This window comes from Terrapene carolina, unplaced genomic scaffold, assembly GCF_002925995.2.
Source record: "Terrapene carolina triunguis isolate 2854851 unplaced genomic scaffold, T_m_triunguis-2.0 Scaffold233, whole genome shotgun sequence".
In the NCBI taxonomy this organism is placed as follows: Eukaryota; Metazoa; Chordata; order Testudines; family Emydidae; genus Terrapene; species Terrapene triunguis.
In genome coordinates this window covers 14,738,585-14,800,672 of record NW_020664584.1, presented here as the reverse complement: position 1 = coordinate 14,800,672, position 62,088 = coordinate 14,738,585, and the positions used below count along the sequence as shown (strand labels likewise).

The following is a 62,088-nucleotide window of genomic DNA, read 5'->3' as shown; positions in this document are numbered from 1 at the left end:
TAGATAGATAGATAGATAGATAGATAGATAGATAGATAGATAGATAGATAGATAGGGTATATGGGATAAATAGACCTCCACGTTATTTAAAAAAACCCAACAACACTGCCATTCTTATCTCCAGTGCTGTTCCATCTCTCTACTTGTCTATGATTTGCATCCAGTGGGCTTCCTTCTTGTTGCTAGGGGGGCAGGTCTCCACATCACAAACCCCAGTTGCAATAGTGCAACGAGTAGATTTCAGAATGGGGATCAATGGCAACACAACTCATTTTAAACACAATCAATGACTTCTACTATGCACAGTCAGCTATTGCTAATCTTGGCCACCACTAATTGCAATAGATTTACTTCTGATTTACATTGGAGTGAATGAGAGGCAAATCAGACACAGTGACGCCAGTGGAGCAACTCCTGATTTACACTGTGGTGGCTGAAAGGAGAATCTGGTCATTAACTACTAATTGCCGCTGCTATTGGAAGTATTGGATAATATAAAAATAATTCCGTTGGGCTCCTTTAAAGATTCCAGACAAAGCCTGACACTCTCCCTCTCTTTCTCTTCCTCTCTTTCTCCATTACATAGATAAGGTGGGGGAGGTAATATCTTTTATTGGACTAACTTCTGTTGGTGAGAGACAGACAAGCTTTTGAGCCACACAGAGCTGTTCTTCAGCTCTGGAAGAGATATTCCCAGTATCACAGCAAAATGCAAGGTGGAATAGATTGTTCTGCATAAGTAGTTAGCACAGATGGTAAGGGGCCATTCAATGTTAGTGGTTTAGAGATTGTTGTAATAAGCCATAAATCCAGTGTCTCTGACTTCAATTTTTATTTTTATCACATTGAGAAATAATGTTAATGTTTATTTTTAAGTATTTTTCCAATGTTTATCAATTTAAATTTTCACAGTTGCACAAAATTATGGATTTTAAGCATTTCTTTATTTTATATTTATCAATTAAACTGTTCACAGTTGCAGGAAATTATGAGTGGGGTCAGACAATAAGTGTCAGGCAATAATTATTTAATGGTAGAAGACACTGAGATTCAAAAAGTGAAAGTTTTATAACCATTGAAACACAAATAGTCAACATCACATGTAAAAATATACAAAGTAAATATCTTTAAATCACACTCTCATAAGCTCTCAAGTAGCTTTTTTTTTACTTTGCTTATCTGTAAATTTCAATTACTACCGATGGAAATATTTTTTGTCGTTTTGTGTGTGTGTGTGATGGAATCTTTATTTTCCAATATTAAAAAAATAAAAATCTAATCCTTCCAAGACTAAATATATGGGGACTATAATCCTAAAGATATCTTAATTAAGGGCATGTATACAGATGAACATATATACATTATGTCTCTGATTTTCAAAGGAGTATGAGTGAGTTAGAGAGACAAGGTATTTCAAGGGACCATTCAAGGTGAATTGACCTGTCAACACCCTTTGAGTCACTGGGGGGAAGTAAGGAGGAGGGAGTGAGTTAGGATGGAACGGGGGTTAGTGGATTAGAGATTGATGTAATAAGCCATAAATTTAGTGTCTCCATTCAATCTTTTCAAATGACGAGCCAGGAGCTTAAATTCATAACTTTGCTAGACACTAAAAATCATTGGCAGAATACAGATATTGGATTTACAACAATCTATAACCCACTAGCAACTGCCTCCTGGTGGCCTTTTCTGCTTCCACTTCCTTCTCCCCCTATGACTGGAGGGGTGTTAATGGGCCACTTCACCTTGAAGGGTCCCTTGAAATAAGGGTCCCTTATGTCCAACAACCTGTTCCACTTTGCATTTCGCTGTGATGCTCAGAGTACCTTTCCCAGAACTGCAGAAGAGGTCTGTGTAAACTCAAAAGCTTGTCTCTCTCCCCAATAGAAGCTGGTCTAATACAAATATTACCTCACCCACCTTGTCTCTCTAATATCCTGTGACCAACACAGCTACAACAACACTGCATATAAGTGAGTTAGGCATCAAACTTCCATAGGCTTTCCATGGCTTGCAGACCTCTAATTCCCTAGGTCCTTTTGAGAATCCCAGGCTATTTAAAGTTATGTATGGATAAATTCATCCATACATAATTTCAATAAAGGTCTAATCCAGATTTACATTTCAGAAACAAAATGGGGAACACTTCAGAAGTACACCTTTGCAATAGAAGGAAAACTTGCCTTAACCTTGTATATTATCAGAACAAAGTTCAAGCCACTTCTGTGTACGCAGCCCTAATCAAACTTGGAGTAGCTGGATAGCAGAGTAGATATGAAGAGCAGAGTTTAGTTCCAGCTACATGAAGTATGCTGGTACACGTATTTATGTGCCTCTTTATTTACCTTCAGTGTCCCTCGAGAACTGATCTGAAAATTACACCTGCATCCCAATGGAAGCAATCACACAAAGAACAAACACATTTTTTCCATGAGTTTTCTCAGTGAGATCAAGAATAGGGACCACTGAAGGCTTCTGAGATAAGCTAAAAATCAAATAAGTAAGATCTGATTTTCCTCAAACGTTTGCAGTGTTGCTGTAGACATATTGGTTCCAGGATATGAGAAAGACAAGGTGGGTGAGTTAATATCTTTTGTTGGATCAACTTCTGTTGGTGAAAGAGACAAGAGCTTGTCTCTTTCGCCTACAGAAGTTGGTCCTATAAAAGATATTACCTCACCCACCTTGTCTCTCTCCTCACTCAGTTTCACAATGCTGTAACTACACTGACTTCAAAATTTCCTCAGCTTTGCAAAAGTTACAGAGTGGTGGCATTATCCAGTTTTATTGTTCCTATTGCTGCTCATTCCAATGTTGCAGAAGTTTTGATAAGTTACAATGTGGAAAAAGAGAAGAAAAATAAAAGGAAAAAGTAGCAAACAAACAAAACACAACCTAAAAATGGATTTAGTAGTTAAAAAATAAAAAGGTGGGTTTTAAAAAAACCAAAATGTACAAAAAGTGAAGCAAAATGAAAATGTTCAGCTCATAAGGAAATGGAACAAATATTGTTTCAAATAGGAATATCCTGTAGAAAAACTTTTTAAAAAAATATTCAGAAATGACATTTTCATTTGAAAAAGTTTATTTTTGATGAAACCCCATTTCTTGATGGAAAAAAATATGAAAAATGTTCAGCCAGCTCTAACTCCACTACAGTTACTCCTGATTTACACAGAGGTGAGTGAGAGGAAAAGCACCCCCAGTTATTTCAAAGAAGTTACTCCTGCTTTACTTTGAGGTGAGCGAGCGAAGTTTCAGACTCATTGACTCATATGGAGTTACTCCTGATTTATACCAGGGTAAGTAAGAAGGGAATCAGTGCCTTATAAACAGTGTGACTGGGCACATTACAAATGCATACCTCGACCGATATATCGATGCTAGCTAGAGATTATTAGACAGTTGTGGACAGAAGGAGCGGCAGAAAAATGAATGGCATGGTTAGACAGATGAATAATAGCTGATAGACTTCATAGACACGTTAAGGAGAAGATTTTCAATCCACCATGGGCATTTAGACACCCAATTCTTATTTAAATGAGTGAGAATAGGTCAATCTAATACCTTCAGTAGCATTGAAATCTCAGCCTACATGGATAGACGGAGGGGTATATATGACAATAGACAGCTAGACAAGCAGAGAGACAGAGTCGTGCAACTCTACATTTCCCGTTGCACTACTGGTTATGTCCTGCCCTGGTGAGTAAATTCAACTGGATATCATTGAGTTGCTCTGTTCCCATAACTGCCACGATGCTGCAGTGTGTGACTCACTCACATCAAAACCCACAAGGGGCAGTGAAATTCCATGCCTAAAGATGGCATTTCAAATGTGCCCAACTCGGCTCCCATCAAGGACAATGAAGGCTTTGCCACTGAAACAGTGTTAGGCCACCACTGAACATCTTCATAAATCCCCTCCTGATGTGGTCCAGGGAAGAAAACCTGAGGCTGAATGATCTCCATCATTCCCTCAGGTAGCATGGATGAAATATTGTTGCCTATCTGGTCCCAACTGAAGTAACCTGGTTCTGAAATCCATCTGCCTCTGCTTAAAGGTCCAGCCAAAATATTCTGCTTAATACAGTGACTGGGATTTTCTAAAAAGAGCCCAAGAGGAATAAGGTGAGTGAGGTAATATATTTTATTGGACCAACTTCTGTTGGAGATAGAGACAAGGAGTTGGTCCATTAAAAGCTATTACCTCACGCACCTTTTCTCTCTAATATCCTGGGACTGACACGGTGATAGCAACCCTGCATCCCCAGGAGGAATAGGCATTCAACTCTCATTGACTTTCCTACTCTTAGTCCAGTGCCTTATCCTGAAAACCATAATACCTCCATGAAACCTGATATCTAGACAGATTACAAAGTCTCTCATGTGTCCAGACAGGACTTTTAAATAAATGGAATAATAAGTCATAATATTAATTAGAGATTGTGATGAAATGGGGGGTCTTCTTAATGATTTGTATGAATATTGTGTGCATGCCTCAGTTTCCCTTATGTGTTGCATGATTAACCAGGCAGTGGGATAACAATGTTTGATCTTTACAGAGACCCTTAGATGATTGAGTCTGACTGTGGTTTAGCTGCCAGGCCCCAGACAATGGCCTCATATTTTGTAACTTAGCAACTGATGGCCGGGGAGAGAGGGGCAACTTCTACAAGAAGCCAGCCAGGAGAAGAAAGAGAGAGAGAGGTGGAGGCCAGGTGACAAGTTTTGCCTGGGAAACTCAACAAAGGATGGAGGGACAACTGGACATGACTGAGGGTGGGCTGTTGGAAGTGAATCCATCATCTGGTTTTGGGGGCTGTACAGGGGAGCCAGGGGGCTCTGGGTTTACTCAAGATGGGTTTTACTGTAACTTTCTGGCTTTTGTGCTAACAAAGAACTTTCCTACACTGTTTTCCAGACAACTAATAAACCTTCTGTTTTACAGCACTGGCTGTGGCTGGGAGTCACTGCTAACTGCAGAAGTTGGAGGTGTGTGGCCCCTTTGGGGGTGTGTAAGGCTTCCCCAAGTGTCCTATCCAAGTGTCCTATCCCCCCTGACTGGGGGGAGCCCACAGCATGAAACAGAGGTGCTGAACACTCCCAGGCCTGTGCCAGGAGGCACTGAAGCCAAGGAGGCTTACCCTAGTGAAAGTGCACTGTGTGGGGTTGTCACACTGAAGGGGGTCCTGACTGAGACTGATTGAGGGCTGTTCCAGAGCACCAAACCTGTGCACCCATGACAAAGATTAACATTAAAAAAAAATGATTTACTTAATATATGTATATATGGTTACAGCTTGTCATTTGCTTGTACGTATTCATGTTTCACAAAATAATTCCCATGGGTAATATGTGGTCTGTAGACAATGTGAGAATTTTACATTGAAGTACGAGATATCTTTGGTAGCTTTGGTTGCTAGTACAGGCCACATGATATTGCTTGCTACAGCTGGTTGAAAAATGCCAATTATTTTTCACTGGAAATGTTTTTAAATACTTTCCAGTGAAATTTTGGGGGACTTTGCTCAAGAAGAAAGACCAAAAATGGGAAATGTTCAAATTTCTAAAATTATTTGCAGTAAAATAACTTATCTGGTAAAATTTTCAATTTTGTGGAAAAATCTTATTTTTAATTGAAAAACTAGGGTTTTGGTTTTTTTTATATTTAAAAAAAAAACATTTTCCAGTTTCAGATTTTTTGGTTGAAAAAACAGAACATTTAGACCAAAATACAAAAAAATGTTGTTTTGTTATTTATCATTAATCGTGTTTATTATGGTAGCGTCCGTGAATCAACCAAGATCAGGACCCCGTTGTGCTCAGTTCTGCATAAACACAGATTAGCAGACAGTCCCTTGCAATCTAAAGAACACACAAGCAAATCAATCAATAGGATGACGGCAAACGTCATGTGAGTGCCACCATTTCTTTCTTCCTTGGGTGAGTTTAATTAGGAGGGTATTAGCGAAATGGAAAGACAAGGGAAGGGAAAAGGAACAGGTGGATAGAACAGGGAAAATGTCTGGGAGGAAAATATGAGGGGCATGTGCAGAATGAAGCTGAGGTTAAGAGACTGTGAGATGGTGGGAAGGGAAGAGGGTGTTGGAACAAACTATGTCGGAATTGTAGGATAGAGACATGGGAACAATGCATGGGTTGCTGTGTCCCCAGAGAACACAAGGACTTGATGGTGCTACTGCATGCTCAAGTTGAAGTTCTGCTCATATTGATAGGCTTTAATAGATTCTGAGATTTTAAGGCCAGAAGGGCCCATCATGATCATCTAGTTTGACCTATGGCATAACACAGACCAGAGATTTTCACCCAGCGATCCCTGCGTTGAGTTCAATTTTGTTTTTTCCATTTTCTTCCTTCCCCGCATCCTCCATTTCTAACTAAGTGTACTGATGTTTCTGCAGTGGAACTCCTTTTCTGATCAAAGTCTTCTTCGGGGCCTCTTTGACCTCCTTGTTCCTCAGACAGTAGATGATGGGGTTGAAGAGTGGGACAACAATGGCATAGAGAGCAGAAACAATTTTGTTGGTGTTGTGGGATGGAAGGCCCTGGGGCCGGATGTAGATGAAAATGCTGACTACATAGAAGATAACGACCAGAATGAGGTGTGATGCGCAAGTGGAGAATGCTTTCTGGTGGCCCCGTGTGGAGGGGATGTGGAGAATGGTGGAGAAGATACAAGCATAGGAAAGGATTATTACAGAGAGGGGAATCAGCAGGATAAACAGGGCAGCAACAAAATCTGCCAGTGCTGCCTGGGTCATGTCTGTGCAGGCTAAGTTCAAGAGAGGGGACACATCACAGAAGAAATGGTTGATGACATTGGGACCACAGTACGTCAGTTGAGATATAAGAAACACCTTCCATGCAGAGATGAAGAAGCCGCAGAGCCAGGACCCAGCTGCCATGCGGATACATAGAGCCTGGCTCACAATGGCCAGGTAACGAAGTGGGTTGCAGATGGCAACATACCGGTCATAGGCCACGACGGCCAGGAGGATGCACTCAGTGTTCCCCAAGCCGAGGAAGAAATAGAGCTGCGTCATACAGCCTCTGAAGGAAATGTGTTTGCTCCCCGACACGAAGTTGACCATAGTCTTGGGCACGGTGACTGTGACGTATCAGATTTCCAGGAAGGACAGGTTACTCAGGAAGAAGTACATGGGACAGTGGAGGTGACAGTTCACGTGGATCGTCATGATGATGATGACATTTTCTAGCACTACTAAGGTGTAGGCAATGAGAAAGCTCATGAAGAAGAGGAGCTGCAGATGAGGAGCTACGGGGAACCCTAGGAGAATGAATTCTGTGTCACTGGTTTGATTTCTCATCTCCATGTCTAGCAGCCAGCTCTGTAATAAATATATATATAATCAGAACAACAACATATTTACTACTAGTGATTATCAGTATGTTATCTATCGATCAATTGATTTATCCCCTTATACACACATCTATCAACCAATCAACCTATCTGCTGATCTAATTCCATATTTCTCTCTCTCTCCCACTGTCTTTTTACATTTTATTTTCAATTTTTTTCACACTACAGATAATGCTAATGCTAATCAGTGAGATTTTCAAAAGTGGTTAAGTGGCTTACTATTAAAAATTTCATTGAAATTCAATAGCATTTGTGCTCCTAAATTACCTAAGTGTGTTTGGCACCTAACCTGCTTAAGTGGTTTTTAAAACCCCACTCGGTGCCGAGCTGCATCTTTAGGTCCCTAAATACCTTTGAGAATCTGGCCCTTATGCATATTTGAAAAGCAAAACTACTAATAATACTGGGTGTCCTTCATGCTTATGTCGACGCTGGTGAAGAATATATGACTTTAGTATGTAATAATGATGAAACCAGTACACAGATCATTACTTAAAGATTTGAACTGAAGAAAAGGGATAGTCTCTAGGCACTATTGTAGCATAAATATTGTAGCATAAAAACAACAATGATAATTGTCTATATGTTTGTGCAGAGCCTATTACAATGGAGAGCAGAACAAGCTGTACTCTAGGAGTTACTAAAATTAATATAAAAGACAGATTTGCATCCAGGGAGTGAGGGAGTAAAGGAATGCAAGGAGCCAAAATATTACCTTGCACTGGATACCTGTACCAACCTTCTACTCAGTCATTACTTAGTCAATCAAGTTGCTAGTTGGATTCAATAGGTACGTTTACATTGCAAAAACAAGCAAACAAACCCAAACCTGCAGCAGCAAGTTTCAGAGTTTGGATCTGCAGACACAGGCTCATGCTATGGTGCAAAAAATAGCTGTGCAGACATTTGGGCTTGGGCTGGACCTCCATTATGTGACATGTACTAAAGAGAGTGGATTGTCTTGCTGTGATCTGTATGACACTTCTTAGATAAATGATCAACATTCATTTGATTTCATTTGAAGAATCTGAGCTAATTATATTTTGACTGATCTTTTAATTGCATCTCTTAACCAATTTGTACAAAATAAGAAATTTAAGAAAGACCTCTATAAAATAGATAGATAGATAGATAGATAGATAGATCTACAGACCGTACAGTCATCACCATCAAAATCTCTATCTCTCCCCTCATTATTCCTCGCACTGTCTAATCTCTATTTTAATGCACTCAGCATCCTAATAACTAGACATTCTCCATGTATACATGTCATCTATGTATACATTTCTAAAATGCTTCCCTTACACCTCCCGGAATGTGATACCTTTTGGAAGGTTTTGTAAGAAGGCTAGCAAAGTTGCCAACTTTCCCATAAAGAGTTCCCTTAAATAGGGAAGTGTCGAGAAAGAAGACACATTTTGATGAAATACTTTTCATCAGCTCCACGACTCATTCTGTAAAACACTACTCGGTATTCTATGGGAAAACACCATCTGGCTTGTAAAGATAACAATTAGAATAAAAATCAACTTGCCCTTAACAGATATGACTCTTCCCAATGGCTTTATGTAGCTTGGAGTGTTTAAAGTGCAGAGAGGATGTAAAGAACTGGCAGTGTTCTTTGCCTCATGCTGATGCAGGTGTAGCTAGCACATTATCAGCCCTTCTCTGTCCCGTGAGAATTGGTCTGTAAATTATCATTACTCTCCCAATGGAAGCAATCACACAAGATAAACAAATATCATCTCACCCTCCTAGCCATAATGTTCATCAGTCTAGAGAAATCAGCCTATCCTATGTTCTCTCACTGATCTGCTGTGTTACCTTCAGCAGGTTGTTTCCCCTCTGACCCTTTGTCTGCCTTGTCTATTTAGGTTATATACTCTCCACGACCTCTTGTTCTGTATATACAGCACCTGGCAAATTGTGAGTTGATCTTGCGTGGAGCCTCTAGGTGCTACTTTAGTAATAATGAGGGGAAAAACAGCTTCTGAGAGAAGCAACAAGCAGCAGTTGAAATGAATTCAAGATAGAATAGTGTGATTGTGGGCAGGTGTGTAAGACACAGGTAGACGGACACTGGGCAGACAAATGGATGCCAGCTGGATAACAGAAGTGCAGATAGACAAATAGATGAGAGAAGTATAAAAAAAGATAAACCAAGGAGGAAGGGGAAATAGATGCTGTGGTTGAAAGGATGGCTCGTGATTAGGTCTGGGATTTTCAAAGGTGATTAAGGGATTTAGGTGCCCAACTCCCATTGAAATTTATGTTCCTTGAAAATCTGACTGTACACAGAGAGATGGGGGGAGGGGGGAGAGAGAGAGAGAGTATCTTGTAGACTTAAGGCAAAATTTTCAAAAATGCCTAATGGACAGATTTTCAAAGAATTTAGATCCCAAAAGCTGGAGATAGGCACCTGTGGCTCGATTCACAAAGAAACTTAGGTGCCTCAAAAATCACTGGGATTCACAAAGACTGAGTTGGGTACCCAGGTTCCCTCTACAATGAATGGGGAGAGAGAAGAATCTCAGAATGGTATCCACAAAAGCCAGTACGCTAGGCAGGGAGCCGTCTAAGCTAGCCAAAGGGAGATGCCAAGGAGAGGGGTGGTGCTAAACCTTGCACCACTCAGAGAGTGTGGTGTCTTAATCCAGGCTGCAGGGAGGCACCTATCTCTGTTTGGGATTCTCAGCCATGAACCGTCTCCCGGAGTTAGGCACCTGTGCCATTTTTGCAAGAAGTCAGGAGGAGACTAACTCCCTGAACAGGGATCTGCTAATTCTCACATGAGGGCCCTAACCTCTGGGCTAGGGGCTATTCTGACATGGGGACCCTAGTCCTGCCTGTGAAAGCTCTTCCACTGTGGATAATTAAAGCATCCTCAGAGCAGGAGGACTGGATCCTTGGTCTCCCACAGCCCAGGAGAACGCTCCAACCACCAGGCTACAGAGTCGGTCTCATGCTCGCAGTCTCTCTCTCGCTCGCTGGTCCATTGATGAATTATTTAGTCAAAGTGGAACAGTTTCAACAATAGCAATTGAGGAAGCTGCACATCAGATTGTCCCTTAGCCCAGTGGTTAGCACAGTCATCCAGCATGTGGCTGAGCCACCAGCAAATCCCTTCTCTCCATCAAGAAGAGGTGGGCCTTGAACCAGTGGTCTCCCAGATAAGTGTCAGTCTCAGGAGAACTGCAGCGGTATTGTCCCCTCCACAAGTGCCCAGTCAGGCCCCACCTGCCACTTGTCTCTGGTCAGGATCCTTGTCCCACTACCTTCTGACCAGGAGATTTTAAGGCTGAACAGCTCCCTGCCTTCCCCTGTGATATCCCCAGTCTGTCGAACTGCCACAGCTGGCGCTTTGCTTTCTCTCCGAGGGCTCTGAATGGTGTATTGCCAGTTACCACCCATCTCTTTCTAAGCAAGTACCTTTAATCCGAAGGCGAAAGCATTACAGAGAAACTACAATAAAAACAATAAACAGATTGAAACCCACACTGGGCCTCTAGGCACTTGGACATCTACCATGCAACAATGAGCATGGCCAGAGGCAGAAACATAGGTGCCTGGGAAACTTTTACTGCAAACATTTAGGTGTCGAGTGATGTTAGGCACCTTCAGGGTTCAGTGGCAGCTGAGCGGGGGTTTTGTGAATACCAGTGATGCCTAAATCTGGGAATTAGGCACCTAAAGTGTCTGTTAAATGAATAAGTCCCTTTGTGAATCTAGCCCAAGGTGCCTAACTCCCATGATTTTGGGAGTTAGGCAGCTAAATACCTTTATATATCTGGCCTTAGGTGCCTAAATCTATTTCAATGTTGATTTGGGCCCTCCCTCCCTTCCACTCCTTTGAAAATTGCAGCCTTAAGACCTTCGGATGGTGGATTGATAGATGGATATCCTTCCCAAGACATCACAGCACCAACGTCATCTACTGATGGATCTTTTTCTGTTTTCTCATTATGTCTAAATGGCAACATAATGTAGGTGTATGAGCCTCACTTTCGGTCTTAAGGAGTCTGTTGTATTAATTTAAATGGAATAAATGGGCCGAAGGTGTTAACATAACCCAGTCACTGTCCAACATTAAACATGTTAAACAAGTTTTGATACACAGAGACCTCAGCCTGCTCAGTGCCATTGCAAACACACCATTAAAACCCCTTTGACCTTTTATGAAAGGTACAGAAAAGAAGGGGAAACAGTTAAAGTCTTTGAAATATAATGTATTAAATAAATCTTTCTTTGAAACATCATCCCTTGTTCCCTTTCCCTGGAGCTGGAGAGAGCTTTTCGAAGGAAAAAAAACCCCTTGTTTGACAGTCTCCAAGGTCGTATCAAAGATGGTGATAACTGTCCATGGGCTCACAGCCATGATGGAAAAGCTCATTCCAGTAGCCATTTTTCCCCAAAGTTTCTTTTTTGAAGCACCCCAAAAGGGAGTGATGGGTGGAATACCCCATCCCTTCATTGTTTTTTCTACCAGTCAGGCCTCATTTCTTACATACCAATTTTGTTTCACTGATTTCCACACTTTTCTTGTTTACCAGGGATAGTCTTAAAACAGTCTCTGAGTTTTAACAGGAGACCTTTTTGTTTGGACTAATTCAGTTTTTCTGATTCCCATTTATACCTTTTCCCATCAATGTTTCCCCATTGTTATTAGAGGTTATTGTGATATCTTATGATCTTTCACATACTTTTTACAGTTGAGCTCACAATTAGAGTAAATTTGTACGCCTAATTATTATAACAGGTCCCATGTTCAACTCTGAAATGAGCCCAACTTTAAAAGTCTGGGATTTTCAAAGACACTTAAGGGAGTTAAGCACCCAGATGGAATTGGGCACCTAATTTCCTTAACTTCCTTTGCAAATCCTTAGGCAATTGTTATTCTTATGTTTTCCTCCAGAGCATCTGGCAATGGTGACATTTCCAAATTCCTGTAGAGAGAGAGAGCACTAGAAACTACTATAAATATTTATGCTGGAACTTTTAAAGTAGTCTATGGAAGACAGGTATCCCACTACCACTGAATTTCAAAGGATTTTAGCACCTAACTCCCATAGGCACCTTTTAAAATCCCAGTCTTATGTTATGGTAGCATCCAAAATTATTCATTGTCCAAACACAGAAGGATGTGCAATGTACAAAACCAAGGCAGACCAAGAGGGACAGTCAGGGATGTAAACAACAATCAGTGGGCTCGAGTCTGCTTTCACACACCATGATGTAAACAAGCATAAGTGGAGAATGGCCAATGGACTTGATTCTGCTCTCCTTTAAAGAGTTTTAAATCCAGAGTAACACAGTTTTAGTCAAAAGTCCTGATTTCTCCTCTTCTTTACCTGGAGTAACTTAACTAAAGTCAATGGGCCTAATTTTCATTTACTTTTCCAGGCAGGCCAACACACCACAACTTGTAGGTTTGTAGTTTGACATGTGGTGACATTAGTGCTTTCCCATGTGTTTGATATGTAAGTATATTTGTGTTTTGACTTTTGTGGATATTTTTTAGTGTTTGTGGTTGGTGGGCATGTGTTTGGGTTGTTTGTATTTGTGCTTGCGCTTTTGTGCGTATGTGTGTGCGTGTGCTGGGTTTTGTGAGCTTGCTTTTCATTTTGTTTTTGTTTTTTTGTTTGATCTGTATGTGTGTTTAGAGTTTGTATTTGGTGTGTGCCTGAGACCTCTGTGTAGCTCAAAAGCTTGTCTCTTTCACCAGCAGAACTTGGTCCAATAAAAGATATGACCCCACCCACCTTGTTTCTTTGCATTTAGCTGTGTGTTTTGTTTTTATGTTTGTGCTTGGTTTCATTTGGTTCCTTTATTTTGCTGTATGTGTCTCTGTGTGTTTGATTGTGGTTTTGCTTTCTGTTTATATTATGTTTTTGCCTTTGTTAAGTTTGTATTTCTCTCTGGTTTTATGCTTCCCTTTTTCTATTTGGGTTTGGAGGATCTTTATGTGCTGGCATTTGGTTGTGTTTGTTTTGTGTGCTGTGTGTTTGGTATGGATGTGTATTCATGTGCTTCTTTGTGCTACCTGCTCTGTTTTTCAACTGGGAAAACATAATAATGAATGTGGCTAATATTTGTTTATTTATATTCTTATTTATTAAGCAAACCTGGAAAAATATGTAGGTGCACATGCAATTTATCATCATCATCATCATCATCATCATCATCATAACAAATCCCAAAGAGACGTGGCCTCCTTGCAGATCAAGCACCTCCCAGATCAGTCTCTAGCTATGTCCATAAGGTGGTGTGGCTGGGTAATCAGTTCATGTCCATCATTGGCAATGTTATCATGCCTCCAAAGCTTTGGTGATCATGCAATTGCTGGCCATGTAGCAGCATTCCTTAGTAAACAGTTCCATAATTAATTTTTCTTCCATCCTAACAATATGCAATTTATAGATTCATAGATTCCAAGGCCAGAAGGGACCATTGTGACCCTCCAGTCTGACCTCCTGGATAACACAGGCCAGAGAACTGCCCAAAAATAATTCCTAGAGCACAGCTTTTAGAAAAAAACATTGAAAATTCTCAATAATGGAGAATCCATCATGATCCTTGGTAAATTGTCCCAATGGTTAATTACTCCCACTGTTAAAAATGTATACATTATTTCCATCCTGACTTTGTCTAGCTTCAATTCCAGCCATTGAATGGTGTTAGACCTGTCTCTGCTAGATGGAAGAGCTCATTGTCAAGTATTTGTTCCCCCTGGAGGTACTTAGAGACTGCAATGGAGTCACCCTTTAACCTTCTCTTTGTTAAGCTACATCGATTGAGCTTATAAAATACGTACATTTTATAAAGAATCTAAGCCGATGCTGACCAGGATTTTCAAATAGGCCTCGGGTTCTCAATGCCCACCAACCATTGAGTTTCAATGGAATTTAGGCATCTGATTCTTTTAGATCCCCTGGGACATCCCAGGCACTTTGTTAACTGAGTAGAGCTCCACAAACTACCCAGATACCTTTGTTAGCTCCTGGAGATCCTGATCGGAGCTGCCCAGGTGATTAAGAGCCAATCATAGATGAAATTCACCCCTCTGTAGAAGACTAGCCATGAGAGAGACTGAGGGAGGGAGACCCACGTTCTTGCCCCTCGGTGGCAGGAGGATACCCCGGCTGCAGGCAAGGTGGGTGACAGCTGCAATGTTGCCTTCTGAGGTCCCCTTTACAAGGTCTGAGCTGGGGGCAAGCTGGGGTCTACAGCAGACAGTGATTCCAGTCAGGGCTGTATCCCATGGGCCCACTGGGGGAGGCTGTTGTCAGGATCACAGATCTTTCAGACTGTGTAAGCTACATCAGGGGCTTCTCAGGTATGTCGAGGTACCTTTGGCAGCTTTGAAAATCTCAATTTAACCGGATAAAGGTGCCTCAAAGGCCAACAGATTCCCAGACTGTCAGGCCTATCAATAAGAACAGAAGTACAATGAAAAATGCTGGGCTAGATCCCCCACTGGTTTAAATCAATATGGCTCCATTGGCATCAATGGGGCCAGATCCCCAGCTGGTGTAAATCAGCATAGTTCCATTGGTGTCAATGGGGCCAGAGTGCCGTCTGTTGAATTCTGAAATGAGTGGAGCTATGCCATAGATTAACAGATGCCCTGGCTCTATATCAAATGAAGATATGGCCCTGTCAATTATTTGTTTATTCATTTATTCACCACTGTGGGAGCACTTCAAGGCCACAGCCCAGTTGGGCCCTGTTATATTATGTGCTGTACAAAGGTATAGCACTGTTCCCTTGCAACTGGGAGGCAGAGTCTTTACCAAGTAAAGCTGATGCCTCACAAAGCCAGGACCAATGAGTGAAGAATAGGGCTGGAGAACTATTAGGAGAGGAAGGGTAGCTATAGGCTCCAGGGGGGTTACCCAACTTCTAATCTGTCCCTTGGGATCTCCAACAGGAGCCATTAACTGAGCCATCCATTCCCCATTAACCTATCTGAGACCCAAGAACATTATTTTCCGGTTTACTTCTGCCCCTAATCATTTTCCTGAGGGCCTTTTTGACATCCTGGTTCCTTAGGCAGTAAATGACAGGGTTGAAGAAGGGTACTATGACCGTGTAGAGCATGGACACCAACTTATTGGAGTCAAAGGCGTACATGGCCCTGGGCCGGGCGTAGGTGAAGAGGGTGGTAGAGTAGAAGATGATCACCACCATCAGATGGGAGGTGCAGGTGGAGAAGGCTTTCCATCTCCCCTGAGCCGTGGGGATCCGCACAACAGTGGCCACTATGCAAGCATAAGAGGCCACCACCACAAGAAGTGGCAGTAGGATCATGATCAAGGCCAGGATAAAGTCCACCCTCTCTGCCAGTGACATGTCGGTGCAGGCCAGTTTTAGCAGAGGTGAGATGTCACAGAAAAAGTGGTTGATGACTGAGCCACAGAAGGTCAAGCGGGAGATGAAGACGACCTTGAGCATGGAGCTCGTGAAGCCACTCACCCACGACCCAGCCACCAAGCAGAAGCAGAGTCCATGGGTCATGATGGCGGAGTAGCGCAAGGGGCTACAGATGGCCACATAGCGGTCATAGGCCATAACAGCCAGGAGGACACACTCGGTGCAGGCCAGAGCGATGAAGAAGTAGAGCTGTGCCATGCAGCCCAGGAAGGAAATGTGCTGGCTTCCCCTCAGTAAGTCGAGCAGCATCTTAGGCACTGTGACGGTGATGTACCAGATCTCCAGGAAAGAGAGGCTGCTCAGGAAGAGGTACATAGGCTTGTGGAGGGGGTAGCTCACCTGGACCGTCACAATGATAACCATGTTCTCCACGAGCGTCAGCATGTAGATGAAGAGGAAGATGAGGAAGAGCAGGATCTGCACCTCCTTCAGAGCGGTGGGGAACCCCAGGAGGATGAATTCCTGGACACTGCTCTGGTTTTCCTTCTTCATCTCCACCTTTGAGAAAAACCTGCAGAGATATAGTAATAAAAACAATACTCAGCGATTGCCTAGAGTCATAGATTCCAAGGCCAGAAGGGTCCTCTGGGATCATCCGATCTGACCTCCTGTATAACACAGGCCAGAGAACTAAAATAATTCATAGAATAAGTGTAGCATGGCTCATCTGAACCTCTCACGCCACATTATAAAGGAGGGGAAGAATTACAGAGAGGTGCTCTTAGAGCCATGCTCACTGGATGTCTACACTGCAGTTAGACCCCCATGGCTGGCCCGTGCCAGCTGACTCGGGCTAAGGGGCTCAGGCAAAGGGGCTGTTTAATTGCAGTATAGACATTCAGGCAACCCAATCTCTGGGACCCTCCCACCTCACAGGTTCCTAGAGCCTGGGCTCCAGACCAAACCCAAATGTCTACACCGTAATTAAACAGCCCCTTGGTCTGAGCCCTGCAAGCTCAAGTGAGCTGGCATGGGCAAGCCACATGTTTTTAATTGCAGTGTGTCCATAACCTCTGACTCAGGTGGTCTAGGTTCTCATCTTGGCTCTGGCTTTGATAGATACCTGCAGGAACAATGGGTTGGGTTTTTAAAGGAATTTAGGAACCCAGCTACCTGGTCCAATATTAATAATAGTCATACTTAGCTCCTTTAAAATAATATTCAGCTAAATATCTCAAAGAGCATTACAAAGGGAATTAAAAGCAAGACAAGAAGCTACCAGAGAAGTTGCCCGTTGGGAGCTGTGAATTCAATAGCTTGCTAGCTCATATAGCATTTTCAACAAAGCATTTTCAAAGGAGTTAAGTCTAGAGACGAGAAGGCTGAAGGGAGGAGGACAGACATGAAAACAGTCTGAATAAAGAGACAGTTCAAAGGGTGTTTGATTAGAGTTAGGGCTCTGTATCTGTCAGGGAGGTCACAGAAGTCGCGGATTCCGTGATTTCTGCAGGGGCCAGAGTGGCTGACCCCAGGGCTGCCCAAGCAGCTGGCTCTGGGGCCAGCTACTGAAGTAGCCCCAGGGACAGCCACACCAGCTGCTGCTCCGGCTTCTGGGCAGCGGTTCCTGGCCGGCCGGAGCAACCGTAGCCCGCGCTTCCGGGCAGCAGTCCCCGGCCAGCTAAATGGAACATCCATGTCCGGAGCCCTCCAGAAGCAGCCCCACATACACACCCAGTGCCCCCCTCCCCCCATTTAAACACAGGTATTTTTAGTATAAGTCATGGACAGGTCATGGACCCTGAATTTTTGTTTATTGCCCATGACCTGTCCACGACTTTTTCTAAAAATACCTGTGACTAAATTGTAGCCTTAGTTACAGTTTATAAGTACCACATTTTATAATGGGCTCTTCATTCTAGCAGAGAAAGGTGTAGCACGATCCCATGGCTGGAAGTTGAAGCTAGACACATTCAGACTTGAAATAAAGTGTACATTTTTAATAGTGAGGCTAATTACCCATTGGAACAATTTACTAAGGGTCGTGGTGGACTTTCCATCACTGACAACTTTAAAATCAAGACTTGGTGTTTTTTCTTTGTTTTAAGATCTGCTCTAGTTCAAAGTGGGGTAAATTTAGGGAAGTCCGATGGTCTGTGTCATGCAGGAGTTCAGACTAGATGAAAACATTGGTCCCTCATGGCCTTACAATCTATAATGTGGTGGCTTTAGTCAGTGGCAAGCAACCTGAAACTCCCTAGACAACTTGGGGTCAGAGGGATCTGATGTCTAGGGGTGGGATGGGGGCAAAGTAGGAGTTAAGAAACCTGGTTTTATTCCTGGATCGGACAGAGACTTGCTAGATGGTGTAGGGCTATTGTTTCTCAGACACTCTCAGGGGTGAACTGTCACCCAGGCGGGTTTAGTGCTTTGAGATCTACCAAGTAGCACCACTTAATACAGCAGCCTAAAGCACCATACCAAAATCTGTTAGTGCCTCCTATGAAATAACACAGGAACCAGCGCATTGCCATCCTGAGCGGCAACTCACCAGGGTCTGGCAGGGAGGTCCTTAAATATCAGGAATGATAGCTGTTGCTGACTGGAAAATGTAATGTAAGGGAGAATTTTACATACACTGCAAACTGGATTATTTTTTACCCTGCATTAAATATCTTACTCTGCTGAGCATTTACATAGTACTTTGGGGCCAGATTCTTAGTGGGTGTAAATTACTGTTGTTCCAAATTAGCCCCAAGTCACAAACAGGCGAGGATCTGTCCTTTGATCCATGCACCTCAAAGTGGGCAGATACTGTTAACCCAAATTTAAGACAGGGAAACTGATGCACAGAGGGAGTGGTGAAGTGGCTTGTTTGTGGTCACACATCGAGACAGTCAGTGGAAGAGGCAGGAATACAACCCGAGTGTCCTGACATGACTTAACCACTGGACTGTGCACATTTATAAGAACAGATATGGAGACCAAATCAGTAAACCTTACCCACCTGAGCAGTCCTGACTCACACGAGTAACTTCAAATAGGCTTCAAAATAAAAGAAAGAAAGAAAGAAAGAAAGAAAGAAAGAAAGAAAAAGAAAAATTAAACAGTTATGTGAATAAGTGTTGCATGATTCTACCAATTAGCAACTCATTGTTATGACATCCATGTCCATCTTCTGGACCATTTGTCCATTCAACAATCTTGGAACAAACCCCCATCTAAGCAAGCATTCAGTTACTCCTCAGCCTCACATTACAGGCTGAACTCTACACTTGTAAGGGCATTTCGGTGCCCGGCTCCTGTAAAATCATCCACAACCAGATATGTCAGTATCCCTCTCTTCAGTGTCCTCTTCCAAACATAGTCTCCTCATAGCAGAGAGATCTGGATTGAGATTTTCACAGGAGACTAAGGGAGTTAGGTGCCCAACGCCTATTGAATTGCAGTGGAAGCCTTGTGCCTAACTTCCTTAGGCTCCTGTGAAAATCCCAGCCCTGTATATACATTAAGAAGGAACTCACCTCAGAAAGGCAATCTGGATCCTGGCCATTTCGTGTTGCCCACACTCTATAATTCCAAAAGTAGTTGTCTGGCAAAAAGAAAGTCAGACGCTTCATTTGCAGCCCACCTTAAAAGTTATTATCACCTGATGCACACCTCTGAGAGGTGTGTTTGTGTCTGTGGGTGTGACTCCTGCTCCCTACTGGACGAAATGAGACCTGCTTCCAGTGTATGTATCTTTATATTCTCAGCCCAGCTAATGCACCTCTCAGAAACCGCTATCACAATTTTCACCAGAGAGACATGATCAAATGGCATCAACAGCAGACTGGGAATCAGATACCTCTGGGTCCTAATCTCACACTGAATTCCTCTGTAATCTTGGGCAAGTCTCTTAACCCCAAGTGCCTCAGTTTCCCCATCCATAAATTAGGCATTCTGACACTGGCTGAGCTCCCAAACAGGGCTGCTGCGTGGATAGACTGACCTCCGAAAGTGCAACATGTTGGTGTAAGAAATTGACCCCAAGCACCACAGCCAGGGGCAAGACATAAGGCTGGGATTTTAAAGGATTTTAGGGGAGTTAGGTGCTCAAATCCCTTCACATTTCAAGGGGAACTGGACACCTAACTCCTTTAGGAGCCATTTGAAAATCTCAGCCTTAGCTCCTACCTGGAAGAGCTGTGGAGAGATGCAAGAGGCACTGAGTTGGGATGTCACTGAGCTAGGAGTGGAACGTGATCTGCACCGTCTGTGCCGTACCTGAGCCGATGCTTCTGTGTATTGCAAATGAAACCAGTTCAGACATAGGAAATTTGCTGTCTCTAGCAGAGCCCTTTCTCTGAAGATCTTCATCGATTTACTCCCCACGCTCACACATATAAATGTATCCACTCTGTAGGCTTCCTCAGTGACCCATGAGGACAGGTGTATAGACAGAGCCCTAGCTGAATGCTTCGTATCTGCAATCAGCAGACGCTTAGTCTGTGGGGAAAAGGAACCTGCGATGATTGTGTCTGTGTGCTAATTAGAGGTTCCAGGCTAAGCAAGATGGGGTGTGAAGAAACCTCGCTGAATTTCCCTGAGTGCTGGCAGATTCTGGGAGTGTGGATGAGATTTTCCAAAGCACCTAAGGGAGTGAGGGAAGTAGTGCATCTGAGATACAGTGGCTCCTGGTGCAGGGCCTTATACCCCACCCCCTCTTGCTCAAGGCTGGGCCTGAAGTCACACTTCAGCCCAGAGTAAGGTTCGGAGTAAAGGGGGCTGAACAAAGGGGGCCTGACAGGGCAGCTTGCAGAGGGCTAGATTGTCACCACAAGCCTGGAGCAAGGGAGTGCACTGCCCCCAAAGCAGACCAGACTGGCACTTGGAGATCCGGTCCCTAGTTCTCATTGGTTCCACATGGGAGATAATCTCCAACTGATACAGTTGACTGCCCCCTCTGCACTATCTCAGGGTTGGGGATGGAGTTGCGTGGAAGCAAGATTTTGTCCAATCCTCTTTCTGCCTGTCAGGGCCGGCTCCAGGCACCAGCCCACCAAGCTGGTGCTTGGGGCGGCACCTGGAGGGGGGCGGCGCGGCGCTCCGGCCGCCGGGGAGAGCGGGGCCACAGCCGGGCTCGCCGCCCTCCCCCCGGCGCTCTGGCTGCCCTCCCCCGCGCCCTCCCCCCGGCCGCCGGGGGGAGAGCGGCGAGCCCCTGCCGGGGCTCGCCGCCCTGCGCTCTGGCCGCCGGGGGGAGAGCCAAGCCCCAGCCGGGGCTCGCCGCCCTCTCGCCGCCCTGCCCCCGGCGCTATGGCCGCTGGGGGGAGAGCCAAGCCCCCGCCGGGGCTTGCCGCCCTCCTCCCAGGGTTCCGGCCGCCCCCTGCCCCGTGGGGGGGGGCGGCCGGAGGCTTTTTTGCCTGGGGCGGCAAAAAAGCCAGAGCCGGCCCTGCTGCCTGTCCACAAACTGATCCCCATCCCCCCCCCACACATTGCAAGCAGCACTAGAAAAAATAGAGCTGGGGAAAAAAAATTAAACAAAACTTTTTCCCCAAAAAAATGTTGTTTGGGTCGATCGAAACATTTTAGAAACTTCTGTGGATTTCAGCAAATTGTTTTTATTGACCCCTTTCCCACCCTTCCTACCAAAAAATCTAAATATTTCATTTTGACATTCTCTTAACAAAAAGTTTCAACACTTTGAGTTGAAATGACCTTTTGTTTCAAAATTATCTTTCATTTTATTTTTAAAACAAATTGGGTTTTTTTTTTAAAGCTCAAACCTGAACTGAAATGTTTCATTCACTAGAAACACAAAAATAATTGACTTTCTGATATGCCAAAAAATGATTTTGGGGTCAAGCCTAAACAATTTCATTTTCCAGTTTTTCGGACCTGCCAGAAAACTGAAAAATCCCTTATTTGCCCAGGTCTGGTGAAAGGCCCATGAGGGAGATACAGAGCCCAAAAGCTACCATATGACTCAGACTGAAGTGCCATGCAAGGTGCGTGAAGGAATCAGATTTGCCCAGCACAGCCCACTGTTCCAGGGACTCAGGTGCCCTGGCTCCTCTTTAGAGCTATGGGCCTGGACAAGTCACCTTCACCTTTCTGTGATTCTGCTTCCCCTAGGGTGATCAGATGTCCCAATTTTATAGGGACAGTCTTGATATTCAGGGCTTTGTCTTATATAAGCACCTATTACTCCTACCCCCTATCTTGATTTTTCACACTTGCCATCTGGTCACTCTAGATTCCCCTCTCACCCTTTGTCTATTAAATATACCCATAGCTGGGCCTGATATTAGGACAGAACCCTCTAGTCTCTGGCTGTAAAGGCGTGGAACTCTGACCCCTGAGTTAGAGGAATGGGTGTGATGGACTGCACAGTATTCCCCCTGGGCTGCTCACAGTGGGGTTGGTGACACCTTCTCCCTCTCCACCCCTTGTGCCACAACTCCCGGCTGGGCTGTGGGGCTCATTTCAGCACACCAGCCCTTGGGTACTATGGACCAGCCCCTCCACAGCCAGCTACCGCTTCCCAGCTCCCCCTGCCATACCTGAATGGCTCCCCTGACAGCTACCTTCCCTGCTATGGCCTGCTCTTTACTCAGCCTTCCTGCTGACTCAACATCTCACAACCTCCCCAGTGCCCTGAGAAACGCTGCCCTAGACAGTGATGTCCTTCAGCGAGAAAGGACTTCAGGGTTTGACCCAATAAGGAGGGCATTCTAATTTTAGCCTAATATTATCCCTGCATTTTAGTTTCCCTTGTTCCTGATACTGCAGAAGGAAAGGACAAGGATTCACACTGCTCTTCCTTTATTTTTCAGTATTGGTTCATTCTCCAGCCACAAAAGTAAACCTCACCACACACGCACCTCTGTCTGCAACCCTTCCTTAAGGGGGGAAGGAGATGTCAGAGGAGATTCTGGCCTGAAAAGTGACAGTGTTTGGGAACCTAATAAACTTTTCAAAAGCCTCCAGAGGCAGAATGCTCAATGAGAGTTGATTTCAATAGATGTTAGGAGCTTAAATAGAACTTAGGAACCTAAGTTCTTTTGAGCATTGAGCCCTGCATGACTAACTCCCATTTAAATCAATGACTTTTAGGCACCAATCTGTCTTAAAACTTCCTACTAGACACATAAAAATCAGGACCTGTTTAAAATTAGCCCTGTTTTCTTCCGCAAATCTACTCCCGTGTGTGTTTAGAGTAGGGCTGGTCAGAATTTTTTTTTTCCTCAGTGGAAAATTTTGACTTGTCACTGAAAAAAAGAAAACTAAACATTGTGTTCATTTTTGGCTAACAATTATTTTTTTGTAAAAAAACAAACAAACAAGGTATTTTGGCCAAAATTGATTTTTTTTTTCAGCTGAAAACTGGAACCATTTTGATTTTCTGTTTTCCAATGAAAAATGAGGAAAAAATGCAAAAAGCAGACATTTTCCATAAACATGTTTTTTATTTGAAAACCCAGTTGTCTGTCAAAAATCATCAATGGAAAATTTTCAACCAGCCTTATTGCTCCCAGTGACTATTGTGTTCCTCCTTTTGGCTTTGCCTATCCAATGCAGCTGGGGGAGAATTAAGTCAAGTCTATGGCTGCTTGTCCAACATCATCAGAACTGTTCACTAAGTTCCAAGCATCTGATGAGGGAAGACTTTGAAGATAATGAGTTTGTACAGGTAGAGCTGAGGGTAGGATTTGGGAAAGGGGGGTTACGCAAAGGTCATGAAGATCAGGTTTTGAAGGTGATGGGGCTGAACAGGGATCACAGAGTGTAGGGTGCGAAGGGGATAGGGGCTACACAGAGGCCATTGAGGCTGTAATTTGTCCTACAGAAGCAGTGTTGCTGAGGATTCTGTCTGAGAAGGAAAGAAACCAGCTTGACACTCAGATCCCAGGCGGGTTTGTAGGGCCGGTCTACCCTGTATTACTTGTAAACTGAATGCATGTGATCTGGAGTCATCAAGAGACAATAGAGCAGAGGTTTAATCTATTTTGGTAATTATACGGCCCTCATCTCCCTAGTATTAGAGCAGCTCACAACCAGTAAAGGATTTCTTCCTGAGAACAGAAAAAAATATCCTAATTCACAGATGAGGAGCTAAGGTACAGGGTAGCTAAATGTCTTATGTAAGGAAATCTGGCCTGAGATGATGACTGAGTCCCAGTGCAGTGTCCTACCCACATCCCTCTTAACCACCTATGCTGCCTACCTAAGGGAATTATCCACTCAATTGCCTAGTATTTTGGTGCCTAAATCCTTTAGGCCTCTTTGAATTGGGGGGAAAAATGCTTAAAACCCAAAATATCACACAACTGTGAAAATGTAAATCAAGGAAAATAGAAAAAATGCTTAAAAATAAACATCAATATTATCCATCAAAATTATAAAAATACAAAAATCATATTCTGCTGAGATTAATTATCCTATAGAATAGAATCCACACTGACCTGAAGTGGAGACACCCAACTCCCAACTCAATTTTTATTCAGCTATTACTCAAGAAAATTCAAATGACTTCTGTGGAATCTGCATGAGTACAGAATAATTAATGCCCCCTGGATTTGGTCCATTGATTCCTTAGGGCCAATGAAAAAGTTATCGCGGCAGAACATTTCCAGGACTTTGTCCAGCCTTATCCCAGGAGATTGGCCTCCCATCTGTTCCCTTGGGGACTTAACTTCATAGTCTATATCCCAATTTCCAAATCTCTTTGACTATTAGACACCAAATATTGACTGGCATTGGAACACCAGGTCTAAAACGCAACCCAAATTCCAGGACCTTCCAACCCATACTGACATTTTTACACCTCAGCCATGTCCTATTTTATGGTCCCCTGAAGGCAAAGAAGAGACAGGATTTGGATATACTGACTAGAAAGGAGATTCAGTATTGAGGCTTCTGGAGACAGACTGGCTATGTGGTTGCCTCAGGCTTTTGAACACCCATCTTGTACTGCAAACAGAGTCTCCATAACTACCAGCTTTAAATTCCATCATAAGTGTGCTCCACCTTCCTTCTTGCCTCCACACCTAATTTTCCACCAGTAGGGAATTCTCTGTCCTACTGAGAGATGGTGACCAGGATAGGAACCTTGTGGACAGCATTCACACCACAGAAAGCTCTCCTCAGAGCTCCCTTCACTTCCTGGTTCCTCAGGCAGTAGATGAAGGGGTTTAGCATGGGGGTGACGATCGTGTACACCACCGAAACCAGTTTGTTCAAGTCAAAAGGGTGGATCCTCTTGGGCCGGGCGTACATGAAGAGGGTGGCTGAGAAGAAGATGACAACCACAGTGAGGTGGGACGCGCAAGTGGAGAAGGCCTTCCTCTTGCCCTGGGCGGTGGGGATGCGCAAGATGGTGCAGATGATGCAGACATAGGAGACAATGGTGATGGACAGCGGGACCAGCAGGATGAACAAAGCCAGGATGAAGTCCACTATCTCTGCCACTGTCATGTCTGTGCAGGCCATGTTCAATAAAGGACTGATATCACAGAAGAAGTGGTTGATGACATTGGACCCGCAGAACGACAGCTGGGAGATGAAGATGACCTTCAGCATGGAAGCCAGGAAGCCCACTAGCCAGGAGCCCACCGCTAGCTGCAGGCAGAGCTGGTGAGTCATCATGACTGGGTAGCGCAGTGGGTTGCAGATGGCAACATACCGGTCATAGGCCATGACCGCCAGGAGCACGCACTCCGTGCATATGAGGGAGCTGAAGAAGTAGAGTTGTGTCATGCATCCCACAAAGGAGATGCTCTTGCTCTCCAATAGGAAATTAACCAGCAGTTTTGGGACAGTGACTGTGATGTACCAGGCCTCCAGGAAGGAGAGGTTGCTGAGGAAGAAATACATGGGCTTGTGTAGGTTATCGTTTGTCTTGATCAGGGTGATGATGACCACGTTCTCCAGGAGGGTCAACAAATAAGCCACCAAGAATACCATGAAGAGAAGCACTTGCAGCTCCGGGACAGTTGGGAATCCCATCAGGATGAACTCCTGGAATCTGGTGTTGTTCTCCCACTCCATGCTGAGAGGCACAAAATCAAGCAGCAAAGAAAGAAAAATGTGGGAGAAAAACACAAAGAAGAAGAAAAAAGAACATAAGAAATAGAAAGCAATAGTAAGAAGAAGAGGAAAGGTGGAGAAAGAGACAGGAGAAAGAAATATGGAAAGGAGAAGTGATGAAAAGAAAAAAAATGAAGAGCGGAAAGACAAAATAAAGTTATTTGGTATTGACTACATACAGCATTTCAAAGACACAGATACCCAATTCCTGTGATTCTTCACAACAATGCTTTACTTCTATATTTTGTGGATCAAATTTTAAAAGACACAAATAGGAGTTGGGTGCCCAAATACCTTTGACTTACAATGTGCCTTCAAAATTCTCTCCCTCCAGCAGCAGACTCCGCACCATAGTTCTGAGGACTCCTCGCCAATGTCTCACTCTCAGCTATATCACATCTTGATTCAGAAAACTTTGTAGCCCTCCAAAGCTGAATGTTTAATGCAGGAGGTCAGGCTGTGGTTTTAAAGAGCATAATGGAGGTTGGCCCCCAACTCACTGGATGTCCCAGCCTAAATCTGTAGTGAATACTTTGGCCAGCTCATAAACTAGTCTACAGTGCCAGAGAACATACTTCAGACCTACAAGAAGCAGTGTGGCCTTATGACTCCAGTACAGGGTTGACACTCAGGCAATCTGGGTTCTGCTCCTGGCCTGCTGGGTGACCTTGCTCATGACCCTGCCTCAGTTTCCCCATTTGTAAGATAAGCGTAATGATATGGCCCTTGTAAGTAAAGAACTCTGAACTCCATTGATGACAAATGTGTTGTTATTATTGTAACAGATTAAGGCTTAGAATTTCAAAGGAACCTAAGGGAGTTTGGCACCCAACTCCCATTGAAGTTTAGTGGCAGTTGGGTACCTAAATCCCTCAGGCAAACTTTGAAAGTCCCCACCTAAGCCCAATGTTTTCCGCATTTCTAGTTTGCTGATAACTGCATGGGCCTTATTTAGTCCATGAGTTGGTTTGTTTATGTTTATTTGTCATTTCTTTGTTTCTTTAAAACAAACAAACAAACAAACAATCAATCAATCAAACAAACAAACAAACAGTACTTTGTCTGTGTAATCACAGGAGCAAGAAAACGGTGGGCCAGATACCCTGCTGCTGTGAACTGGTATAGCTTCTTTGACTCCCGCAGCGTGACACCAGTTTACACCTACTGGGGATCCGGACCAGCAGTCCTTATTGCTGCAGTGTGGGGAAGTAGACCTGGAGCTTAAGAACAGTGAGAGGAAAATAGACTAATTGATTCACACACACTCAGCTTTGCACCTGGGACTTCACACCAGCATTAGCATCAGACAGGAGCAATCGGGGCCATTCCAGGATCCAATCTCTGGCTGTTCCCAAGAAACAGGCAAAACTCACTGGGGCTTAATCCTGCTATCTTCTAGGCACACTGCACCGAACCAGCTATGACTTATGTGTGTGCTTAACTTTCTGCATGAGTAATTCTATTGCAGTCAATGAGCTCACGTGCTTAACTTTAAGCCACTGCTTAAGTGATATTCCGGGTTGGGGCCAGCAGGATCAAACACCTATAGGGAATTCTTTTTATCATTGGCGTTATTGTACTGAAAACAATGACTTTGTTATTATTATGTGCTACAATTTTATAGTGTGTAGGGCCAACACTGCAGTGATGATGATGATGATGATGATAGAAACTTAAATGCAAAATTAAAATACTGTTTCTGTGACAGTTGATCTAACAAAAACATAAAGAGACAAAAATATCTATCTATCCCCATACACCCCCTCTACCTATCTATCTTAACTGTCAAATTGTCTAACATAAAGCAGAAGAGACAAACATTTTAACAACAATTAAGAAATTGTATCAGTACCTATCTATCTCTCCCCATTTGTACTTTTCTCTTCTATTCATGAGTGTAGGAATGCCTTTTCAACATAACTTTAAATTGTACCAGTTTAACATTCATTTCATGTTGTAAAAATATTTGCATTTAAAAAAGGAAACAAAAATATACACAGACTCATATTTACCTCTGATAATGAGACCTCATTTTCCTAAAATAAATATTTTGAAAATTGGCACAAGTAAATCTATAAACAGTCATAGATTCAGAGGCAACAGTGCATATGCCAGACACACTATGGCCCAATCCTGCAAATTTCTGTGCATAGGATTGGTAACACTATGAGCCTTTAGTGACACAAGTAATGTCATTTACTACAACAGGGATAACAATGAGTTAGGGATGTTTCCCCACAGACAGGACTAGAGTAGAGTAACTAGAAGTGAGTAGAAACTGAATAAAGAGTTTCTGGCGGTCTGATCTAATCTCTCCCCCTCCGTGCCCCCCTCTCTCTCAGTTCTGTACACACACAATTTTTCTTTCATGGTTTTTATAGTGCTTATCTTAAAGCCTAGCTGTTTAGCAATTTTTTTTAAGTAGTATAATTTCTGCACCAATCTAAAACCAGATACATATTTGCAAAAATTCCCAGCACATTATTGTTCAAGAATCTAATAAATCCAGCCATGAGCAAGCCCTCCCAAGAAGAAATAATAACGACAACGACAACAGCAGTAATGGTGTTTCTAAATTAAACCCACTGTTTATATTTCTCTTTGGCTCATTTTATCTTTCCGTCTATTAAAAGGTATTACCTCACCTTCCCTGTCTGTCTCATATCCCGGGACCAACACGGCTATAACAACACTGCAAACATCTATCTATCTATCTATCTATCTATCTATCTATCTATCTATCATGATGACCCTGAGTGTATTCCCAAAACTCCCTTTAAAATCAACGTAATTTCGGTTACATTACAGATTAAGGATCTTATCCGAGCAGAGTTCCCAAGTAAGAATAAACGAAAAGAAAATTCCATTCCTTTACTTTAGCAGCAGATCGACAGCGAGGATCTAGTCACATCCTCGGACTCATTAGTCAAATCTCCTCCCTGCATCCTCTCAGGGCCACATGCAAAGGTGATGTAAGCAGGTGCAACTCCACAAACTAAATGCCCTGCTTCTAGCAGTTCTGACTTTGTCCCAGAAGCAAGGAACAGCACAGTAAATATACTCGTTAACCCCTGAGGTCTAATTGTCCCTCTGAGCCCCAAGCGCTGGTAGCACATGTATGTCATTCATGCCAGTGGAGAGAAATTTGGGGCCCCCTTACATCATGTGCAATGGGGCCCCAACCCCTCACATTTCACTTTATTTACACAGATGTTACAGACATTTGGGGGGGGGCACCTGAGCTCGGAACGCGAGTGCAATTGTCTCTCCCTCACCCTCCTCCTCAGCCCTGTGTATGTGTAACCGACTAAGGGCTGTATAAGCATTGGCTGAATGGGTCCTAGACATCAAATCTGCACACAGACAAAGTTGATTCTGTGCTCATGGGTATGTAGTGACCTAGAGCCCATGCAACCCAACTAAATCAGGGTGCATGTGTCTGGCCCAAGGGGAGTAATTGCTGTTATTATTATTGCTGTTACTTGAAGGAAGATTTTAGGCAGGAAGACGGGTCATTGGGTTAAGACACTGTAGTGGGACTCAAGCAAGCAGCAGTCAATTTCTAATTTTACTACACACTTCCTGTGTGATCTTGGACAACTCAATCAGGCCAGATTTTTAAAGATACAAAACAGGTAATTATTTCCCAGGAGATCAGATTACATGATCATGATGGCCCTTTCTGGCCTTAATGTCTATGAGGTACCTAGCAGGCTTTTCAAAAGTGCCCAAGGGGTTTAGGCACCCAGCTGTCATATAAATCTATGGGAGTTAGATGCCTAACCTGCTTGCATGGTTGGCAAATCTCATTAGGTGCCTAGCTACAGTTTTAGGTACCTAAATACCTTTGACAGTCTAGCCTGTGCCTGTGTTCTCCAACTGGAAAGAGTGAACGATAATACTTAATGTTATCTGTGCAGGCTGGGCTTTAAAGGAGCCTAAGGGAGTTAGAAACCAAACTCTCAATGATTTAGAATAGGAAATGGTTATCAAACTGCCTTGTACCCCTTGGACAATCCTAGCTATAGAGGATCTAGGATAATGTCACGTTAATCTGAGATAGGACCTCTCTATGGAGTTATAATAAAAAAAGTATCTCCTGCACTGGCATAATCTGACTGATCAGTAGTGTGAAAAAATCTGGTGAGTTACTTGGAAAGCAATGGTTTCTCCAATTTATAGAAATGCAATTATAATAATAATAATCTGTGTCTTTATCCATAAATATTTTATGCTGATCTCCTCTCTATCCATTCCCATGCACACATCTATCTGTCTATCAGTGCACAACAGCCCTTGCAATGGGCATACTCACTCTATTACATATTGTAATATTGAGAAAGAGGGAAGGCTGGTTTCGGGCCCAGATTTTCAAGTGTCCACTAAGTTGAGATCCCCTTGGGCCCAATTTTCACTGAGTGCCCTTGACATCAGTGGCTGCTGTGTGTGCTCAGCAGCTCTGGGCATGAAGTCCAAGTGGTGTCAGGTTGGACAGTTAAGTTTGGTGGAAACTTTTGAACAATTTTGAAAGCACCGAAAAGCCATATGTTTAAAGATAGGTAGGCACTGAGTGGGATTTTTCAAAAGCTCCTACGCACTTAATACCCATAGGTGTTAGGCACCAAGATCCCACTAAGCACCTAAATACCTTTTAAAAATATGTCCCTAAGTGACTTAGACACCTAAGGCCCACTGACTTTCTATCACACTGTTTCATGGATCTCATTTGGACGTGTCTCAAGATGTCACCACTCATTTGGACACATACCCAAGACAACCCAATGCTTTAGTAACGTAATAGCTATTTTGTGTATCCATGAGCGGTCCCACCCTCCAGTGGCTAATCCAACAAGCAGAAAAGAGCTTTAACCTTGTTTTTTTCTCTGCTCGAGTGTTGGAGGACTGACTTCTCAGAGCCAAGGGTTCCAGTCCAGTCACTAAGTACAATCTACATAGTTTTGCATGAGGTCAGACTAGATATTCATTGTGGTCCCATCTGACCTTCAAATCTATGAAGCAGGAGTTAACTCAAAAGATTTCCAAAGAAGCCAACAATGTTAGATGCCTACCTCCCATTGAACGGATGGAAGCTGAAGTTACATACATTCAGGTTTAAGATAGGAGGTGAATTTTTAACAGTGGGAGTAATTAACCAGTAGAACAACTTACCTATGGATGTGGTAAATTTTCCAGCACTTGGAAACTTCCAGTTGAGACAGGATGACTCTTTCTAAAAAATATGCTGTAGCTCAACTGCAAGATATGGGCTTAATGCAGGAATCGCCGTATGAAATTCTCTGGCCTCTGTTAGCCATGAGGTCAGATTAGATGGTCATTATGTCCCTTCTGGTTGTAAAACATCAATGACTCTATTAATTTCAATGGGAGTTGGGCTCCTGCTGCCCTTAATCTCCTTTGAAAAGTCCAGCCAGACTTTTCAGAAGGTGCCATTGATTTTGGATGCCTCATTTTTTAAGAGCACTGTTGGACCCAATCTCCAGATGTGCCACAAGTCCAAGATGTCTCATGTAAGTCCACATCTTGAACACTGCATGCAAATATGGTCACCACATCTCAAAAAAGATATATTGGAATTGGAAAAGGTTCAGAAAAAGGCAACAAAAACGATTAGGGGCATGGAATGGTTTCCGTATGAGGAGAGATAAATAAGACTGGGACTTTTCAGCTTGGAAAAGAGATGACTAAGGGGGGATATGATAGAGGTCTGTAAAATAATGACTGGTGTGGAGAAATTAAATAAGGAAGTGTTATTTACTCCTTCTCATAACACAAGAACTAGGGGTCAACAAATCAAATGAATAGGCAGCAGGTTTAAAACAAACAAAAGAAAGTATTTTTTCACACAATTCACAGTCAACCTGTGCAACTCCTTGCCAGAGGATGTTGTGAAGGCCAAGACTATAACAGGGTTCAAAAAAGGACTAGATAAATTCATGGAGGATAGGTCCACCAATAGCTATAAGCCAGGTTGGGCAGGGATTGTGTTCCTAGCCACTGTTTGCCAGAAGCTGGGAATGGGCGATAGGAATTGGATCACTTGATGATTACCTGTTCTGTGCATTCCCTCTGGGGCACCTGGCATTGGCCAGTGTCAGAAGACAGGATACTGGGCTAGATGGACCTTTGGTCTGACCCAATGTGGCCGTTCTTATGTTCTTATGTTGGGATTCCAAACACCGACACATCCAAAATCATTGGCCAACTCTTTGGCAAATTTGGATGTTATGTGTGTTGGTTGCATAACCAGCTAGCCCCGTGTATGTTTTGCGTCTCCCTTTTTTGCCTGCTCCATAGGAAGTACAGTGTTAAAACCCCAACCAACATCAGCTGCCTCTTTAGCTCATGGTATAGTCACTTATGTCTTCAGCTCCTAAGCACCCTGGTTCCATCCCTGACAGCTATCCTATTTGTGTAACCTGGGTTCTGTCATTTCTTTTGATTGTTTATGCTAGGGGGTTGGGCAAACCAGCCTGGAGCACAGCAGTGGACTTTTTTGTCTACTTGTAAGGAAAACAAAAATGATCCCTTCCCACCATTAAGTAGTTTTTCGATATTTCAGGGCTAATACTGATGCAAGATGACTCTTACCTCTTCCTCTTGGTATCCTAGTCACAGCCATGCAGAGAACTTTGGGATTTTAGAGGGATGGGTTTTGCAGAAGGCAGTGGGGTCTAATCCGGAGGTGTAACAGGGTGGCTTGCCCCATTGAATGGAGAGCCTGGGGCTAAGCAAGCCCTGATGAGCCACACCTGGGTTGAATTAGGTGCTTGCAGAATAAAAGATCAGGAAGTTGCAGCGAAGAGGAAATCCCAGGGGAGTACAGCCATGTCTGCAGTTACTGCAGGGTCCATGAAGTCTCCTGTGGGACCTTGAGCCAGCAGGGGAAAAGTTGAAAGAGCAGGAGAGAGTGGGAGAAAACTCTTCAGATAGAGAGGTCTGGGACAGACCCTGCTCAAGCTGGGGAGAGACTGTACAGGCCCAGCTGACATGAAGACTATGTCAGTCTGCATTCTTTGTAATTCTGGATGAAACAGGACAGGGACACTGAATTGGGCTTGAGGCCTGGTGGGCAGTATGTACCAGAGGACTCCATATGTGGGACCCCTTGTGGGGATTGTTTGAAACCCCTTTGAACTGTGAGTTCTTAAAGGGGCCCGGATGAAGGGAAAATAGAGGTGGGATGGCCACAGAGTTCAACGCTAGCCATGAGGAGATGTAGCACTTGTCTGGGACTCAGCAGACACCGGTTCTGCTGTAGGCTTTGCCATTGATGTGCTGTGTGACCTTGACCAATTCACTTCCCCAGACTGTGCCTTTGTTTCCCATCCCAGTCTTCGTCTGTCTTATCTGTAAGCAGTAAGGACTGCTTCCTGCTCTGTGTCTGTGCAGTGCCTGTCTGTGGGAGTTGGGTGTAAAATCCAAGTGCTGCTCCTATAGCACCCTGAGGTCCCAGGAAGTCTTGGATCTCCCCCTCGAAGGTGGATATCTGTGTGAGGGGTCTTCACGGGTGCTCTCCCATTAAGGCTTTATCAGGGGTGTCACTTGCTATGGGGAAGGGGGGCAGTTGCCCCCCCTCCCCGATCCCCAGACTTTCCCCCAGCCAGCTCTGTGGTGTTTCCCCTGGGTCTGTGGGGGTTCTTGTGGGTATGTCTACACTACAGCTGGGCCCGTACTAGATTTGCGTGGTGTTGCGGCCTAATGCACTGGGTCCCACACCAGCACTCACATTTGGCCAAACCGCCCATCCATCATAACAGAAAGGCAGCCGGGCCAAATCTGACACCCCAGGCCTATGAGGCATGGGGGTGGCAGATTGTATTGAGCGAATCTGTCAGCACCACCCCCTTCTCCCTGCCAGACAGAGAGGAATCAGTGGTGGTGGCCTAGGCTTCAGCTGAGCATGGTGCAACCTGGGCCCAGATATCCACCCCAGACTGCCACTCTGCTTATTCCCTGGGATAGGACTGGTCTGTCACATCCCTGCCCCTGTCTGGGATAGGAACAGCCTGCTAACCCCACACCAGCAACTGCAGCCTCAGCAGGAAGGAAGAGACAGGGATATTGACACAACTTTGCCCCCAACCCTAATTTTTTTCTAAAATGATGCCTTTGGACTTTATGGTAAGAATTTTTCAAAGGAGACTAAGGGAGTTAGGTATCCAAGTCCCTGTTGACAGATCCTGTGAGTAGAGGTGGGTGAAATTTTTCAGGTGTGTGGCTAATTCACCAAAGAACATGCAGTTTGGGGTTCAGCAAAATTAATTGTTGACTTTGGGTACAGTTGGCCAAATAGTTTAATTGAACCAAAAAAATCTGAAAGGTTTTGGTAATGTCGAAACCAAACAAAATGTTTCGTTTTGAGCCCCAACTACAACTTTGTTGCTCAAATTTCCAGGCTTTTGTCAAAAGCAAAGGCGGGGTCACTAAATGAATGAAGTACAGGTAGAAGGAAGTGGTAACATTTTCTCCTTTATAAACTTTAGCTCAGGCTATAGAGTTTGCTTATAGACAGCAGATGCGTTCATCACAAGATCCTGTAATGCTCTGTCAGGTATAGCTGAGGTTCATTTAAATAAGGTACGTTGCACACAATGGCTGAACAGAATAATACGGATTAGCATTCTGTTACAGTTAGCGTGCCTACCTGGAACATCAAAGGCCTGCATTCGATTCCGCGCTCTGCCTGAGGTGGGAAAGAGTTTTGAACTTGGAACTCCCAAATGACAGAAGAATGCACACCACAAAAGTCTGACAATCAAAATTAAATATTTCAGGTCAAAACAAAACATTTCATTTCAACATTACTGAAAGGCTTTATTGTTCAAAAATTTCAAACCATGTCAGTTTCCATTCATCCTGAAATTAAAATGTTATTTCTTTTTGGAATTGGCAGCAAACTGAAAAAAATCATCATTCATCCAGCTGTAAATGTGAACTATGTGATGACTCCTGTATGCCCCTTTAAAATATCCAAGACTGCGTGTTCTTAGGGTTTGGTTTTCTCTTTAATCAGAAATAAAAACTGACTGAAAACGCATGATCTCTTCTCTCTCGATCTGGGGGGAAATGTAACCTGTAACCATTTATTCTTTCACTTCTAATTCAGGGCCTTATTCTGGTGTCACTTACTCTGCCTTTAATCCACTGTAACACCAGGAATGTCAATAGGGTTACTTCTGGTTTACACCAGGGTGAGTCAGAGAAGATCAGACCCATTGACTCCAGAGGAGTTATTCCTGAACAAAAATGGGGTGCATAAGAGGAGAATGAGCCCCATTGACCCCCTGGAGTTACTTCTGATTTACCCCAATCTGAGTCAGAGGAGAATTAGGGTTTTCACTTTCAATGAAGTTATTCCTAATGCATACTGGTGACCATGGAGTATTGAACCCATAACCCTACTGGGTGGAAGGGGGTTCCGTTTGTGATGGCTCAGTGAAACTGCAGCTTTGTTGCTCAAATTGGCAAGAGTCTGATTTTATCCTTGTTATCATTAAATAGAATTGTTTTACTTTCAGATCGGTAGCCAAACTGAGCCAGAGCTGAGCATACACTCAGCCAGAGAGGGATCCAGATCACACAACTCATTTCGCATAGACCTCAAAAAGGAAAGAACGACCTTTCGGTTGTCTTTGCCCTTGGTCACAAACCACTTGATTTATGTTCAGAGCTTGCATAAATGTCCTTCCTCCTCTACATCTGTACATTCTTTGCTTCTTTACACTCAACGTACTTCGCTCGAGATACAGCTCAACCTTGACATGAAACTCAGTTCATACTCAGGTGACTTCATGCCATCTATTGTCCCGAGTAGAATCCCATCCAGCCATTCTTAAGAGGTCACTTCCACTGGGCCCCTTGTGTGTGATGAGAGAAGGCAGATTCCAAGGGTGGGATGATTATCAGCCCCATCCAAAGCTAGTGGTCACTGCTAATGACCTTGGGGACAGCACTCTTGACACACAGCATCTTTCTTAGTGCCCCCTTCACCTCCTGGTTCCTCAGGCAATAGATGAAGGGGTTTAGCATGGGGGTCACAATCGTGTACACGATTGACACCAGCTTGTTGAGGTTGAAGGAATGGATCCTCCGGGGCCGGGCATACATGAAGAGGGTGGCCGAGAAGAAGATGATGACCACGGTGAGGTGGGAGGCACAGGTGGAGAAGGCTTTCCACCTGCCCTGGGCGGTGGGGATGCGCGCGATGGTGCCGATGATGCAGACGTATGAGGCGACGGTGATGGAGAGTGGGATGAGCAGGATGATCAAGGCAAAGACAAAGTCCACCATCTCCGCCACTGTCATGTCGGTGCAGGAGAGGTTGAGCAGCGGGGAGATGTCGCAGAAGAAGTGGTTGATGACATTGGGGCCGCAGAATGACAGCCGGGAGATGAAGAAGACTTTCAGCATGGAGATGAGGAAGCCGGCCAGCCAGGAGCCCACCGCCAGCTGCAGGCAGAGCTGGTGGCTCATGATGGCTGGGTAGCGCAGCGGGTGGCAGATGGCCACATAGCGGTCATAGGCCATGACGGCCAGGAGGACGCACTCGGTGCAGACCAGGGCGATGAAGAAGTATAGCTGGGCCATGCAGCCCATGAAGGAGATGCTCTTATTCTCTGCCAGGAAATTCACCAGCAGTTTTGGAACGTTGACCGAGATGTACCAAACCTCCAGGAAGGAGAGGTGACTGAGGAAGAAATACATAGGCTTGTGGAGGTGATGGTTTGTCCTGATCAGGGTGATGATGACCACGTTCTGCAGGAGGGTCAGCAGGTACATGGTGAAGAATACCACGAAGAGCAGCACCTGCAGCTCCAGGATGGTCGGGAACCCCAGCAGAATGAACTCCCGGACTCTGGTGTGGTTCTCCTGCTCCATCGTTAGGCTGAGGGTCTTCAGAGGAGAAGGAGGAAGTCAGAAGAAGGGAATGAGAGAAGGAGAAAGAAAGAACAGACATTTTAAAATCACAGATGCCCATTTCATGAGATCTTTTTTTATCACCACTCTTTAGTTTGATATTCTTTATTATGAGATTCCCATCCTGCAGTTTTTGAATCCCTCAGCATTGAGGGGAAAACATAAACTTAATCCTCAGATACCTGCATGGGGAACAAGTATCTTTAATAACGGGCTCTTCAATCTAGCAGACAAAAGTATAACACAATCCAAAGACTGGATTCTGAAGCTAGACAAACTCAGACCGGAAACAATGTGTATGGTTTTAAACGTGTATCCTCCATCACAGGGAATTTTTAAAGCAAGGTTGGATTTCCCCTCACCCCTAAAATATCTGCTCTTGTTCAAACACGGATTATTCTGGGGAAGTTTTACAGCCTGTGTTATACCGGAGATCAGGCTAGATTATCATAGAATCATAGAATCATAGAATATCAGGGTTGGAAGGGACCTCAGGAGGTCATCTAGTCCAACCCCCTGCTCAAAGCAGGACCAATTCCCAACTAAATCATCCCAGCCAGGGCTTTGTCAAGCCGGGCCTTAAAAACCTCTAAGGAAGGAGATTCCACCACCTCCCTAGGTAACGCATTCCAGTGCTTCACCATCCTCCTAGTGAAATAGTGTTTCCTAATATCCAACCTAGACCTCCCCCACTGCAACTTGAGACCATTGCTCCTTGTTCTGTCATCTGCCACCACTGAGAACAGCCGAGCTCAATCCTCTTTGGAACCCCCCTTCAGGTAGTTGAAAGCAACTATCAAATCCCACCTCATTCTTCTCTTCTGCAGACTAAACAATCCCAGTTCCCTCAGCCTCTCCTCATAAGTCATGTGCTCCAGCCCCCTAAACATTTTTGTTGCCCTCCGCTGGACTCTTTCCAATTTTTCCACATCCTTCTTGTAGTGTGGGGCCCAAAACTGGACACAGTACTCCAGATGAGGCCTCACCAATGTCGAATAAAGGGGAACAATCATGTTCCTCGATCTGCTGGCAATGCCCCTACTTATACAGCCCAAAATGCTGTTAGCCTTCTTGGCAACAAGAGCACACTGTTGACTCATATCCAGCTTCTCGTCCACTGTGACCCCTAGGTCCTTTTCTGCATAACTGCTACCTAGCCATTCAGTCCCTAGTCTGTAGCAGTGCATAGGATTCTTCCGTCCTAAGTGCAGGACTCTGCACTTGTCCTTGTTGAACCTCATCAGGTTTTTTTTGGCCCAATCCTCTAATTTGTCTAGGTCTCTCTGTATCTGATCACTACCCTCCAGTGTATCTACCACGCCTCCCAGTTTAGTGTCATCTGCAAACTTGCTGAGAGTGCAGTCCACACCATCCTCCAGATCATTAATAAAGATGTTAAACAAAACCGGCCCCAGGACCGACCCTTGGGGCACTCCGCTTGAAACCGGCTGCCAACTAGACATGGAGCCATTGATCACTACCCATTGAGCCCGACGATCTGGCCAGCTTTCTATCCACCTTACAGTCCTTCTGGCCTCTATGAAACTAATTGCTGCCAGATCTCTGCCAATTTATCCCAACTGAAGATCAAACCCAGGATCCCTCTCTCAACTCAACAGTCCCAAATTCATTAAAACTGAGTAGGGGAGATTTTTCAAAGGGACCTAAGGGATTTAAAATCCATGGGATTTGTGTTCTTAGGCACATCTGAAAATATTGCAGGTGGTTGGAACACGATTTGGGGAAGGTGGTTATGGTAAACACTGCATTTCTGTGAAAACTGAAATCCACAAAACTGAAAATACTCAGTTTTCAGCCTAAAAGATATTTTCAGTTTTTGGATGAAAAGAGAAATGTTCCATGGAAGGCGGACAAGTTTCATAATAACATTCATTTTATCACAACCTCAATTTTCCATCAGAACCAAAATGAAATAATTGTTCTATACCGAAGATTATCTTTTTGATGTTCATTTAATAGCCCACTACTATCATGTTCTATTCAGGGGACAAAAAGGTCAATATTAAATCAGCAGCAGCAGAAGAAGAGGAAGGACAGACAGCAATTTTGGGGTTTTCGCTTCAAATCCTGCCGGTGTCAAACTCAATTCCTATTTGTTTGTTTGTTGTCTTAAAAATAAAGGTTTTCATTCTTAGGCTTAGAAGGATTTTTTTTTTTTTGGTAAATGCCAGTAAATAGTAAATATCAATTTCATTATACACACACACAGATGAAAAAATATTTCCATCGATAACTGAAATTTACAGCTCGGCAAAGTAAGAAAAAAGCTACTTGAGAACTTCTTAGTTTCATCTAAGGCTATTTACTTCATATCTATTGACACAATGTTGACAATTTGTGTTTTAATAGTTATAAAGCTTTGACACTCGATCTCAGTGTCTACCATCATTAATAATTAGTGTCAGACCCGTCCATCATTTTCCAAAACTGAACGCTTAAATTGATAAAAATGAAAAAAATATTAAATAGACATTGATATTATCTGTTGAAATTATGAGATTAAAAAATCAAATTCTGCCAAGCCTACTTATTTCCCAGTTTTGCAAAGACTTAAGGCATGTCTACACTATGGGAATGACAGTGGAATAGCTACCTTGCCATAGCCCTGCCAGTATAATGCAGGCTACATATCTGGAAGGTTTTTTGTTAGTGTAGAAACACCACCTTCCTGAGCGACAGTCGCTATGTTGATCAAAGCATTCTTCCATCAACCCATATGTGTCTACACTGGGGGTTATGTCAGCATAGGTATATCAGTCAGGGATGTGGATTTTTCATACCTTTGACCCATGTAACTATGTTAACCTTTCTTTTAAGTGTAGACCTACTTAGGTGGGTGGACCTTCATTCTCTCGTGTGTGGCCTCCCAGGCATGCACCTTTGAGGGAACTATCCGCCTGGTAGTCCGCGGACCACAGTTTGAGAGCCTCTGCATTAGATCATTTAATCTGGCCTCCTGCATAGCGCAGGCTATTAATTTTCACTCAATTACCCTTTCTTTCCCTATATTATTATTATTATAGCTACTATGATGTGCCACTTCCTTTATTCCAAGTCAGAACTGTTTTGTCTCTCAAAAATCAATTTCCCAGAAAACAGAAATTCTGGTTCCTCACCAGCTCACCTTCAAACTCTCTTGGAAAATCCCATCTTAGCAAAGATGAGTCTTCATTTTCATAACAAGACATAGGTTAAGAAATAGCACAGCTAAGAAAATGAAGCTAGTAATGATTTATGACATTCCTATTTAGGAACAGCACGGACAATACATTTATGTTGCAAGGTTTATCTACATAGGAAAACATTTTGGGCTGCTTTTCTAGTGGCATGGACATCACTTTCTGCATCATGTTTAGATCCAAGTCAGCAGGAAAGAGAGAAATTTAGCAACAGAAAACTGAACTGCAGAACAGCAAAATAACATAAAACTGGTTTGAGCATTGGCCTGCTAAAACCAGCATTGTGAGTTCAATCCTTGAGGGGGCCATTACGGAATCTGGGGCAAAAAATCTGTCTGGGGATTGGTCCTGCTTTAAGCAGGGCATTGGACTAGATGACCTCCTGAGGTCCCTTCCATCCCTGCAAGGGGGGAGGGATAGCTCAGTGGTTTGAGCATTGGCCTACTAGATATAGGGTTATGAGTTCAATCCTTAAGGGGGCCATTTAAGGATCTGGGGCAAAAATCTGTCAAGGGGTTGGTCCTGCTTTGAGCAGCAGGTTGAACTAGATGACCTCCTGAGGTCCTTTCTAACCTTGGTACTCTATGAAAACGAAATACCTCAAGTATGTAGACCTTTGGCAATCTGAGAACCGAGAAAATAAGATGAGTTTGTAGTGCTGATATTCTCCCAGGAAGCATGTTGCCCCTCCTTGTGACAACTGTGCAAAGGGATAAAAATTCACTCACTCCTTTGTGAATATAACAGATCAGCAACATAACCAAATCTGGATGTTTTAATTTCATTTTCTTTTGCTTAGTTCTTATTCAGGCAAAACACTCAATGCAATTTTGCCTGACTAAGGATTAACTCAAATCTAGGCAAGGATTTTGCTTTCAAATCTATTTATCTGTCCATCCGTATACAAATCTGTCTATGCATTTATCTACTCTCTATTTCTCTGTCTTTCTGTCTACATACCCCTCTATTTAATATCTGCATGTGTCTCTATACCTCAGTCTTTCTGCATATATATTCATCTATCTAATCTCTCGCTATCTGCATATATAGTCATCTGTCTAATATTGTTATCTAACTCAAGCATGATCCTGTGCATCCCAACTCTCCATCACCACTTAAACTCATGATTCAGGGTGCACAGAGAATGCTAGACTAAGCCCTAAGAAAGTTCCCAAAGAAGGATAGATGAATAGAAATTTCTGCCCCATCACCTGTGCAGCAGGTCAACAGCTCCAGGCCCTTCTCATCTTCCAGTTCTTAGCCAGCACCTTTCCCCTTTGTTTTCTTCACAGGACCCAGCAGGCCGGATTCTGAACTGTGAGTAGGTGCAATTCCACTGACTCCTGAATTTGGACCAGCTTCCACTGGGCGGGAGTTGTTCCAGGTGTGTCAAGAGCAGCTCATTAAATTCTACTTGGCATCCCCTGAGATCTTCCCTCTGAGCCTCCCACCCCTGGTTACACACCTAGATGTGATGGGCTTCCCTTCCCGCCCCCCCCCTTACTTTGTTAAATACTTTTTGCAAGAAATTAAGCTGGGCTTTTCAAAGGCATTTGAACAGCAGAGTGGGACTTTGGAGTCCTGGGTTCTAGGCCCTGGTCTGTCACTGACCTGCTGGCTGACACATCCCTGCTCTGTACCTCAGTTTCTTCAGCTGTAAAAGGGGCATAATGATAGTGGCCCCCTTTTGAATTGGTACCTGAGCACAAAAATCCCTGAGGTTCATTTTGAAAATCCCAGCCTTCATTCAAAGACTTCTGGGCATTAAAAAGCCGGTGGAAATGAGGCACTAGCGCGCACAGTAACTGAAGTAGATACAGGCGCATTACTCTCTTTTTCTCCATGGAAAACCACAGCCTAAAGTACCAACGAAAGAAAAAGCACAGACCACAATTTTCAGTGATTCAGGGTGTCTCAAGATTGGGGCTGCCCAGTTCTGGCCTGGTTTCCAGCAGGGCTGAGCAACAAGGCCGATGAGAGCCACAGGCCCTCAGTGTACCTGTAAGTCAAAGGAAGGATGGTTGAGAGGTGAGGGAGCTAGGCTGGGTCTCAGAAAACCAGGTTCCTTCATCTCTAACAGGGCACATTTACACATGGCCATGAGTCTCAGATCCTGGGTCAACTGACTGGGGCTCACACAACGGCACTAGAAACAGATGCTCCCTCTTGGTCTCTGAAAGCCAGCAAGGGGCAGGGATCTCACAGCCCAAGTGGGAATGTCTGCACAGCTGTTTTCTAGCACTGGAGTGTGAACCCAAGTCTGGAAACCCGGGTTCAGAGACTCGCTGCTGGTGGTTTGGTTTTTTGCTGTTGTTTTTTTTTTTTTTATGTGGTATTGATGGGCTCCCTGTGTGAATTTGGCACAAGTCACACAGGGCTGGATTTTCCAAGGTATATAGGTGCTAAAAGACCGACCCAGGAGCCTAGTAAGGTTTGCAATGGGGTCTAAGGGAGTTAGGTGCCTGACTCCCATTTAAATCAATGGCAGTTCTGTGCCTAACCTCCTGGCTGCACCATAGGAGCCCAAATATCTTTAGAAATCTGATCCAAAGAAGAGGCCAAATCAAATTACAATTAAATTATTATTATCATGGCAGCCTCAGTGTCCCACTCACAGACCAGGAACCCAATTGCATCATGGCACTCACCTGGGCTGTGGGAGACCCCCCCACCAGTTCAAACCCCCACTCTGCTGAAGATGACAAGGTATTTGAACTGGGGGTGTGTGTTAATTTCATCAGCCAACCCCCTGGTTCTTGCATTATGTGAAGGGATAAATAACATTTCCTTATTCATTTTCTCCACACCAGTCATGATTTTATAGACATTTATCATATCCACCTTAGTCGTCTCTTTTCCAAGCTGAAAAGTCCCAGGTTTTTTTTAATCTCTACTCATATGGAAGGTGCTCCATATCCCTTGTCATTTTATATGCTCTTTTTTGTACTTTTTCCAATTCTAATATATCTTTTTTGAGATAAGGGTGACCAGAGCTACACACAGTATTCAAGATTTGGGCGTACCATGGATTTATATAGAGGCAATATGATATTTTCTGTCTTATTATCTATCCCTTTCTTAATGATTCCCAACATTCTGTTCGCTTTTTGACTGTCACTGCACATTGAGTGGATGTTTTCAGAGAACTAGCCACGATGACTCCAAGATCTTTCTTGAGTGCTAACAGCTAATTTAGACCCCAACATTTTTTATGTCTAGTTGGGATTATTTTTGTCCAATGCACATTACTTTGCATTTATCAACATTACATTTCATCTACAGAATGTCAAACTACAGAACTCAACCCTATGTAAAATCTCGTTCCAGCTGAACTTCTTGCACGCTTTCCCAGCCAGTGGTTTTCCAGTTGTGTGACTCTGCATGCTGCTGTGTCAGAAGGACATCTTCACACAGACTGATCACCCCAATCCAACCTTGGCTTGGTCTCAGACTGCACCAGGGAGAGCTCCACTAATCATTTGTGGTCCAAGGGAGAACAATGTGAAAAAGAAATCTGAGCCACCAGCTGGTGGACAGATAACCTCAAGTCCTCCCTCCTCCTTATTCAACCAAATGTCCCACAGAGACAAAGTTTGATGACCTTACTTGTTCCTTATTCAGCCAAAGCTTCCACTGAACTCAGAGTCAAGTGCTTATGGGCTAGATTCACAAAGGGACTTAGGCACTGGGATGCTGAGCGTTTCAATGCCTAACTTTTATGGACCTAGAAAATCACAGCTATTCTCAAAACCTGAGTTTGGTGTCTAGGCTCCTTACACAGTTAATGGGGAAAGGTAGGTGCCTAAGGATGGGACTGGCAAAAGCCAGAAAACTTGGAGGGGAGCTGCCTAAAATAGCCAAAGAGAGATGCCAAGTAGAAGGGTGTGTGTAAAGTCCTACCCTCTCAGGGTGTTTGACACCTGAATTTGGGCTGTAGGGACGAGCCTCCATCTGCATGGGATTCTCAGCCATGCATAGGCCAGGGCTGGAGCACCCACCAGCCACCTGATGATCAGCTGTTCAATGGTGGGTGAGAGGCTCTGGGGGGAGAGGGCAGAGCCCGGTCGGGAAAAGGTGGAGCAAGGGCAGGGTGCACTCGGGGTGGGGGCGGAGTGGGAGTGGGAAGAAGCAAAGCAAGGATGTGTTTCTTGGGGGAAGGGGCAGAGTGGGGGAAGGAAGAGGCAGTGCAAGAGTGGGGCCTTGGAGGAAGGAGCGTAGTGGAGCACCCACACAGAAAAATGAAAGTTGCAGCCATGTTGTTGTGGTGGTGGAGAGATAACTTATAGCCAAGTGGTTTGGGCACACACCTGAGATGTAGGCCACCCTTGTTCAACTCCATCCTCCAGCTGAGTGGGGAGAAGGGATTTAAAAAGGTATCTGCCACCTCATTCTCTCTTGTTGAAGCCTTTCCACTTTGGACAACTACCTAAAGAGTCATGGGAATAGGGGGACCTGATTCTATCTCTCCCACAGCCTAGGTGAGTGCTTTAACCACCAGGCTATGGAGTCATCCTAATGCTTGTCCATGCTCACTCTCTCTTGCCCAAGGAGTCTTTAATTATTATATCTATATGCTCTTTCTTTCATCTGGAATATATATATATATATATATATATATATATATATAAATGAGATATCCTAGCTCCTAGAACTGGAAGGGACCTTGAAAGATCATTGAGTCCAGCCCCCTGCCTTCACTAGTAGGACCAAGTACTGATTTTGCCCCAGATCCCTAAGTGGCCCCCTGAAGGATTGAACTCATAACCCTGGGTTTAGCAGGCCAATGCTCAAACCATTGAACTATCCCTCCCCTCTGTAGGAAGATGGATTTGTTTCTAAGAATATTTTGATCACCTACTGCATTGTATACTCCTGGGGGAATTCTACGCTACTGCATTCATGAATAATTAATAAGCCCCGCATATCTTAATTTTTTGTGTGCAGAAAAAAGCTTCTGCTGAAATGTTGTTGCAGTTCCACCTTTTGCCTACCAGAGGGCGCTGTGGCACAAGAACAGCAGCAGCTCCCTGCCACCGATGGAAGAGAGAGGGGCTATGGGGAGACAGACACCATTGGGTGTTGGGGGGGTAGGGTGACCAGACAGCAAATGTGAAAAATCGGGACAGGGGGTGGGGGGTAATAGGAGCCTATGTAAGAAAAAGACCCAAAAATCAGGACTGTCCCTATAAAATCGTAAGCTTTCGTGGGCTACAACCCACTTCTTCGGATGCATCCGAAGAAGTGGGTTGTAGCCCACGAAAGCTTATGCTCTAATAAATTTGTTAGTCTCTAAGGTGCCACAAGTACTCCTGTTATTTTTGCGGATACAGACTAACACGGCTGCTACTCTGAAACCTATAAAATCGGTACATCTGGTCACCCTATGGGGGGGGGGGGCATACTGGGGCAGGCTCAGTGGAAGTGGAGGCGCAGGGCCACAGGGGGGAGGGAGGTGCAGAGCCGCATGGGGATGGGGGAGGGGGTAAAGGGACACATAGAGATAGAGGGTGGCTGTGTGGGGGCATAGAGACACAGGGCCAGCTCCAGCATTTTTGCTGCCCTAAGCAGCGGGGAAAAAAAAGAAAAAATAAAGCCGTGATTGGCGGCACTTCGGCAGCAGCTCTACCGCCGCCGCTTCATTCTTCGGTGGCAATTCGGCGGCGGGTCCTTCCCTCCGAGAGGGACTGAGGGACCCACCGCTGAATTGCTGCCGAAGTCCCGGACGTGCCGCCCCTTTCCGTTGGCTGCCCCAAGCACCTGCTTGCTGCACTGGTGCCTGGAGCCAGCCGTGCAGAGACACGTGGGGACGGGGGAGGGGGACAGGGACACAAAGAGATGGGGTGGCTGGGTGGGGGCACAGAGACACATGGGGACAGGGAGGGGGACAGGGACAAGGGAGTGGCTCTGAGGGGCACAGAGACACATGGGGACGGGGGGGACAGGGACACATAGGGATGGGGGTGGCTGGGTGGGGGCACCGAGACACATGGGAACAGGGGGAGGGGGACAGGGACACATAGGGATGGGAGTGGCTGTATGGGGGCACAGAGACACATGGGGACAGGAGGAGGGGGACAGGGACACATAGGGATGGGAGTGGCTGTCTGGGGACACAGAGACACATGAGGACAGGGGAAGGGTTTTCAGGGCCACATGGGGATGTGTGGAGTGGGTGTCTGAGTGGGGATGGAGGGACATGTGAACAGGGGGTGCAAGGACACATGGGGGTATATGAACACATGGGGACAGGGGCAGATGTGCCTGACTGAATGCAAGAGGCTAGGGGTCAGCAAGGGTCTGCATGGGGGAAGCTCCCTAACAATCCCTCCCTGCCCCCTGAAAAAACCTGTTCAATACTTCTCCCACTCATACCCAACAAGCCTCCAAGTTCACACCCAGGCTCCTTCCCAGCAATTTACTTCCCTCTCCCTCAACTCCTCTGTTACCCCGACTCCCTCAAGTGTTTGCAAGGGACGGTTCTGTATTGTAGTTTAAATTAATTATTACTCAGAGTTCTGTATTAATATGCCTAACAAGGAATCTATTTTTCAAAAAAAACATTTTCTAAATCTTTTTTGTTGTCTGTTTTGTTACAGACATATTTGCTGACAGATATTTTGAAATAAATGACCAAAAATAATTGAAACTGCTGTGAATATATTGTGTAACTCTAACAAATAAAATATGCAGAATTTTAAAATATTGTGCACAGAATTTTTATTTTTTTTGTTGCATAATTTTTAATTTTTGTCGCAGAATTTCCCCAGGAGTAATTGTAATACATTAGTTGCTATTTCCATAAATAAAGAGCTGCTGCATATAACTAGGCTTAGCAAAATTCAATTTTTATTTTTTGATCATTTCAGATGGTAATATCAATGTTCACTTTTTAAGAGAAACAAAGTGGGTAAGGTAATATCTTTTATTGGACCAACTTCTGTTGGTGAGAGAGACAAGCCCACAAGCTAAACAGAGTTCTTCTTCAGTTCTTCATGTAATCGGAGTGTCAGAGCTAAATACAACAGTGGGACAGATTGTGTAGCATACGGGGTAAACACATGTTGCAAGGGAACATTTAAGATGAAATGGGCAATTACACCTCTGCAGTCATAGGAAAAAGGAAGGTTAGGGGGGTTACATATATTTGTAATGACTCATAAAAACAGTATCTCTGTTGGGGCCACAGTTTTTAAGTGTTTGTTTGTTTGTAATTTTAGATTTTTATACATGTAAAATTTTCACATCTGCACAAAATGATGGGTTTTAAGCATTTTTTTTTCAATTTTTATTTAATTAAATTTTAACAGTTGAGTGAAACTAGGTGAAGGAGTGTTCAGATAGTAATTAATTAATTACAGTAGACATTGAGATTCAAAAAGTTAAAGTTTTATAACCGTTTAAACACAAATTGTTAGCATCACCTAGCACTCAACCCCCCAGATCCTTTTCTGCAGAATGACCACTTAGCCAGTTATTCCCCATTTTGTAGTTCTGCATTTGATTTTTCCTTCCAAAGTGAAGTACTTTGCACTTAGCATTATTGAATTTCTTTATGTTGAATTCAGAACAAGTCTCCAGTTTATCAAGGTCATTTTAAATTCTGATCCTGTCTTCCAAAGAGCTTGGTGTCATCTGCACATTTTATAACCATACTCTCCACTCCATTATCCAGGTCATTAATGAAAATATTGAACAGAACCAGACCCAGGACTGACCCCCAAGGACCTGCACTAAATAGGCCCTCTCATCAGTTACCAATATTACGGTAATAACTATATGTTAATATGTTAATTATAGCTATAATATTGTAAACCAGGAGTCATCCCATGAGTTACATGATGATTCATGAATGGAGTCATTCATGAATGGAGGAGCTAGCCAGCAGGGCTATACCATTCTGATGCCTCACTCAGACAGGTGATTCATACCTTTGCCTTGATATTAAGGGAAGTAGGAATGAGTTGGTGACAGAGGATCTAGGGTATGGGCCCGGAATTAATGACGAAGGAACCCTAAGAGTAGCCCAGCCTAAGGAGTATTAGAAACACTTAAAAGAGTCGGTCACCAGACTTATACCATTCTGCTGAGTTACTGACATAGGTGATTCTTTGCCCCACATTTATATAAGGGATTGGGGAATACCTGTGTGGTGGAGAGATGATCTAGGATGTGGGATGAGGAGTCCTGAAGGAGGAACCCTAGAATAATCTATATCAAATGAAAAGTTTCCATTTGGGAGGAGAGTTTGGATCTTACACACTTGACCAGATCCTCCAGTGATATATGTCAGCAGTGTTTCATTGACTTCCCTAACATTTGAGCCTCTCAAAAACAGATAAAGGATAACTCCATTAACTGGTAACTCCAGAAGATTCTTATACATTTGTGTAGATAGACAGATTTTCTATAGTGTCCCTCAAACTAGTACAGGGGTTCTCAAACTGGGGGTTGGGACCCCCCACCCCCAAGGGTTTGCAAGGATCTTACATGGGGGAGGAGGTGTTGTGAGCTGTCAGCTTCCATCCCAAAGCCCGTTTTGCCTCCAGCATTTATAATGGTATTAAATATATTAAAGTGTTTTTAATTTATAAAGGCGGGGGGGGGGGGTCAAATTCAGAGGCTTGCTATGTGAAAGGAGTCACCAGTACAAAAGTTTGAGAACCACTGACCTAGTATGTAAGCCTTTGATAATTCAGCTAAGGTTAGAAGTTTGATTGCCTTGAGAGTTAAAATTGCCAATAAATTAAATGTTTTCTTAATTAAGTCCCACATCACCTTAACTAAAATATCCTGTGGTAGCGGCCTCAAAGGAAGATGACATGAAGGATATAAAAATAAAAGATGCATTACTCCCTTTACAAATGCTACTAAAATGAATCAATGCTATCCTACCACATGGTCTTAGTTCACTTTGCTACGAGAAAGAAAGTATATGAAAAGTTCTGAGAGAAACTTCAGGCAGTTAGAAAATGACAAGGCTAAGAGAAGATGTCACAGCATCAGTCTAGTAGGACTGCAGCTTTACAGGTAAGATTTATGCTTCCTATTAACCAAAGGGGTGTTAATCTTCTCTGTCATTTACTGTGTCTTAGCTGAGTTTGCAAATCATATGAAGAAACTCAGAAAAAGAAACATGGAATAAATAAAATCTAGAGTTGGTCAGAAAAAGTCCTCCCACCCTTCCCCCCGCGCCATGTAAAATTTTATAAAAATGAAAACTTTTTCATCCAGATCAAAGTTTTCAGTGGAAAATGTCAACCTTTTGTCCAAAAATCACAAACTAAAAATGTTTCCCTTGGCATCAGATTTTCTAGGCTATTTAGTCACCTGAAGATGCAGAAAGGCATCTAAGGGGATTTTCAAAAGTACAGGAACAGATTGGACACCTTACTCTCTTTGATTTTAATGTGTGTTTAGGTGCCTAACCTGCTTAAACTAATGTGCATCTTTAGGTAAATAAATACCGCTGGATATCTGCCCCACAGGTTGAGATTTAAAAGCTACCTCAAAGATTTATCTTGTTTGCACTTCAAGGCTGGGACTGTCTACTACTTATAAATATTTGTAAAGTATCTACCATTATAGAGCCATAATCAAATAAGTGACACACAATCATACTTCTGCTTCTCTGCCTTCTCCAATATAAAACTGATCAGGAGGCTTGAAAGGATTCAATTTCTATCCATGCATGTCAACAAATGTTGATTTCACTGTAAACACCGAATACCAAGGAAAAAATATTTCCACTGATAATAATAAAAACTTACAGATTGGTAAAGTAAGAAAAATGGTGCCTGAGAACATAGAGTCCAAATCCGGTGACTTAGACTCTTAAATTAGACTTCTTACACATGGACTACTTAATGAAATAAAGCAAAACCCGATTTCAGGTTACTTGCTTTGTATATTTTGACATGTGTTGTTGACAATTTGTGATTTAATAGTTATAAAGCTGGAACTTTTTCTATCTTGATATCTGATGTCGTTCAATAATTGTCTGTCCTACCATCTCTCAAAACAGGGAAAATTTAAATAAATGAAAATAGTAAAAACTGCTTAAAAATGAACATAAATTGCCTAGGGAGGTTGTGGAATCTCCATCTCTGGAGATATTTAAGAGTAGGTTAGATAAATGTCTATCAGGGATGGTCTAGACAGTATTTGGTCCTGCCATGCGGGCAGGGGACTGGACTCGATGACCTCTCGAGGTCCCTTCCAGTCCTAGAATCTATGAATCTATGAATCTATGAATTGATAATAGCCATTGAAATGATTTAAAAAATGATTTCTGACAAGCCTAGGTATCAGCTCTTACCTATTACTGGATTGCTTCAACCTGGGCTTCATATACAAACATACACTGTAACTCTGACATACACACAGGAGGGAGACATAGGTTAAAAATATATATACTTCCTTTAAGATATGCTTTTGCTCTTGGATTTCACTGAAATATATGGTTTCAAGATATGGTTTTCTTTTTTCATTTCTTATGTCAAACAAAAGAGCAAATATTGACTAATATGACCAATCTATTTCCATGTAGAGATATCTGTCTCTGCCTAGCAAACAGCATCATCAAATCATTAGTGCAGCATTTCAAAATGTGTGCAGCTCAAATCAGTGATAAAAGCATTGGTCTGCTATATGGCAAAGCAGAAAATATAACAGTGGTATGTGTATAAATTACAGATATACAGGAGCCTCCCCTGAAAGTTCACTTTATAATCTCAGTAAGTGCTCTTTCTAAAAGGGTTCCAGGGGAAAAAAGTGAGACACCATGGACTTAATTTCAAAAGGCATCTGCTTCTATGTCCATAATATTTTTAAATACGGGACTCCCCTGCAAATAACAACTGCACAGAAATTCAAAGCCCTCCGACACTCAGTAACATCTACTTTGTTTGTTTTCTGGAGTAAAACATTTAATAGATATTCCCATACTTTTTCTTGGCTAATCACTATTCTCTGATGCGACAGCATGCATGGATTTGTTATCACTCCATCATCATTCACCTTCAGCAACATCCTCTAAATGAATGAACAGGCATCCAACTCTGACACAGCTGAATGGAAGATGAGAAAAGAAAATGTGAAACATGGAGGTGTAGGTACTTCGGCCTAGATAAGAACAATATTGTCTCTGGATGAGAGAATAGTTGAATGACTAGCAGGGTTTTTTTTAAACAATTAATTATTATTATTATTATTATTATTATTATTATTATTATATCTCTTTTCCCTCTTTTCCTCTAGGAAAAACTCATGGAAAATGTAGAGTGGAGCAATCAAACGTTCATCACAGAATTCATCCTATTGGGATTCGGGAATCTCCCAGAACTGCAGACCCCTCTCTCCCTGCTGTTCCTAGTGATCTATATTGTAACCATGGCTGGGAACATCCTCACTTTTGCGCTAGTTGTGACTGATCAGCACCTTCACACACCCATGTACTTCTTCCTGGGGAACTTGTCCTGCTTGGAGACCTGCTATGCCTCCACCATCCTGCCCAGGATGCTGGCCAGTCTCCTGACTGGGAACAGGACCATTTCATATAGCGGCTGCATCACACAACTGTACTTCTTTGTATTCATGGTGACTGCCGAATGTTTCCTCCTATTAGTCATGTCTTATGACCGCTACTTAGCAATATGCAATCCCTTGCATTATGCAGCACTTATGAGAAGCTGGGTTTGCATACAGCTAGTGTCTGGCTCTTGGATAATGGCCTTCTTTACTAGTACCTTGATAACTCTTTTGATGGCCAGATTAACATTCTGTGGCCCCAACAAAATTGACCATTTCTTTTGTGATTTTGCCCCGATGCTCAAACTCTCCTGCAGTGACACCAGCCTGATTGAACTGGTAGATCTATTACTGTGTTTTGCAATTATACTTCCTACATTCCTGTTAACCCTGATATCCTATGTTTGTATCATCACCACCATCCTGAGAATCCCCTCCACCACCGGGAGGCAAAAGGCCTTTTCTACCTGCTCCTCCCACCTCATCGTAGTTGCTACTTTCTATGGATCACTCATCATTATTTACATGATACCAACTGCTGGCACTGCAGGAGACCTACACAAAGTGTTCTCTGTCTTCTATACTGTCCTGACACCCTTGGTCAATCCTCTCATCTACAGCCTGAGAAACAAGGAGGTCAAAGAGGCATTGAAGAAAGCTGGAGGCAAACTGCCTGCTTTCATAAGGAGGTGAATGAAATTCCTACGGTCTCTCTTTTAGACTGAGTAGAACCTTATCCTGACCCTGAAGGTGCTGAAGAAAATGGCATCATGCATGGAATAGGTGTGGGTGATTGAATATCTCCCCTACTGAAGTTAAAATGAATTGAGGATACCTCGATTTACTCCTACTCTTTCATCATACCCAATAAATAATACTTGCCCATATGATACTCCACTTTTCTTCCTGTAGTAGGTGTTGATTTGTGATAATTCAGGAATATTACATGCTCTCTATGTTTGTCTGATTGATGTAAAGAGGTTTGTCATATGAACACAAGAGATTAAATGCTGGGATATTTACTAGAAAAAGAACAGGAGTACTTGTGGCACCTTAGAGACTAACAAATTTACAGACTAACATGGCTGCTACTCTGAAACCTGGGATATTTAGTGTGTATTTGTGTAGGACTAAACTGATAGAGGTAGGAAAAAGAACAATGACTTCACATAACTGCTCATCTAACAACTGTTAAGGGACAATGCTAGAATAATTCACTTTGATGTCCCCATCTCTGACCATCAGCCAAGGGAGGGATTCCAGTGTGTAAACACAAGATAAGCCCAAAAGTCCAGGAACCTGTGACAAAGGGCTTCTAGGGGGGATAAAAGTGCTATTGTTGAGGGAAGTGGCAGTTGTTTTAGGGAGCTGCTCATGAGAAGCGAGTCTCACAGATAGACACCAGTGTTTAGGGTCCTGGAAGAAAGAGGGAACTGCCTGTGGTCTCTGTCAATGGATAGTAAGTCCTTGCCAATGGATAGCAGCCTTGCAGCTCAAGCACTTATTTGAAATCCAGGAAAGTTTAAAGTCTCTGCTCCAAACCAGGCATAACAGGAATTTGAACTCAGCTCTCTGGCATCTAATTAAGTGTCCTAACCACTGAGCTATCGCCTTTCTGTCTCTGACTTTTCCTCAAGGAAACTTTGGAAGGTCTCAGTTGCAAGTGCTATTAGAAAATCTTTTAACATCTCAAAAAAGTTTTGTAGCACAGGAAGATCATTTCCTACCCAGCTCTCTTTACCACTGGTTGCCCAAGGGAAGAACCAATGATGCGAAAACCAGTGGGACCCACTGCAAACTCACATTGATACCTAGGGTGCTGTAACCCTGGCCCCAGCCTGACAGCAGGAGAATCACACTTCTCTCAGTGTGGGGCCTTTTGCCTGAGCAGGTGCACTGAGAGAGACAGGAGATGGGTGATTCCCCCATTCTTACCTCTGGTCCAGGATCCCTGGCTGGACTACAGTTCCCATGATGCAACCACATTCATCTGCCTCCCCGATGCCCTCCCAACACACTGCTAAAACTGCTGGCTCCACATTGCATTGTGGGAGATGTAGTCCTCCAGTGATGGAGACAGGAACTACAACTCCCATGAGGCAATGTGCTAGGGAAAGGCAGTTTAACATTTACAAACCAGGAGTGCAAGTACAGTGATACGCTTTGTATAAGTTTGTTAGCATATCAGGGTTGAATGGGAACTCAGGAGATCATGTAGTCTAACCCCCTGCTCAAAGCAGGACCAATCCCAAAACAGATTTTTGCCACAGATCCCTAAATGGCCCCCTCAGGGATTGAACTCACAATCGTGGGTTTAGCAGGCCAATGCTCAAACCACTGAGCTATCACTCCCCCCCCCCGTGTAGTGTGCTGTTAAGTTGGACAGGAGTCCGGGGGGGGGAGGGGGGACAGAAGGTTTTTAAACAGTGTTTTTGATTCCTGCTCCAGCCTCTGGACTATGAACGTATACTGATGGGGGCATTCTAACCAAGGGACTGAAGACTTTGAGGTAATCTGGAGCCTTCATATTTCCTTGATCCTTTGCAGATGGACTTATAAGTTGGATATGGTACAGAGACTGTTCTAGCCTCATTGGTTGCTGATTACTCCCTTGCAATGGACAAAGATCAGATGTCTGCTGACTTTCTCATGTGAATCAGCAGCCTTTGATACCTGTGGTATAAGCAACATGGCCCTTGCTTGAGTGATTTTGTTCTTTCCTCTGCAATTGTCAAAGCCTGTTCCCATTGAACTCAATAGCAAAACTCCTTTTGATCTCAATGGGAACAGGATTTGCCCCAAGAGATCAGAGAATGTGATTTTGATCAATTGCTTCTCTGTCCAGGGACAGTTCTCATGCACGTTCTGCCAGGCTGATTTTGATTGCCCCTCCTGTATGTCGTGCTGGGGAAAATAATAAAACAATTTGGGCTGCAGTTCTATCAAGGTGTACATGGCACACACAGTTCTAAGTCTCTTTTCCATCAAACCCAGATGGCGCAGCATCTTTGTATTCCTAGTGCCTGGCGGAAAGCAATACTTAGGCCTTGTCTACACTGCCACTTTTTATAGCGCTGAAACTGTCTCACCCAGGGATGTTAAAAAAAAGCCAACCCTGAGAGATGCAAGTTTCAGCGCTGTAAAGTGGTAGTGTAGACAGTGCTCCAGCACTGGGAGCCGCACTCCCAGCGCTGGTAGCTACTCACCTCGTGGGTTTTTTTTTTTACCTCGCTGGGAGAACTCTCTCCCAGCACTGGTGCCGCGACTACACAGCCAAGTTAAAGCACAGCCACGACAGTGCTTTAACATTGGTAATGAAGACATACTCTTAGATAAAGGCAAGCTGGCAGAAGCTTAGTTTGGACATAAGACAAGCACTGATAGTGTGTTAAGGGAAAGTGGGGTGATTGTCCTTCCTATTCTTCTTTCATTTAAGAAGTTTTCAATTTGGGGTGCTGCTGGATCCTCAATGACACCTGGATGTACAGGTGGCACCAGCGGCCCAAAGCATCATTTTACAAATGCATCTGTTTGTGTCGGAGAGGACGGAGAGAGCATGGGAGACCCGGGTTGGGGGCAGGGTGGGGAGGAGTCACATGGAGAGTCACGTGGGGAGGTCATGTGCCCCCCCTTGTGTCCCTCCCATGAGTGCAGTACCTGCAAAAAATGATTTCTACTTGCACCACTGCAAAGAACGGAGCTGAAATAAAACATTTTGGGTCAAAAAAAATTACAGTTTGAGTGGGACTGAACCTCCCCTCTTGCCTCTGCCCCCCAATATATTTTTGATTTTCCTGTTAGAAAATTGAAATGTTTTGGTAAAAATTGAAATTTTCCCATGTGGTCCTGGGCACAGGTGCTGACTTTTGTTTTTGTGGGAGGGTGCTTCCCTCTGCCCCCTCCCCCCATGCGAGGGGCAGGCGGGGCCTCCTGGGGAAGAGGCCGAGCGGTGGAGTGTGGACAGAGCAGGCGTAAAGCCCATAAAAGATTGCTGAGCACCCCCTATTTTTTTCGGTGGGTGCTTGAGCCTGAGAGAACCCACGGAGTCGGTGCTTTTCGTCCTGCGGCATCCTCCAGCAGCAGGTCATGGCGGAACAGGAGCTCCCGCCTCAATTTCCCTTATTCTTTGTCACCATTCACTCCACAACAGGCTCTCTTGCTTAAATAATTCATCTCCTCTGGGCTGGTTTACTGCCAAAACATGGTTCAAATGATCCTCAGTACAAATCCCAAACTTAAATGCATTTCTCACACTCAGTGAATGTAGGCCTTAAAACCCCCGCTCTTCCCAGCAGGAACTTGCACCACCTCCTTGCTGGGAGCTCATATGCAGAATTTTGCAGAATTTTGAAATAATGTGCGCAGAATTTTTTGTTGTTCTTGCAGAATTTTTTATTTTGGGCACTGAATCCCCCCAGGAGTAATTGTAATACTTTTGTTGCTATTTCCATACATAAAGAGCTGCCGCATATAATTAGGCTTGGCAAAATTAATTTTTTATTTTTTGATCATTTCAGCCGATAATATCAATATTTATTTTTAAGAGAGACCAACTTCTATTAATGAGAGAGAGACGCCCACAAGCTAAACAGAGTTCTTCTTCAGTTTTTCATGTAATCGGAGTGTCAGAGCTAAATACAACAGTGGGACAGATAGATAGATAGATTTTCTATAGTGTCCCTCAAACTAATACAGGGGTTCTCAAACTGGGGGTTGGGACCCCTCAAGGGGTTGAAAGGTTCTTAAATGGGGGGCGGGTGTTGTCAGCTGTCAACCTCCACCCCAAAGCCCGCTTTGCCACCAGCATTTATAATGGTGTTAAATATATAAAAAAGTGCTTTTAATTTATAAAGGGAGGGGGTTGGAACTTGCTATGTGAAAGGGGTCACCAGTACAAAAGTTTGAGAACCACTGGCCTAATATGTAAGCCCTTGATAATTCAGCTAAGGTTAGACGTTTGATTGCCTTGAGAGTTAATATTGCCAACAAATTAAATGTTCTCTTAATTAAGTCCCCCATCACCTTAACTAAAATATCCTGTGGTAGCTGCATCAAAGGAAGATGACATGAAGGATATCAATATAAAAGGATGCATTACTCCCTTTACAAATGCTACTAAAATGAATCAATGCTATCCTACGCATGGTCTTAGTTCACTTTACTAAGAGAAAGAAAGTATATGAAAAGTTCTGAGAGAAACTTCAGGCAGTTAGAAAATGACAAGGCTAAGAGAAGATGTCACAGCATCAGTCTAGTAGGACTGCAGCTTTACAGGTGAGATTTATGCTTCCTATTAACCAAAGGGGTGTTAATCTTCTCTGTCATTTACTGTGTCTTGGCTGAGTTTGCAAATCATATGAAGAAACTCAGAACAAGAAACATGGAATAAAATCTAGAATTGGTCAGAAAATGTTTCTCCCCCACCCCCACATGTAAAATTCTATGAAAATGAAAACTTTTTCATCCGGATCAAAGTTTTCAGTGGAAAATGTCAACCTTTAGTCCAAAAATCACAAACTAAAAGTGTTTCCCTTGGGGGTATTTAGTCACCTGAAGATGCAGAAAGGCATCTTGAGGGATTTTCCAAAGCACGGCAGAAGATTACATACCTAACTCCCTTTGATTTTTGTGTTTTTAGGTGCCTACCCTGCTTAAACTAATATGCATCTTTAAGTAAATAAATACCACTGGATATCTGCCCCATAGGTTGAGATTTAAAAGCTACCTCAAAGATTTATCTTGTTTGCACTTCAAGGTTGGGACTGTCTACTACTTATAAATATTTGTAAAGTATCTACCATTATAGGGCCATAAACGAATAAGTGACACACAATCATACTTCTGCTTCTCTGCCTTCTCCAATATAAAACTGATCAGGAGGCTTGAAAGGATTTGATTTCTGTCCATGCATGTCCACAAATGTTGATTTCACTGTAAACACCCAGTACCAAGAAAAAATATTTCCACTGATAATAATCAAAACTGACAGATAGGCAAAGTAAGAAAGAAAAGAATGTCAAACAAAAGAACATCAAACAAAAGAACAAATATTGACTAATATGAGCAATCTACTTCCACGTAGAGATATCTGTCTCTGCCTAGCAAACAGCATCATCATATCATTAGTGCAGCATTTCGAAATTTGTGCAGCTCAAATCAGTGATAAAATCATTGGTTTCCTATATGGCAAAGCAGAAAATGTAACACTGGTATTTGTATAAATTACAGATATACAGGAGTCTCCCCTGAAAGTTCACTTTACAGTCTCAGTGAGTGCTCATTCTAAAAGGGTTCGGGGGGGTGGGGGTGGGGGGAGAAAGGGAGACACTATGGACTTATTTTCAAAAGGCATCTGCTTCTATGTCCATAATATTTTTAAATATATGACTCCCCTGCAAATTCCAGCTGTACAGAAATTCAAAGCCCTCCAACACTCAATGATATCTCTTTTGTTTTGTTTTCTAGAGTAAACCTTTCCATAGATGTTCCTATCCTTTTTCTAAACTAATCACTATTTTCTGATGCAACAGCATGTATGGTTTTGCTATCACTCCATCATCATTGACCTTCAGCAACATCCTGCAAATGAATGAAAGGGTATTCAACTCTGACACAGCTGAATGGAAGATGAGAAAAGATAATGTGAACCATGGATGCTTATTTACCTCTGCCTAAATAAGAAATATATTGTCTCTGGACCAGAGAATAGTCAAATGACTAGCAGGGTTTTTTAAAAGCTATCTATTATTATTATTATATCTCTTTTCCCTCTTTTCCTCTAGAGAAAACTCATGGAAAATGTAGAGTGGAGCAATCAAACGTTCATCACAGAATTCATCCTATTGGGATTCGGGAATCTCCCAGAACTGCAGACCCCTCTCTCCCTGCTGTTCCTAGTGATCTATATTGTAACCATGGCTGGGAACATCCTCACTCTTGTGCTAGTTGTGGCTGATCAGCACCTTCACACCCCCATGTACTTCTTCCTGGGGAACTTGTCCTGCTTGGAGACCTGCTACACCTCCACCATCCTGCCCAGGATGCTGGCCAGTCTCCTGACTGGGGATAGAACCATTTCATATAGCGGCTGCATCACACAACTGTACTTCTTTGTATTCATGGTGACTGCCGAATGTTTCCTCCTATTAGTCATGTCTTATGACCGCTACTTAGCAATATGCAATCCCTTGCATTATGCAGCACTTATGAGAAGCTGGGTTCGCATACAGCTAGTGTCTGGCTCTTGGATAATGGCCTTCTTTACTAGTACCTTGATAACTCTTTTGATGGCCAGGTTAACATTCTGTGGCCCCAACAAAATTGACCATTTCTTTTGTGATTTTGCCCTGATGCTCAAACTCTCCTGCAGTGACACCAGCCTGATTGAAGTGGTGAATCTATTACTGTGTTTTGCAATTATACTTCCTACATTCCTGTTAACCCTGATGTGCTATGTTTGTATCATTGCCACCATCCTGAGAATCCCCTCTACCACCGAGAGGCAAAAGGCCTTTTCCACCTGTTCCTCCCACCTCATCGTAGTTGCTACTTTCTATGGCTCACTCATCATTAGTTACATGATACCAACTGCTGGCACTGCAGGAGACCTGCACAAAGTGTTCTCTGTCTTCTATACTGTCCTGACACCCTTGGTCAATCCTCTCATCTACAGCCTGAGAAACAAAGTGGTCAAAGAGGCATTGAAGAAAGCTGGAGGCAAACTGGCTGCTTTCATAAGGAGGTGAATGAAATGTGTACGGTTTCTCTTTTAGACTGACTGGAACCTTATCCAGTCCCTCAACTTGCTGAAGAAAATGGCATCACGTATGGACTGGGTGTGGGTGGTAGAATATCTCCCCTACTGAAGTTAAAATGAATTGAGGATACCTCCATTTGCTCCTACTCTTTCACCACATTCAATAAATAATACTTGCCCATATGATACTCCCCTTTTGTTCCTGTGATAGGCTTTGATGTTAGATAATTCAGGGATATTACATGCTCTCTGTTTGTCTGATTGATGTAAAGGGGTTTGTCATATGAACACAAGAGATTAAATGCTGGGATATTTACTGTGTGTTTGTGTAGGACTAAGTCAACAGAGGGAGGAAAAAGAACAATAATGAGAACATAACTGCTCATCTAATAACTGTTAAGGGACAACGCTAGAATAATTCACTTTGATGTCCCCATCTCTGACCATCAGCGGAGGGAGGGATTCCAGTGTGTAAACACAAGAGAACCCCAAAATCCCAGGAACCAGTAACAAAGGGCTTCTAGGGCAGATAATAGTGTAATTTTCAAGGGAAGTGACAGTTGTTTTAGGGAGCTGCTGATAAGAAGTGGGTCTCACAGATAGAGACCAGTGTTTAGGGTCCTGGAAGAAAGAGGGAACTGCCTGTGGTCTCTGCCAATGGATAGTAAGTCTCTAGGTAAGACAGACTTGCACATAGGACTGTTGTTAGTATAAAATCCTTTATTTTCTCTTACATTATCCTTTGTTCCTACTGTGGGAAATAAACAATACTCGTTTGGAGACAGCCCTCTGCTCATCAGACTTACCAGTAGAACTGGGCAAAAAATTTCGACAAAATGAGCTTTCATCAGAAGATGCAGCTTCATCATAACCAATACAGAGGCCACAAAGGTTTCCTCAGATCTAGGATGGAATTTCAGGTCAAAACTAGTGAAGGAGCCAGTTGTCGAGTGGTTAGTGCACTTAGTTGAGATGTAGAAGACCCCGGCTCAAATCTCTGATTTGGAGCAAGAAGTTAGCCCTATGTAGCCTCCCATATGAGTGTTCTAACCAATTGGCTACAGAGTCTGTCTTGTTTTCACTCTTTCCTGTTAGAGCTGTTGCACTTTGTCCAAATAATTAATTATTCATTGGGCTAAACACAGTGAGTGAGATTAACTCAGTGTACCACTGAGCTATGGCACCCAGCCTGGTTGTGAGATATGTAGATTCATGTCCCTGCTCCAAGAAATATTTAGTTATTTATACAAAGTGGAACAGCTACAAGAGGGAAAACATCCACCCCAGAACAGCCTTGCAGCTCAAGCACTTATGTGAGATCCAGGAAAGTTTAAAGTCTCTGCTCCAAACCAGTCAGAACAGGAATTTGAACTCAGCTCTCTGGCATCTAATTAAGTGTCCTTACCACTGAGCTATCACCTTTCTGTCTCTGAATTTTCCTCAACAAAACATTGGAAGGTCTCAGTTTCATCCCAAGGTGCTATTAGAAAATCTTTTGACATCTCAAAAAAGTTTTGTAGCGCAGGAAGAACATTTCCTACCCAGCTCTCCTTACAACTGGTTGCCCAAGGGAAGAAACAATGATGCCAAAATCAGTTCAACCCACTGAGAAATCACATTGATACCTAGGGTGCTGTAATCCCAGCCCTAGCCTGGCAGTGGGAGAATCACCTCTCTCAGGGGGGAATTCTGTAAGTGTGGGGCCTGTTTCCTGAGCAGGTGCACTGAGAGAGACCGGAGATGGGTGATTCCCCCATTCTTACCTCTGGTTCAGGATCCCTGGCTGGGCTACAGTTCTCATGATGCAACCACATTCATCTGACTCCCCTGATGCCCTCCCAACACACTGCTAAAACCGCTGGGTCCACACTGCATTGTGGGAGATGTAGTCCTCCTGTGATGGAGACAATGGGGACTGGAACTACTACTCCCATCAGGCAATGTGCTAGGGAAAGGCAGTTTAACATTTACAAGGAACGGAGCTGAAATAAAACATTTTGGGTCAAAAAAAAAAATTACAGTTTGAGTGGGACTGAACTTCCCCTCTTGCTCCCCCGCCCCAGAAAAAACATAGTTTTGATTTTCCTGTTAGAAAATTGAAATGTTTTGGCAAAAATTGAAATTTTCCCATGTGTCCTAGGCACAGGTGCTGACTTTTGTTTTTGCCGGTGCACGCTCCTGTCTGCCCTCCCCCGATGCGAGGGGCAGGCGGAGCCTCATGGGGAAGAGGCTGAGCGGCGGCAGGGCCTCAGAGCGGAGCATTGGCAGGGCCTCAAGGAAAAGAGGCCAAGCAGGGGTGGGGCCCTAGGGCGGAGTGTAGGCAGAACAGGGTAGAATCCACAAAAGATTAATCAGACCCTGCAGGTGCTGAGCACTCCCCATATTTATTTTTGGTGGGTGCTTGAGCCCAAGAGGACCCATGGCGTTAGTGCCTATGGTCCTACTGCATCCTCCAGCAGCAGGCCATGGCAGAACAGGAGCTCTCGCCTCAGTTTCCCTTATTCCTTGTCACCATTCACTCCACAAACAGGCTCTCTTGCTTAAATAAAACATCTCCTTTGGTCTGGATTACTGCTAAAACATGTTTCAATTGATCCCCGGTACAAATCCAAAACCTAAATCCATTTCACACACTTAGTGCATGTAGGCCTTAAAACCCCCGCTCTTCCCAGCGGGAACTTGCACAGCCTCCTTGCTGGGAGGTGTTTTCCACCATACCTGGGCGCTTCATCACTCCTCTCTTGTCCCTTCTGCAGGAGAGCCCCCCTGCCCCCAGACCCTCCACTTGGGGAGCAACCCTGCCCTTGTCAGCATGAGCCCCCACCGCCTTT

The 62,088-nt window shown here is 43.7% G+C and overlaps 6 protein-coding genes across 6 annotated transcripts; 2 read left to right on the top strand and 4 right to left on the bottom strand.

Annotated features, from left to right (window-relative positions):
* Positions 1-6,398: 6,398 nt before the first annotated feature.
* LOC112117378 (olfactory receptor 6A2-like) lies at positions 6,399-7,358 on the bottom strand. Its single transcript, XM_026656779.1, is given in 1 exon segment — positions 6,399-7,358. A coding segment is annotated over 1 exon segment (957 nt). The 5' UTR covers positions 7,356-7,358.
* An 8,000-nt stretch (positions 7,359-15,358) lies between these two features.
* Positions 15,359-16,324, bottom strand: LOC112117379 (olfactory receptor 6P1-like). The gene has a single exon (XM_024215332.1). The coding sequence runs from the start codon at positions 16,322-16,324 to the stop codon at positions 15,359-15,361; it is 966 nt and encodes a 321-aa protein (XP_024071100.1).
* An 8,505-nt stretch (positions 16,325-24,829) lies between these two features.
* LOC112117380 (olfactory receptor 6B1-like) lies at positions 24,830-25,798 on the bottom strand. The gene has a single exon (XM_026656778.1). The coding sequence runs from the start codon at positions 25,796-25,798 to the stop codon at positions 24,830-24,832; it is 969 nt and encodes a 322-aa protein (XP_026512563.1).
* Positions 25,799-35,776: 9,978 nt separating this feature from the next.
* Positions 35,777-36,739, bottom strand: LOC113407637 (olfactory receptor 6B1-like). Its single transcript, XM_026656777.1, has one exon. It carries the CDS (start codon positions 36,734-36,736, stop codon positions 35,777-35,779), a length of 960 nt encoding a protein of 319 aa, XP_026512562.1. The 5' UTR covers positions 36,737-36,739.
* Positions 36,740-48,963: 12,224 nt separating this feature from the next.
* LOC112117381 (olfactory receptor 6B1-like) lies at positions 48,964-52,194 on the top strand. The gene is made up of 2 exons (XM_024215334.1): positions 48,964-49,002; positions 51,232-52,194. Exons 1-2 carry the CDS (start codon positions 48,964-48,966, stop codon positions 52,192-52,194), a joined length of 1,002 nt encoding a protein of 333 aa, XP_024071102.1.
* A 6,275-nt stretch (positions 52,195-58,469) lies between these two features.
* LOC112117382 (olfactory receptor 11L1-like) lies at positions 58,470-59,246 on the top strand (the record flags this gene model as incomplete). The annotated part of the gene is made up of 1 exon (XM_029912602.1): positions 58,470-59,246. A coding segment is annotated over one exon (777 nt), but the record flags the coding sequence as incomplete, so codon positions are not given.
* Positions 59,247-62,088: the final 2,842 nt, after the last annotated feature.

Excerpts from the sequence above, each read along its gene's own strand:
- LOC112117379 (XM_024215332.1), bottom strand. The coding sequence starts at position 16,324 with ATGAAGAAGGAAAACCAGAGCAGTGTCCAGGAATTCATCCTCCTGGGG.
- LOC112117380 (XM_026656778.1), bottom strand. The coding sequence starts at position 25,798 with ATGGAGTGGGAGAACAACACCAGATTCCAGGAGTTCATCCTGATGGGA.
- LOC113407637 (XM_026656777.1), bottom strand. The coding sequence starts at position 36,736 with ATGGAGCAGGAGAACCACACCAGAGTCCGGGAGTTCATTCTGCTGGGG.
- LOC112117381 (XM_024215334.1), top strand. The coding sequence starts at position 48,964 with ATGTCACAGCATCAGTCTAGTAGGACTGCAGCTTTACAG. Across the intron at positions 49,003-51,231 it reads GTAGGACTGCAGCTTTACAG|GAAAAACTCATGGAAAATGT; the intron begins GTAAGATTTATG and ends CTTTTCCTCTAG.